We start from the raw sequence: 72,089 nt of genomic DNA, 5'->3' as shown, positions 1-72,089 counted from the left end.
AAGGACATGTTCATTGTCCTTTTGATAGGCCTACTTATCTACAGTCATAACAGCAAATATGAATTTTTCATGTCATACGAAAGCAGGGAATCATAACTTCAAATTGACATATTGGTTGTTCAGTTTGACCCACCAGTTGTGGAGATATGGCTTATAGAGTAATGTCTGGCAGAGAAACAGCGAGTTGAGAAAACAGGCTTGAAACACCTAGCTACTTGTTTAAGCATTTATTTCATATTTACATGTCTTCTGTGGTCTCTAACATTACACCTAGCTACATGTTTAAGCATTTATTTCATATTTACATGTCTTCTGTGGTCTCTAACATTACACCTAGCTACATGTTTAAAGGTATATTCAGTGATTTCACTCAAAAAACCTTAGGTTTCGTTTTTGGCTGTGGGACCCAGCCTTTCGTCCAATCAGGATAGAGAGTCAAAAACGAAACCTAAGGTTTTTTGACCCCCAGGGGTTAACTGGGGACAGGGAGGAACTCCTTATATGGCCAGCACACTCTATAGTAGAGAGGATTATCACAACAAAACAAAAAAATAAATGATATTTGAATTAAGTGAAATCACTGAATATACCTTTAAGCATTTATTTCATATTTACATTGATTTCAGCTCTGACACTTATTGCAGACATGCTCTAGTATGTGAAGACGCCTGTGCTATTAACTCATTTTGGGAAAAAAAAAATATATACGTTTTTCTCTGGTGAAAAGCTGGAATTTCCGTGATGGCAGTCTCTCAGTCAAATCTCGAAATCTGTGTATATATATATATATATATATATATATATATATATATATATATATATATATATAATGGTCTGACTTCAATTGGCCGGAGCTGACTGCTGAACTGACCAGTGAACATATTTCCTTTGGGAACAGTTTGGGAAGCACAAATGTCGGTAAGGGTCACACAATTGACAGGTGTGTTGGGATCGGTGTGGACCGGGGTAATTGATCACTTCACACCACCTGCCAAATTGTGTTATTCCCCATAAACGTTTGTAAACTACTTCCCATACGGAGTTTTGATATGTTCAGTCCTGCCCTCAGTCCAGGCCCCTCACCCAGAGAGAATCCTGCCCTCAGTCCAGGCCCCTCACCCAGCAAGAATATCATGATCCGTGCCTGTGCAGTTTGTGGAAAAGTATTTTACTAATATAATATTTGACTAAAAACACGTTTTCTATCAGAATATATGATATATATATATATATATACATATATATAATTATAGTACTTTATCTGTTGGTGTAATTATAGTTCTAGAAATGTGTTTGTGTGTGTGTGTGTGTGTGTGTGTGTGTGTGTGTGTGTGTGTGTGCATTCGTGCTCACTAGGCTATCTTTCCAAAAGTCCCATCCAATTAATGACAGCAGGTGTCATTCATTATAGTCCTGATCCTGAACAGCTGTGTGACCAGCAGCAGCAGGTCTTAAACCCTCTGCTGAGGACCAGACAGACACTCACTTCTTCCTCAGTCAGACGCTCACTTCTTCCTCAGTCAGACACTCGCAACAATGAGAAGCATCAGCTGTCTAATTCTTCATGTTTCACTGTCTCTTCTGTTGGCCCAAGGTAAAAGCTTATTTTGCTTTGTTTCCAATGTGTATTAATTAAATTGTGCATGATCTGTTGCAGAGTCCTATAGGAAGACTCTGAATAATGTTCAACTCTGAAATGTTATAATTCTTGTCCTGAAGGTTTAGGGGAGAATAAATCTGATGTCACCTGAATATATACACCTCCAGAGAATTCATGTTAATCTGTATGTTGTCCATGATGAGTGTGGATGAGTTTATGATTTAGTGTTTCTGGTATGCTAATTGACCTTAACCCATTCTGATCTACAAGCTCTACAAGATCTACAAGCTCATAGCGCGCCGTGGCGCGCTACGAGCTTGTAGGTCTGCTATTTTTTGAAAAATCGAAGAACGACTGACATTTTTAGAATCTGATCTCAGGTCAGAATGGGTTCATCAGACCAGTGTGTGTCCAGTGGAAATCTCGTATGAATCTGATCTCAGGTCAGAATGGGTTAAGTTATAATGCACACTGCTGCCATCTTGCCAGCAAGGAGCTAACTAGGTGCAACTTCCCACAGCCCATTCATCCAAACAGAAAAGTCCTGTCTGGACCAACATTGCAGCTGTACGGAAAGCTTGAATTATCCTCTTTCAATCTGTACAGTTTTTGTTTCATAAAAATCCACCTTAGACATTGTTATGAGCTACTTCCTGACACGCAATTCTGTGCAGGTTAGAGTTTGGGAGCGCTCTTTTGGACATCACTCAACAGCCGTGCGTACCACCTGTTTTGAATTTGCACACAATGCAGGAGGCAGCAGGAGGTTGCTTGACTAAAAACGAGTGCTTCCAAACTCCAATGCTTAGAAAAACAAATCACCTGCAAGGAATTTCTTTGAAATGAAGTAACTCGGAAAAAAGTCTACAGTGGATGTTTATGAAACAAACGCTTTGCAGATTGAAAGAGGATAATTCAAGCTTTCCGTACAGCTGCAATATGTTGGTGAGTTTGACGTTTGTTTAATACAATCAGAGAGGACTTTTCTGTCTGGATGAATGGGCGGTCAGCTAGTTAAAGTTAACCCCTTGCTGGCCAGATGTCCGGTCTGCATATAAGGTCAAAGGGCTCTACGCACAGCAGCCATATTGGAAAGACACTGGGCTCTTCTTCCTTTACAGATCTTAGTCAAAGTCTCCACCAGGCCGAAGACATGGGGAGAGTGTATGTTTTGCATACTGTGTGTGTGTGTGTGTGTGTGTGTGTGTGTGTGGTCCAAAGCTTATTTAAAGCATTATGTTTTACTTTAGCTATTGAAAAATAGCAGATCTACAAGTTCGTCGGCGGTCAAATCCATATAATTCTGGGGCTCCTTGTCATGAAATACCTTGAGAACCGCTGATACAGAAACATAGGGTTTTTCAGGAAACTGTCAGGATGTAGAAGACATTTTGTAGAATTAGACCTCAGGTCTAAATGGGTTAATTATTAAAACTGTGAATGTCTTTGTGTGTCTAACAGGATGCTGTTTGACACTCCCGGCCACCAACGAGACGAGTCCCCCCGACCGCCCCCTGGTGGCCAACGTGAGTGAGGACGGCACCCTGAGTGGAGGATCCAACAGCACCTTCATGAATGACGACAGCAGACCAGACGGGAATCACACGGACGGCAGAAGGGGGTTCCATTGGGGTTAGGGTTACTACTGAGGCCCAAAAGGTTTTGAGAAGCAGGTTTTATTAATATCCCCCGACTACGGAGCTGCAGTGGACCCACAACCTGCACCTGAGTCAGAAAAGAGACACATGCCAAAGACCGTCACTGACAACTTCTCAAAACGTCTATCCACTTAAAATGGCATTAATAAAGATGTATACTTTTGTCCAATTGTTTGTGTGGTGGTAGTATTTGTCTATACGATATAACCATATATTATTGGGGTGGTTGTCGTTTTATCTCCCTGCTCTTTATTGAGACATTTAGATCTTGTGTTAGACCTTCAAAGGAAGGTCATCATGGCTCCTATGACACTACAATGTGGAACGCCCTACCAACAGTCATTAAGACACATGAATCCCTTGACTCCTTCAAAACCGCTCTCAAAGAGCACCATACCTGCCTACGGACGGCTGCAATTCGAAACTGTCCCCCGTAAATAAAGTCTGAGTCCCCCACCCCTGCATACTGTACATTGTTTTTCCCTTTTTACTTAATAATTTCCTGTTTTTGAGTGGTAACCACTCCTATAGACAGCTGTGTGTGTGTCTGGGTCCCTGTGTCTGGGTCCGAGCACGAAAATATATAGTCTTTGTTCACCACCAAGTGTCACTGTTGCACAGCCTAACACAGCCACACACAGGCCAGGGAGGAGGGCTTGTACAGTACAGTACAGTACAGTACAGTACTCTCTCTGTCAATTATGGTGCCTGTTAAATGCTGTCTGCATTCATGCATTTTGATGTCTGACATGACGATACATTGTGTTTACAGTATGTGCCAATCATTTTCGCACAAGCTTTGATTTTGGCATTGAGAAAATAAGCAGGTCTTTTGCAGTTGTGTGTTCTGTACTTTTCCTACAGGAAAAGGAATGTCCCGTCATTGAGAGAGCACACGTTTCAAAATGCCATCAATGCTTTGAAAGAGGCAGAAATGAGGTTTTATCAGAGCATTGAATGCTCTCTCAGTAGTTACTGTACTGCCTGTAAGGAAATGTTCATTGTCCTTTTGATAGGCCTACATATCTACAGTCATAACAGCAAATATGGGCTAATTGTGATAAGTAGGATATGTGTCACTAAATTGACTGAGGGACTGCCATTGGATTTTTTTAATTTTAGAATTTTTCATGTCATACGAAAGCAGGGAATCATAACTTCAAATTGACATATTGGTTGTTCAGTTTGACCCACCAGTTGTGGAGATATGGCTTATAGAGTAATGTCTGGCAGAGAAACAGCGAGTTGAGAAAACAGGCTTGAAACACCTAGCTACTTGTTTAAGCATTTATTTCATATTTACATGTCTTCTGTGGTCTCTAACATTACACCTAGCTACATGTTTAAGCATTTATTTCATATTTACATTGATTTCAGCTCTGACACTTATTGCAGACATGCTCTAGTATGTGAAGACGCCTGTGCTATTAACTCATTTTGGAAAAAAATATATAAGTTTTTCTCCTCTGGTGAAAAGCTCTGTATAATCTGTGTATGTATATATATATATATATATATATATATATATATATATATATATATATATATATATAATGGTCTGACTTCAATTGGCCGGAGCTGACTGCTGAACTGACCAGTGAACATATTTCCTTTGGGAACAGTTTAGGAAGCACAAATGTCGGTACGGGTCACACAATTGACAGGTGTGTTGGGATCGGTGTGGACCGGGGTAATTGATCACTTCACACCACCTGCCAAATTGTGTTATTCCCCATAAACGTTTGTAAACTACTTCCCATACGGAGTTTTGATATGTTCAGTCCTGACCTCAGTCCAGGCCCCTCACCCAGAGAGAATCCTGCCCTCAGTCCAGGCCCCTCACCCAGCAAGAATATCATGATCCGTGCCTGTGCAGTTTGTGGAAAAGTATTTTACTAATATAATATTTGACTAAAAACACGTTTTCTATCAGAATATATGATATATATATATATATACATATATATAATTATAGTACTTTATCTGTTGGTGTAATTATAGTTCTAGAAATGTGTTTGTGTGTGTGTGTGTGTGTGTGTGTGTGTGTGCATTCGTGCTCACTAGGCTATCTTTCCAAAAGTCCCATCCAATTAATGACAGCAGGTGTCATTCATTATAGTCCTGATCCTGAACAGCTGTGTGACCAGCAGCAGCAGGTCTTAAACCCTCTGCTGAGGTTCCAGTCAGACACTCACTTCTTCCTCAGTCAGACACTCGCAACAATGAGAAGCATCAGCTGTCTAGTAATTCATGTTTCACTGTCTCTTCTGTTGGCCCAAGGTAAAAGCTTATTTATTTTGCTTTGTTTCCAATGTGCATTAATTAAATTGTATAGGATCTGTTGCAGAGTCATATAGGAAGACTCTGAATAATGTTCAACTCTGAAATGTTATAATTCTTGTCCTGAAGGTTTAGGGGAGAATAAATCTGATGTCACCTGAATATATACACCTCCAGAGAATTCATGTTAATCTGTATGTTGTCCATGATGAGTGGGGATGAGTTTATGATTTAGTGTTTCTGGTATCCTAATTGACCTTATAAGTTATAATGCACACTGCTGCCATCTTGCCAGCAAGGCGCTAACTAGGTGCAACTTCCCACAGCCCATTCATCCAGACAGAAAAGTCCTGTCTGGACCAACATTGCAGCTGTACGGAAAGCTTGAATTATCCTCTTTCAATCTGTCAAGTTTTTGTTTCATAAAAATCCACCTTAGACATTGTTATGAGCTACTTCCTGACACGCAATTCTGTGCAGGTTAGAGCTTGGGAGTGCTCTTTTGGACATCACTCAACAGCCGTGCGTACCACCTGTTTTGAATTTGCACACAATGCAGGAGGCAGCAGGAGGTTGCTTTACTAAAAACGAGTGCTTCCAAACTCCAATACTTAGAAAAAATCAAATCACCTGCAAGGAATTTCTTTGACATGAAGTAGCTCGGAAAAAAGTCTACAGTGGATTTTTATGAAACAAACACATTGCAGATTGAAGAGGATAATTCAAGCTTTCCGCACAGCTGCAATATGTTGAGTTTGACGTTGTTTAATACAATCAGAGGACTTTTCTGTCTGGATGAATGGGCTGTCAATGGGAAGTTGGACCTTGCGGGAAAGATGTCCGCGATCTGCATTTGTAAATCTATGCCAGGGATTCCCATAAGAGAAGATTTGTAGCTGAGATTCTCAACCTCCAGTTTGACGTACATGTTAGTCTATTTAACCCATTCTGACCTGAGATCAGATTCTAAAAATGTCTTCTACATCCTGACAGTTTTCATTCTGACCCGAGATCAGATTCTAAAAATGTCTTCCATGTCAGTCGCTCTTCGATTTTTCAAAAATAGCAAACCTACAAGCTCGTATCGCGCCACTCTGTGACGCGATATGAGCTTGTAGATCTGCTATTTTTAAATGGCTAAAGCATAACATGATGCTGACACCAAAATGGGTGCCCGTTCAGAATGGGTTAATGGTATTTCTATCTCTGGGACCCAAATTTATTGTAAAATAAATTTTAATCATGGTTCAATTTGTACACTCTCAGAGTTACAGGCCCATAATAAGGGTCCATTTGGGTCCAAACTTTCACGCGGGAGACCCAAGTTCCAATCCTGGGCGTGGCACATAGAGCTCATACTTGGCAGGGATATTTAGTTCGCCCCCAAAATTATTTTTATTTTCTATCGATTACTCACCTCATGGAGACTTGAGTTCATGGAGATGTTTTTGTTCTGTTTCTAAGGCAATATTTGATGACCAGCAGTGGTTCCCTATGGAGACGCATCGTCTCCTTTGTGTCTCCATAGGGAATCACTGCTGGTCATCACCTTGAAGCTGATCATCCCCACTGCCCACAGACCCCTTTTCCACAGGTTGGTTCCCAATGGGAACCGGTTCAGTTCTTTTTGGTTTTTAGTCCATGAGCCAGAGCTCCAAAATTTGTGGACGAACTATACCCTATTTTAAATTGATTATAGGATCAATACAAGTAAATAAATACATGACAACCCTTCCACAGTAGTAGCCTTTTTGATTATTTTGCATATTTTAAAATGTAAAATGTGTAATACAATAAATCATTGTCTTCGTGTAAGTACTCAATTGTGGAGGTTTCATGGCGATAACAATCTGGTTTTGCCCAACTCAATTCATAATTAACAGTTCAATTTTGGACTAAAAAGCAAAAATAACTGAAACGGTTCCCACTGGGAACCAACCGGTGGAAAATAACTGAACCGGTTCCCACTGGGAACCAACCGGTGGAAAATAACTGAACCGGTTCCCATTGGGAACCAACCGGTGGAAAAGGGGCCACAGTGTGATTGCAGTCTTGGTTCTCCATAGTTTACAAGCTTTGGGGTCAGAGCTATGGACACATATTGGATGGCTCTAACTTCATTTGGCTGTTCGTGTGAAGTCATTAGCTGTATTAAAACTGTGAATGTCTTTGTGTGCCAAACCGTGTCTAACAGGATGCTGTGTCACACTCCCAGCCACCAACGAGACGAGTCCCCCCGACGGCCCCCTGGTGGCCAACGTGAGTGAGGACGGCAGCCTTAGTGGAGGATCCAACATCACCTTCATGAATGACGACAGCAGACCAGACGGGAATCACACGGACGGCAGAAGGTCCCTTCTGGAGGTTCTCTTTGAGAGCCTACCGGAAAAGGCTTTCCCGGAATTGGCTCTCCCGGAATTGGCTTTCCCGGAATCGGCTCTACCGGAATCGGCTCTACCGGAATCGACTCTACCGGAATCGGCATTCCCGGCGGAATCGTTTGACTACTGAGGCCCAAAAGGTTTTGAGAAGCAGGTTTTATTAATATCCCCCGACTACGGAGCTGGAGTGGACCCACAACCTGCAACTGAGTCACACTCCTACAGGACGACAGAGCTGGAGTGGACCCACAACCTGCAACTGAGTCACACTCTTACAGAACGACAGAGCTGGAGTGGACCCACAACCTGCAACTGAGTCACACTCTTACAGAACGACAGAGCTGCAGTGGACCCACAACCTGCACCTGAGTCACACTCCTACAGAACGACAGAGCTGCAGTGGACCCACAACCTGCAAACTGAGTCAGAAAAGAGACACATGCCAAAGGCCGTCGCTGACAACTTCTCAAAACGTGTATCCACTTAAAATGGCATTAATAAAGATGTACTTTTGTCCAATTGTTTGTGTGGTGGTAGTATTTGTCTATACGATATAACCATATATTATTGGGGTGGTTGTCGTTTTATCTCCCTGCTCTTTATTGAGACATTTAGATCTTGTGTTAGACCTTCAAAGGAAGGTCATCATGGCTCCTATGACACTAAAATGTGGAACGCCCTAACAACAGTCATTAAGACATGTGAATCCCTTAATTTGACCACACATAACGTCAAAATGAGGCATGGATTCAAACTAAATGATGCAACCGAAATTAATAACACTTGAACAACTGGCGCTTGCTCTGTCCGTTATGGTGCCTGTTTAATACGGTCTGCATTCATGCATTTTGATGTTTGACATGATGATACATTGTGTTTATGTGCCAATCCTTTTTGCACAGGCTTTGATTTTGACATTGAGAAAATAAGCAGGTCTTTTGCAGTTGTGTGTTCTGGGGCGACTGTCTCAGGAGGTAGAGCAGGTCATCCAAAGATCTGTGGGTTGGTGGTTCGAATCCCGGCTCCTCCTCCTGTCCATGTCGAAGTGTCCTTGGGCAAGACACTGAAACCTACATTGCCTCCAATGAGGGAATGTCCACCTTAGACACCTGACACTTATTGCAGACAGGCTCTAGTATGTGAAGAGTCTGCCTATGCTATTAACTCATTTTGAAAAAAATAATATGTTTTTCTCCTGTCAAATCTGGTCACATATATATATATATATATATATATATGGTCTGACTTCAATTGGGAACAGTTTAAGAAGCACAAACGTCGGTACGGGTCACACATTTGACAGGTGTGTTGCGATCGGTGTGGACCGGGGTAATTGATCACTTCACACCACCTGATCGGTGTGGACCGGGGTAATTGATCACTTCACACCACCTGCCAAATTGTGTTATTCCCCATATATGTTTGTAAACTACTTCCCATACGGAGTTTTGATATGTTCAGTCCTGACCTCAGTCCAGGCCCCTCACCCAGAGAATGTGTGCATTCGTGCTCACTAGGCTATCTTTCCAAAAGTCCCATCCAATTAATGACAGCAGGTGTCATTCATTATAGTCCTGATCCTGAACAGCTGTGTGACCAGCAGCAGCAGGTCTTAAACCCTCTGAGGTTCCAGTCAGACACTCACTTCTTCCTCAGTCAGACACTCACTTCTTCCTCAGTCAGACACTCACTTCTTCCTCAGTCAGACACTTGTTACAGGGAGTGGAAACACCCCCTGTATAATGGTATGCCCCAGCAGCACTGGGGGAAGTTGTTATGTTTACATCCGGGGCTTCAGTCCGATTACAGTCATACTACTACTACTACTACTGTCTCGTGTCTCTTGATTAATACATACACAAACATGGTGTCGGAAGCGGCTACACCAAAGTACAGTTTAAGCGAGGAGTATTGTGCTTCGGTGCGGGACCCGGCGTGAAAGAAAAAAGAAAAAAAGAGGAAGGAAAAGGACGGAGAAGGAAAGGACCGGCAGAACAGCTGTTAGCAACAAGCTAACGTAACCATGGCAGCCAATATACCACCACCGGAGGAGATGAAAATGAGCGGCGATCTGGCAAGTAACTGGGACAATTTCAGAGCAGAATTTGAGGACTATTTACTTGCAACGGGATTAACAGAAAAGGCAAAGGAGGTACAGGCAGCAACTCTGCGAAGAGTGATGGGCAGTGAATGTCGTCATATATACAAGCATAATTTAGGACTCACGGCGGATCAAGGGAAGGACGTGCAAGTTATTCTCGACGCCTTGGAGGCATATTTCAAGCCAGCTAGAAATGTCATATTCGAGAGATACATTTTTGGAATCTGCAAGCAAGATGAAGGTGAGCCCATTGACTCATTTGTAACAAAGCTGAGGGAGAAGGCTGCTTCCTGCGAGTATGGACAACTCAGAGAGGAGTTGATAAGAGACAGACTGGTGCTGGGTGTGAGTGACGAGAGTGTGCGTCGTCGTCTACTCAGACAGAAGGATCTCACACTGGCATCAGCCATAGAAATATGTCGAGCTGCAGAGATGACAGACATGAGAATACAAGCAATCACACAGGACAGGTCTCTGCTAGAGACAGTGCATGCGACGGATGGCCGTCGTCCACGGGCCCCGCCTAAGCAGGAACGCTCGGACAGGGTTCGGTATCAGGCCCTAGGAGCCCTATGATAGCTCTACATGCAGATTCTGTGGCAACACACACAGGCGTGGACGTGAGTCTTGCCCAGCGTTTGGAAAGAACTGCCGTCACTGTGGCACAGCGAATCATTTTGCCAAGGTGTGTATGAAGAGGGGCCAAGCCACACGACAACTACATGCAGCGGACGCTGAAGTATACGAGGAGGACATGGACAGGCCCGACACAGAGGCCCATATATACACAGCAGAGAGCATAGGGTCAGTTCAGGGACATGGGAAGAAATGGTTTGCCAACATAAAACTGAATGGAGGGTTTCAGAGGTGCCAGCTAGATTCAGGGGCAACATGTGATGTGATGGGCATAAAAGACGTGAGGAGACTCGCTCCTGAGGCAAAGCTACTGCCGAGCCAGACCAGGTTAGTACTGTATTCAGGCCAATCAATGCACTCAGTAGGCATATTTCACACAGAGTGTGTAGTGAGGGGTAAAGCACACAAGTTGCAGTTTGAAATTGTGAGAAGCGGGCAGAGGCCCTTGTTGTCAGGTGAAACCAGTGAGCGCTTAGGTCTGATGCGCTTCACCATCCCAGAGGAGCTTCTTATGGTAGGACACAGCAGCACAGAGCCACTTACCAGACAGCACCTCGTGCAGACTTACAGTGACGTTTTCAATGATCCGGTTGAGTCACTACCAGGGGATGTTCATTTTGAGCTACATGCAGATGTAGCCCCAGTGCAGGCTTCCCCGCGCAATGTCCCAGTGGCTCTCAGAGAGGCAGTCAAGGCTCAGTTAGACAAGTATGAGAGGGATGGCCATTTAACCCCAGTGACAGAACCTACTGACTGGATTAGCAATATGGTGATCGTCAGACAGCCAGAGAAGTTGAGGATCTGCATAGACCCCAAGTCACTTAATCAGGCCTTAAAGAGGTCTCACTACATAATGCCAACACTTGAAGATGTGTTATACAAGCTGCCCAGGGCACGTATTTTCACCCTTGTAGATGCACGGGATGATTTCTTGCAGTGTAAACTAGACGAAGAGAGTAGTTACACCACCACATTCTGGACACCATGGGGCAGGAAGCGCTGGTTGAAACTGCCTTTTGGCGTGTCCGTGGCCCCAGAAATATACCAGAGAAAGCAGCATGAGCTACTGACAGGGCTCAGTGGGGTGGAACCCATAGCGGATGATATATTGATTGTGGGGTGTGGGGAGACAGATGAGCAGGCCATACGGGACCATGACACCAAACTTTTAGCACTCATGCAGAGGTGCAGGGAGGTTAGACTGAGACTGAGTTTGAGGAAACTGCAATTCAGGGTCAGAGAGGTCAAGTTTCATGGACATATTCTATCGGCGGATGGACTCAGAGCGGACCCGGAGAAAATTAGGGCAGTCCGTGACATGCCTCACCCCGAAGATGCCAAGGCCGTACAACGGTTTATCGGGTTTGTGACGTACCTTGCCAGATTCATGCCCCGCCTCTCTGAGGTATGCGAGCCACTACGGAGGTTGTTGGACAAGGACGTTCCATGGCATTGGCTGCCCAAACACGACGCTGCAGTCGAGGAGATCAAGAAACTCGTTACTACGGCCCCGCTCCTGCGATACTACGACGTGACCAAGCCGGTCACCATCCAGAGCGACGCAAGTCAGAAGGGACTGGGCTGCTGTTTGCTACAGGAGAGTCAGCCAGTTGGCTTCGCGTCGCGAGCACTTACTCAGACTGAGCAGAACTATGCGCAAATAGAGAAGGAATGTCTGAGTATAGTGTTCGCATGCCAGCGCTTTCATTATTACTTGTATGGGCGGGAGGAGATAACAGCAGAAACGGACCACAAGCCACTCATCTCGATATTCACCAAGCCCCTTCTCACAGCACCCAAACGGCTCCAGAGCATGTTGCTCACACTTCAAGCATACAATCTCAAGGTTGTGTACAAACCAGGGCCCGATATGCACATCAGTGACACCTTGAGCAGGGCCACGGCCCCAACGCAGGGGGCAGGCGCTAAATATACTAAACAAACCATCTGCTGCCTGCAGAGGGCACAGGCGGACGCTGAGCGGATTAATCAAGCGGAGTACCTCAACGTTACCAGGCAGCGGCTGAACCAGATAAGGCGACACACTCAGGATGATGGGAATCTTCAGTTATTACAAGCAGTGGTGCTTCGGGGCTGGCCAGATTGCCGGGAGGATGCTCCTCTGGCGATCAGGGAATATTGGTCGATCAGGGACGAGATCGGCGCACAGGATGGTGTGCTTTTCAAAAGCCAGCGTGTCATAGTTCCAAAGTCATTGCGCGCAGAAATGTTGAAACGCATTCATTCCAGCCATGTAGGCGGAGATGCCTGCTACAGACAGGCCAGAGACACGCTGTACTGGCCCAACATGCACGGCGAGATCAAGGACTATGTGAGCCAGTGCTCAGCGTGCAATGAATAGGCACATGACCAACAGCGGGAGACAATGATGTCTCACGCACTCCCAACACGACCGTGGCAGATACTCAGCATGGATCTGTTCAAACAGGCTGGCAAGGACTTCCTGGTCATGGTTGACCATTACTCTGATTTCTGGGAAATAGAGCTGCTCCCAGATCTTTCGGCAGGGACTACAGTGCTGAGGTGCAAGGCTCAGTTTGCACGTCATGGTCAGCCGGACCGGGTGATTACTGACTGTGGTGCTCAGTTTGACTGCGAGACGTTCAGGAGGTTTGCTAAAGAATGGGACTTTGAACACGTCAAGTCCTCGCCCAGATACCCAAAGTCAAATGGAAAGGCTGAGTCGGCCGTGAAGATAGTGAAAAGCCTATGCAAGAAGGCAACCAGTGCGGGTGATGACCCGTGGCTGGCAATCTTGCAGTGGAGGAACACGCCCACAGAGGGCCTGCTCAGCAGCCCTGCACAAAGACTGATGTCTCGTAGGCTGAGGACCCCACTCCCGGTTGCTGACGCGCTTTTGGAGCCGAGTGTGGTTACGGGGGTCCCGGACAAGCTGCGGACGAAACACCAGACAGCCAAGCTCTGGTATGATAAATCGGCCAGGGATCTGCCTGAGCTGTGCATCGGACAGGACATAAGGATGAAGCCACTGCCTGGGGACAGGACGGGCAGGTGGCGGAGAGGTGTCTGTCTACAGTTGGTGGGCCCCAGATCATACCTGGTGGATGTTGAGGGGACGCTCTACCGCCGTAACCGGGTGGACCTGCGGCCAGCGGAGAGGGACAACACGGAGCGCCACACTGAGCGACGCAGCGTGCAGCACGACAGCCCGCCCGGGGGGCAAATCAGCAGTCCACTTGTCGACACGACGGTCACTGCTAATGACACTGGCCCGGGTGTTCAGGACGTCGAGTCACCCAGTCGGGGCGACGTGCATCAGCCTAGGGCTGGCCCACCGCCTGTGCCAGGGCACAGGACGGCCAGTGGGAGGCTGGTGAAGGTGCCAAAGAGACTGGATCTATAGGAGGGACCGAACTCTTATGTTGTATTTGATGACTCACTGTGGCTGTTTTTGTTTGTTTTTGTTTGTTTGTTGTTAAAAAAAAGAAAAAAAGAAAGAAAAGGTAGAAAAGAGCTGTGAAGAAGGTTGGGAGGTTGTTAATTGTCTTATTGCATTTGTTGACTGCTCTGTTTTGTTGGATGTAAAAAAAAAAAAAAAAAGCAAGAGATAACATGGTAAGATAACATGGTAATGCTGGATTTTGCAATCTCATCTATAAAAGGGGAGATGTTACAGGGAGTGGAAACACCCCCTGTATAATGGTATGCCCCAGCAGCACTGGGGGAAGTTGTTATGTTTACATCCGGGGCTTCAGTCCGATTACAGTCATACTACTACTACTACTACTGTCTCGTGTCTCTTGATTAATACATACACAAACAACACTCACTTCTTCCTCAGTCAGACACTCGCAACAATGAGAAGCATCAGCTGTCTAGTAATTCATGTTTCACTGTCTCTTCTGTTGGCCCAAGGTAAAAGCTTATTTATTTTGCTTTGTTTCCAATGTGCATTAATTAAATTGTATAGGATCTGTTGCAGAGTCATATAGGAAGACTCTGAATAATGTTCAACTCTGAAATGTTATAATTCTTGTCCTGAAAGTTTAGGGGAGAATAAATCTGATGTCACCTGAATATATACACCTCCAGAGAATTCATGTTAATCTGTATGTTGTCCATGATGAGTGGGGATGAGTTTATGATTTAGTGTTTCTGGTATCCTAATTGACCTTAACCCATTCTGACCGGGCACCCATTTTGGCGTTAGCATCATGTTATGCTTTAGCTATTGAAAAATAGCAGACCTACAAGCTCATAGCGCGCCACCGAGTGGCGCGCTATGAGCTTGTAGGTCTGCTATTTTTTGAAAAATCGAAGAACGACTGACATTTTTAGAATCTGATCTCAGGTCAGAATGGGTTCATCAGACCAGTGTGTGTCCAGTGGAAACCTAAGTTATAATGCACACTGCTGCCATCTTGCCAGCAAGGAGCTAACTAGGTGCAACTTCCCACAGCCCATTCATCCAAACAGAAAAGTCCTATCTGGACCAACATTGCAGCTGTACGGAAAGCTTGAATTATCCTCTTTCAATCTGTAAAGTTTTTGTTTCATAAAAATCCACCTTAGACATTGTTATGAGCTACTTCCTGACACGCAATTCTGTGCAGGTTAGAGTTTGGGAGTGCTCTTCTGGATATCACTCAACAGCCCTGAGTACCACCTGTTTTGAATTTGCACACAATGCAGGAGGCAGCAGGAGGTTGGTTGACTAAAAACGAGTGCTTCCAAACTCCAATACTTAGAAAAAACAAATCACCTGCAAGGAATTTCTTTGACATGAAGTAGCTCGGAAAAAAGTCTACAGTGGATGTTTATGAAACAAACGCTTTGCAGATTGAAAGAGGATAATTCAAGCTTTCCGCACAGCTGCAATATGTTGGTGAGTTTGACGTTTGTTTAATACAATCAGAGAGGACTTTTCTGTCTGGATGAATGGGCGGTCAGCTAGTTAAAGTTAACCCCTTGCTGGCCAGATGTCCGGTCTGCATATAACGTCAAAGGGCTCTACGCACAGCAGCCATATTGGAAAGAGACCGGGCTCTTCTTCCTTTACAGATCTTAGTGTGTGTGTGTGTGTGTGTGTGTGTGTGTCGTCCGAAACTTATATAACCCATTTAGACCTGAGGTCTAATTCTACAAAATGACTTCTAAATCCTGACAGTTTCCTGAAAAACCCTATGTTTCTGTATCAGCGGTTCTCAAGGTATTTCATGACAAGGAGCCCCAGAATTATATGTATTTGACATCTGAAAATATACTGTTCCAGGGGGGGACCCCCCAGGGGGGACCCCCCAGGGGGGACCCCCCCCCAGAAGCAAACATTTGAGTTAAAAGCATTCATACTGGGACATAATATATATGAACACATTTTCATGATTTAAAGAAAATGGCAGATCTACAAGCTCGTAGCTTGTAGATCTGCTATTTTCTACGAGCTTGTAGATCTGCTATTTTTCAATAGCTAAAGTAAAACATAATGCTTTATTATTTAAACTGTGAATGTCTTTGTGTGCCAAACCGTGTCTAACAGGATGCTGTCTCACACTCCCGGCCACCAACGACAACACCAATGAGACGAGTCCCCCCGACGGCCCCCTGGTGAACACCAATGAGACGAGTCCCCCCGACGGCCCCCTGGTGAACACCAATGAGACGAGTCCCCCCGACGGCCCCCTGGTGAACACCAATGAGACGAGTCCCCCTGACGGCCCCCTGGTGAACACCAATGAGACGAGTCCCCCTGACGGCCCCCTGGTGAACACCAATGAGACGAGTCCCTCCGACGGCCCCCTGGTGAACACCAATGAGACGAGTCCCTCCGACGGCCCCCTGGTGAACACCAATGAGACGAGTCCCCCCGACGGCCCCCTGGTGAACACCAATGAGACGAGTCCCCCCGACGGCCCCCTGGTGAACACCAATGAGACGAGTCCCCCCGACGGCCCCCTGGTGAACACCAATGAGACGAGTCCCCCCGACGGCCTCCTGGTGAACACCAATGAGACGAGTCCCCCCGACGGCCCCCTGGTGAACACCAATGAGACGAGTCCCCCCGACGGCCTCCTGGTGAACACCAATGAGACGAGTCCCCCTGACGGCCCCCTGGTGAACACCAATGAGACGAGTCCCCCTGACGGCCCCCTGGTGAACACCAATGAGACGAGTCCCCCCGACGGCCTCCTGGTGAACACCAATGAGACGAGTCCCTCCGACGGCCCCCTGGTGAACACCAATGAGACGAGTCCCCCCGACGGCCTCCTGGTGAACACCAATGAGACGAGTCCCTCCGACGGCCCCCTGGTGAACACCAATGAGACGAGTCCCTCCGACGGCCTCCTGGTGAACACCAATGAGACGAGTCCCCCCGAAGGCCCCCTGGTGGCCAACGTGAGTGAGGACGGCACCCTTAGTGGAGGATCCAACATTAGCAGTAACAGCACCTTCATGAAGGACGTCATGATGAGTGGCAGCGGACCCAAAGGGAAACTCACGGGCGTCAGAAAGTTGGCATCGTATGATTGGTTGGGTGGTAGGGGTAGGGGTAGGGGTAGGGGTAGGCAACCTTAGGCACGGGTGCCAACATTGGCACAGCAGAGGGTGGTCACTGGCACACTGGCACAAGTGTGAGAGAGATGATTTTTCTTTTAAATTTAAATGTATATTAAAAGGTTTAAAGTTAAATTAAGTCTACTCACATCTGTATACAAATTACATCCTGCACATAATTCTACATTAATTTAAACTCACATTCATTGAACTCTGACTGGGGAGACAGTGGTACAGATACAAATTTAGTCTAAAAATCATACATGCTGATGTGAAAGAAAAAAAATTAAAGGAGAAAAATGTAAGGTTGTATATGTGTATGAACAATCAAAATGGGATGGAAATATATAATTTGAATGTGGTGTCATAATTAAACGTAATGTCGATATGGCACGCTGACTATCAAGAAAATAAAGACACGGCACTTCATGTCGAAAAGGTTGCAGACCCCTGGGTTAGATGATTGTGGTTAGATGATTGGCTAAGGACTTTCTACCCGTGGATGCTGTGCCCTCGGACGAGGGCATGTTTGCCCCTACCCTGCATGGACATTCCCGTTTGGGGCATAATATTCTAAATATGTTTTCCTCTTTTTGTTAAGCAACATGTGCATCAGGGAAAAAGGGGTACTGAGGACCAAAGGGTTTAGAGAATGAAGCACTGAGACGCTAACCTGACTCGGCCAGATGGAAGACGCTTTGCTTCACTCTTGTCTCACAGTGAACATTATGTGAACCCCAATCTGGTGGAGTCAGGTTACTGAAATGAGGCATTCAATTATTTAAAAAAAAACTAAATATAACACATATTAAAAGATGACTTATGAAGCTACAGGTTTTGTGTCTGACGGTGACGACCTCATGCCCAGTAGACCAGACAGGAGAGGAAAGGCAGGTGACATCATGACAGCAGTGGACCCACAACCTGCACCTGAGTCAGAAAAGAGACACATGCCAAAGACCGTCACTGACAACTGCTCAAAACGTCTATCCACTTAAAATGGCTTTAATAAAGGTGTACTTTTGTCCAATTGTTTGTGTGGTGGTAGTATTTGTCTATACGATATAACCATATGGTGGTTGTCGTTTTATCTCCCTGCTCTTTATTGAGACATTTAGATCTTGTGTTAGACCTTCAAAGGAAGGTCATCATGGCTCCTATGACACTACAATGTGGAACGCCCTACCAACAGTCATTAAGACACATGAATCCCTTGACTCCTTCAAAACCGCTCTCAAAGAGCACCATACCTGCCTACGGACGGCTGCAATTCGAAACTGTCCCCCGTAAATAAAGTCTGAGTCCCCCACCCCTGCATACTGTACATTGTTTTTCCCTTTTTACTTAATAATTCCCTGTTTTTGAGTGGTAACCACTCCTATAGACAGCTGTGTGTGTGTGTCTGGGTCCCTGTGTCATCATGTGTCTGGGTCAGAGCACGAAAATATATAGGCTTTGTTCACCACCAAGTGTCACTGTTGCACAGCCACACACAGGCCAGGGAGGAGGGCTTGTACAGTACAGTACTCTCTGTCCATTATGGTGCCTGTTAAATAATATCTGCATTCATGCATTTTGATGTTTGACATGACGATACATTGTGTTTACAGTATGTGCCAATCATTTTCGCACAAGCTTTGATTTTGGCATTGAGAAAATAAGCAGGTCTTTTGCAGTTGTGTGTTCTGTACTTTTCCTACAGGAAAAGGAATGTCCCGTCATTGAGATGGCACACGTTTCAAAATGCCATCAATGCTTTGAAAGAGGCAGAAATCAGGTTTTATCAGAGCATTGAATGCTCTCTCAGTAGTTACTGTACTGCCTGTAAGGAAATGTTCATTGTCCTTTTGATAGGCCTACATATCTACAGTCATAACAGCAAATATGGGCTAATTGTGATAAGTAGGATATGTGTCACTAAATTGACTGAGGGACTGCCATTGGATTTTTTTAATTTTCGAATTTTTCATGTCATACGAAAGCAGGGAATCATAACTTCAAATTGACATATTGGTTGTTCAGTTTGACCCACCAGTTGTGGAGATATGGCTTATAGAGTAATGTCTGGCAGAGAAACAGCGAGTTGAGAAAACAGGCTTGAAACACCTAGCTACTTGTTTAAGCATTTATTTCATATTTACATGTCTTCTGTGGTCTCTAACATTACACCTAGCTACATGTTTAAGCATTTATTTCATATTTACATGTCTTCTGTGGTCTCTAACATTACACCTAGCTACATGTTTAAGCATTTATTTCATATTTACATTGATTTCAGCTCTGACACTTATTGCAGACATGCTCTAGTATGTGAAGACGCCTGTGCTATTAACTCATTTTGGAAAAAAAAATATATATACGTTTTTCTCCTCTGTTGAAAAGCTGGAATTTCCGCGATGGCAGTCTCTCAGTCAAATCTGTGTGTATATATATATATATATAATGGTCTGACTTCAATTGGCCGGAGCTGACTGCTGAACTGACCAGTGAACATATTTCCTTTGGGAACAGTTTGGGAAGCACAAACGTCGGTACGGGTCACACAATTGACAGGTGTGTTGCGATCGGTGTGGACCGGGGTAATTGATCACTTCACACCACCTGCCAAATTGTGTTATTCCCCATATACGTTTGTAAACTACTTCCCATACGGAGTTTTGATATGTTCAGTCCTGACCTCAGTCCAGGCCCCTCACCCAGCGAGAATCCTGCCCTCAGTCCAGGCCCCTCACCCAGAGAGAATCCTGCCCTCAGTCCAGGCCCCTCACCCAGCGAGAATGCCATGATCCGTGCCTGTGCAGTTTGTGGAAAAGTATTTTACTAATATAATATTTGACTAAAAACACGTTTTCTATCAGAATATATGATATATATATATATATATATATATACATATATATAATTATAGTACTTTATCTGTTGGTGTAATTATAGTTCTAGAAATGTGTTTGTGCGTGTGTGTGTGTGCATTCGTGCTCACTAGGCTATCTTTCCAAAAGTCCCATCCAATTAATGACAGCAGGTGTCATTCATTATAGTCCTGATCATGAACAGCTGTGTGACCAGCAGCAGCAGGTCTTAAACCCTCTGCTGAGGTTCCAGTCAGACACTCACTTCTTCCTCAGTCAGACACTCGCTTCTTCCTCAGTCAGACACTCACAACAATGAGAAGCATCAGCTGTCTAATTCTTCATGTTTCACTGTCTCTTCTGTTGGCCCAAGGTAAAAGCTTATTTATTTTGCTTTGTTTCCAATGTGTATTAATTAAAGTGTGTATGATCTGTTGCAGAGTCATATAGGAAGACTCTGAATAATGTTCAACTCTGAAATGTTATAATTCTTGTCCTGAAGGTTTAGGGGAGAATAAATCTGATGTCACCTGAATATATACACCTCCAGAGAATTCATGTTAATCTGTATGTTGTCCATGATGAGTGTGGATGAGTTTATGATTTAGTGTTTCTGGTATCCTAATTGACCTTAAAGGAGAATTCCATGCTAGAATGCTTTTTTATCTTTCTTACCTTTCTTTGTAGTTGTTACGTCCCCACCAAAGAGGTCCAGGTGTTTTTTTGTGCAAGAACTCCTTATTGGCTATTTTCCCTACCATAAGCCCTCAATGAATTGCATTGCATTGAATGGGGCTATGGGGTGTTATGCTAGTTCGCTTATTTCCATCGAAAGAAGTAGTAAAGTGTGCCGCTTGGGATATTATTTACATTATGAAGAGAGGATATTTACAAAGAAATTATAATTTTGAGCGATGGAAATAAGCGAATTAGCACAACACCCCATAGCCCCATTCAATTCAATGCAATTCATAGGGCTTATGGTAGGGGAAATGGCCAATAAGGAGCTTTTGCACAAAATAACACCTGGACCTCTTTGGTTGGGACGTAACAACTACAAAGAAAGGTAAGAAAGCCTTTTAGTATGGAATTATCCTTTAAGTTATAATGCACACCGCTACCATCTTGCCAGCAAGGAGCTAACTAGGTGCAACTTCCCACAGCCCATTCATCCAAACAAAAGTCCTATCTGGACCAACATTGCAGCTGTACGGAAAGCTTGAATTATCCTCTTTCAATCTGTAACGTTTTTGTTTCATAAAAATCCACCTTAGACATTGTTATGAGCTACTTCCTGACACGCAATTCTGTGCAGGTTAGAGTTTGGGAGTGCTCTTTTCGATATCACTCAACAGCCGTGCGTACCACCTGTTTTGAATTTGCACACAATGCAGGAGGCAGCAGGAGGTTGCTTGACTAAAAACGAGTGCTTCCAAACTCCAATACTTAGAAAAAAACAAATCACCTGCAAGGAATTTCTTTGACATGAAGTAGCTCGGAAAAAAGTCTATAGTGGATGTTTATGAAACAAACGCTTTGCAGATTGAAAGAGGATAATTCAAGCTTTCCGTACAGCTGCAATATGTTGGTGAGTTTGACGTTTGTTTAATACAATCAGAGAGGACTTTTCTGTCTGGATGAATGGGCTGTCAATGGGAAGTTGGACCTTGCGGGAAAGATGTCCGCGATCTGCATTTGTAAATCTATGCCAGGGATTCCCATAAGAAGATTTGTAGCTGAGATTCTCAACCTCCAGTTTGACGTACATGTTAGTCTATTTAACCCATTCTGACCTGAGATCAGATTCTAAAAATGTCTTCTACATCCTGACAGTTTTCATTCTGACCCGAGATCAGATTCTAAAAATGTCTTCTATGTCAGTCGCTCTTCGATTTTTCAAAAATAGCAGACCTACAAGCTCGTATGAGCTTGTAGATCTGCTATTTTTTAATGGCTAAAGCATAACATGATGCTGACACCAAAATGGGTGCCCGTTCAGAATGGGTTAATGGTATTTCTATCTCTGGGACCCAAATAAATAAATAAATAAATAAATAAATAAAATAAATGTTAATCATGGTTCAATTTGTACACTCCCATACAGGCCCATAATAAGGGTCCATTTGGTTCCAAACTTTCACGCGGGAGACTCAAGTTCCAATCCTGGGCGTGGCACATAGAGCTCATACTTGGCAGGGATATTTAGTTCGCCCCCAAAATTATTTTTATTTTCTATCGATTACTCACCTCATGGAGACTTGAGTTCATTGAGATGTTTTTGTTCCGTTTCTAAGCCAATATTTGATGACCAGCAGTGGTTCCCTATGGAGACGCATCGTCTCCTTTGTGTCTCCATAGGGAATCACTGCTGGTCATCACCTTGAAGCTGATCATCCCCACTGCCCACAGACCCCTTTTCCACCGGTTGGTTCCCAATGGGAACCGGTTCAGTTCTTTTTGGTTTTTAGTCCATGAGCCAGAGCTCCAAAATTTGTGGACGAACTATACCCTATATTAAATTGTTTATAGGATCAATGCAAGTAAATAAATGCATGACAACCCTTCCACAGTAGTAGCTTTTTCGATTATTTTCCTACATAAAGCCTCGTTTGCATATTTAAAAATGTGTAATACAATAAATCATTGTTTCATGTTGATGACAATCTGGTTTTGCCCACTCAATTCATAATTAACAGTTCAATTTTGGACTAAAAACCAAAAAGAACTGAACCGGTTCCCATTGGGAACCAACCGGTGGAAAATAACTGAACCGGTTCCCATTGGGAACCAACCGGTGGAAAAGAACTGAACCGGTTCCCATTGGGAACCAACCGGTGGAAAATAACTGAACCGGTTCCCATTGGGAACCAACCGGTGGAAAAGAACTGAACCGGTTCCCATTGGGAACCAACCGGTGGAAAAGAACTGAACCGGTTCCCATTGGGAACCAACCGGTGGAAAATAACTGAACCGGTTCCCATTGGGAACCAACCGGTGGAAAAGGGGCCACAGCGTGATTGCAGTCTTGGTTCTCCATAGTTTACAAGCTTTGGGGTCAGAGCTATCGACACACATTGGATGGCTGTAACTTCATTTGGCTGTTCCTGTGAAGTCATTAGCTGTATTAAAACTGTGAATGTCTTTGTGTTCCAAACCGTGTCTAACAGGATGCTGTGTCACACTCCCAGCCACCAACGAGACGAGTCCCCCCGACCGCCCCCTGGTGGCCAATGTGAGTGAGGACGGCAGCCTTAGTGGAGGATCCAACATCACCTTCATGAATGACGACAGCAGACCAGACGGGAATCACACGGACGGCAGAAGGTCCTTTCTGGGGTTTCTCTTGGAAAGCCTACTGGAATCGGCTGACCCGCTGGAATCGGCTGACCCGCTGGAATCGGCTGACCCGCTGGAATCGGTTGACCCGCTGGAATCGGTTGACCCGCTGGAATCGTTTCACTACTGAGGCCCAAAAGGTTTTGAGAAGCAGGTTTTATTAATATCCCCCGACTACGGAGCTGGAGTGGACCCACAACCTGCACCTGAGTCACACTCCTACAGAACGACAGAGCTGGAGTGGACCCACAACCTGCACCTGAGTCACACTCCTACAGAACTACAGAGCTGCAGTGGACCCACAACCTGCAAATTGAGTCAGAAAAGAGACATGCCAAAGACCGTCGCTGACAATGGCTCAAAACGTGTATCCACTTAAAATGGCATTAATAAAGATGTACTTTTGTCCAATTGTTTGTGTGGTGGTAGTATTTGTCTATACGATATAACTATATATTATTGGGGTGGTTGTCGTTTTATCTCCCTGCTCTTTATTGAGACATTTAGATCTTGTGTTAGACCTTCAAAGGAAGGTCATCATGGCTCCTATGACACTACAATGTGGAACGCCCTACCAACAGTCATTAAGACATCCCTTGACCAATCCCTAGACTCCTTCAAAACCTGCTCTCAAAGAGCACCTTTACGGACGGCCCCCGTATATAAAGTCTGGGTCCCTCACCCCTGCATACCAGTGTTGTTTTCGTTGACTAAAACTAAGACAAAAAATGTTCGTCGACTACCTTTTTTCACTGACAAAAACAAATGGAAACTAAATAAACTATTCTATGGTGACTAAGACTAAATATAGCCTACTGACAATTTTGGGGATGTAAAGAAAATCAATAAACATATGTTTAGAAATAAATATAAATATACTGAAAATTTCGTCGACGAATAAACACTAGACTAAAAATGTTAGGAAGGGACTAGTGGACGAGATCCCGTATAAGTCATTTTACACTTGGTTGCATGCTGAAAAGAGCCGATCTACAAGCTCGCAACGCGACGCGTTGTGAGCTTGAAAAAAACACTCATTACGACGGCATCAAGATACATTTTAGGCCCAGGCCGTAGCGTAACGGTCTGGGCACCGGACTGGTAATCCAGTCGCAGTGTGCCGCGGGTTCGACTCCCGGACCCGACACGGCCTTTACTGCATGTCATCCCCCCATCTCTCTCCCGTTTCCTGTCAGCCTACTGTCTGTCCCTTAAAAAATCAATAAAAGGCGTAAGCCGCAAAAAAACATCTTAAAAAAAAAAAAAAAGATACATTTTAGTCGACTAAATCAACTGTAGTTTTAGTCGACTAAAATCTTATGACATTTAGTCGACTGAAACTAGACTAACACTAAGACATTACAGGTGACTAAAATCATGTGACTAAAACTAAATGAAGTTTCAGTCCAAAGACTATGACTAAAACTAAAATAGCGATTTGCTGCCAAAAACAACACTGCTGCATACTGTATATATGCTGTATGAGTCCCTCACCCCTGCATACTGTATAATGCTGTATGCGACTAGTACAGTAGCCGGCCGGGTGAAACAAGCGCACCCTTGGAAATGGTCGCCTGAATACAATATACAATATACAATATATGAATACAATATTAGCATACTGCGTACATGTTTTTTTTTACTTGTCTTTAGTTCAATGTTTGTTTTGTAAACGCCATTGACAATGACGGGAACATTTACGTCATATTGTCTATTGTTTTTTCTTTCTCCCACTGTTTGTATATTCAAGATTCAGGGTATACAGTAAATCAAACAATGACAGCATATTATGTGACACACCCATACGGTAACATATCAAAGAGATAGCATGTACATGGGCCCGTCTGTAGAATCTGCTCTCAGGGCCTCATCGGGTTCCTACACTGTAAATCCCTGGAACATGTGACGCGTTTAAAACCTAAACACCAGTGTGTAATAATAAAATGCCAAATGTTTATTAATGGTCATAAAATACAGTAAGAACACGAGTTCACTCAAACACCTCACGAGAACACCTAGTGTTCGAATTCTAAACACCTATAATATGACTGACTTTGATTGTTAAAACTAAACACGTTTATGTGTTTAAAAAAGTGTTACAGGCGATTAAACATGTTCTTCTGTTTATAATCTAAACACTGTGACACGATTAAACAGTGTTACAAATAAGTGTTTATAACTTAAACGCTTGGGTTTAGTGTGTAGAGTTTATATAAATGTTGTGAGCACCATACACATTATTGTGGCAGCATCAAATTAAAAAAAAAAAAAAAAAAAAAAAGTTACATAGTCCTATGCTAACATGGAAGCGACACTGATACAAACCACATAACCTGAATCAAGTTTTTAAAACAAAAACAAGACAAACATACCACAAGACAAGACACATGGCATGGTCATTGGTCACCCTTCCAAAAAACAATGGACATTGTCTCTATTGTCTCTATACCAGCTCAGTGGCCTTGTGGTTAGAGTGTCCGCCCTGAGACTGGGAGGTCGGGGGTTCGATCCCCGGCCGGGTCATACCAAAGACTCTAAATAATGGGACCCAGTGCCTCCCTGCTTGACACTCAGCATCAAGGGTTGGATTGGGGGGTGGGAAGTGAGGACGCTGGCGTCGACTGTTCGCCGCTTCACCTCCGAATGAATGAACCATTGTAAAGCGCTTTGAGTAGGCACGTAGTGCATGGAAAAGCGCCATAAAAATGCAATTAATTATTGTTAATGCCGTTTAATGTTTGTGTTTTTGCACAGTTTGTTTTAAATCACCTGATCAGAGTTTTAAAACATCAGTTAGACTTTAATATATTACAGCCCTCACTTCACACAGGGGCGTACGCATATCTAAGTTTTCAGATGAATTGAAAATGGTGTAACAGTGTAACGCTTAATCATTATGACGTCGTCCACAGTAACGGTTTGATTCGATGTCTCCCCTGAGCGAGCAGGCAGGCTCCGTTGGCTCAATGGTAGAATGTGTCAGTGTAAAATGTGTCAGCGTCGGAAACCGGGTTCAAATCTGAAGAGGAACGTTACATGGTGCTGCTTTAAACCCATTCTGACCTGAGATCAGATTCTAAAAATGTCTTCCTGACAGTTTTCTGAAAAAGCTATGTTTCTATGTCAGTCGTTCTTCGATTTTTCAAAAATAGCAGACCTACAAGCTCGTAGCGCGCCACTCGGTGGCGCGCTATGAGCTTGTAGATCTGCTATTTTTCAATAGCTAAAGCATGACATAATGCTAACACCAAAAGGGGTTGAAGTCTCCTCACAAACACAATTTGTCAAATATGTCGGATATCCTTTGGTGACGGTGACGCATGACCTTTTGACATGACCTACTTGAGTAAAAGTACAGAAGTATCGGTGTCAAAATATACTTTAAAGTGGCAAAAGTAAAAGTACTCCTTAGTCGTTATGCGGAATATCCCATTTCAAGCTTTAGATGTATAACGATCTTTTGAAAATAAACCGATCTACAAGCTCACAACGCGCCGTGATGCAACAATGATGTGAGCTTGTAGATCATGTTGAAGGGGAATACCACTCATTTGCAATATTGAACTATTATTATGTCATATAACTTGTAAAAATCACACCTGTGTGAAGTGAGGGGCGCTCTTATTAACATACATCATCACATTCCTTCTGTGACAGTATTATACTAGTATACTAGTATTATTGGGACTCATTCCACAACCACAAAAGCAATAACACTGGGACAGAGTGTGGGGAGAACAAGGATCCTTCGGCTGGCTGCAGGGGGCGGCAGGGAGACGTCCCTGTCGCTGCTCCACCACCCAGAGATGTTCCGGGATTAATGGAGCGAAACATCTGTGAAGGGTGGCTCCCGGCTGATGACCCTGCAGCCAGCACCATGGCACCGTCGGAGGTGCGTCAGGCAGAAATGCCCAGCAAGTCTAATCACTTGTGCTTACATCTATTTTAGCTGGCTTACCAGTGACTACTGTGAATAGAGCAGTTGGCATCCAGGAAAAGACTGGTGGGCTGCCAGGGAAGACTGGCTGGCAGCGGGAAAGACTGCACCAGAGGTGGATGGGGCTAGTTACCCCTTCCCACATGTCTTTGAAGCAAGCTTCATGGACTCCCTAACTCAACTACGAGCAACATAAGGAAAAAACAGCCCGGCGGTCCACCGAGAGGCGGGATGGAAGATGGACCAAACAGGACGGATAACACGGAAACGACTGACATGACAATCACGAACGATATGAAGATCCTCAGAGAATGTGGCTGTGGGTGGGCCAAAGTAACAACCTACCGGGGCCTGCGAACTCATCAGGGGAAGATGAAATGCGGCGGCGGCCGCAACCAGATGCAAGCTTGCACTGCAGAAGCAGATCAGACAAGGAGGAATCATAGCCAGGTTGAGCACCACAGTGCTATTGATCCAACCATTGCAACTGGTGAGAGAGAGGAGGACCAGCCTTCCCAGCATGAGGTGCAGCAACAACCGCACAGCCCACAGCACAACGAAACGCCAAGCAGCGAACCCACAAGAGTCGCACCAGAGAAGCTAATCCGGAAAGCCAAAGTCAAGTGGCCAAAAGCCAATGACAAAGAATCCTGGAGCAGCTTCGATGATAATCTATGCACCACCCTCCAAAGTACGCTAAGAGGCAGCGTAACCTCCAAACTGAACATCATGGGACACATCATCTACGAGGAAGGCAAAGAGCGATTTGGAGAAATGCCCCAGAGGAGGATTATTCCCAAACAGATCGGGAGACGGGAGAGGGAAATCCTCCAGCTCGTAAAGGAACGACGCCTCCTACGGAAACAATGGAGAAAAGCCAATGACCAGGATAAAGACGGCTTGAAGAACCTGTGGAACCAGATCAAAGTAAAACTCGCACACCTGAGGAGAGCTGAAAGGATCAGGAAACGCAGAAGCCGCAAGGAGAAAGCAAGGGCTAGCTTCTCCCGGGACCCCTTCAAGTATGCCCGAGGCCTGCTGGAGGAAAAGAAGAATGGGACACTGCAGACCAGTGAACAGGAGTTGGAGGAATACATCACAGTTCAGCTCAGCGACAGCCAAAAGAACAACCCCCTCGGATCACCAGGCCATGTACCTCAGCCACCTGAGCCTTCCTCGCAGTTTGACACCACTCCCCCGAAATGGGCTGAGGTCAAGCAGGTGGTTGAGCGAGCGAGAGCTGCATCAGCACCCGGCCCGAATGGAGTACCATACAGGGTGTTCAAAAGCTGTCCTGGACTCCTGAAACTGTTATGGAAGCTGATGGGTGTTGCCTGGAAAACCCAAGCCATGCCATCAGCGTGGAGCAGGGCAATCACGACCTTTATCCCAAAGGAGAAAGACTCTCATAACATCAGCCAGTTCAGAGGCATAGCCCTGCTCAACGTGGAAGGGAAGATTTTCTTCACTGTGGTGGCAAAGCGCATGACCAACTACCTTCTGGCAAACAATTACATCGACACTAGTTGTCAGAAGGCAGGCGTCCCAGGTTTCCCTGGCTGCGTGGAGCCCTCTGCTATGATCTGGGAGCAAATCCAGACAGCCAAGCGCAACAAAGCAGACCTACACGTGGTTTGGTTGGATCTCGCAAACGCCTATGGGTCGGTTCCCCACCAACTCATCAGCTTTGCACTGAACTTCTTCCATGTTCCACCCTGCATCCAGAGCCTCGTAGTGAACTACTTTAACAACTTCCAAGTCTGCTACACAACTCAGGAGGTCTCAACTGGTTGGCACCAGCTAGAGAAGGGGATAGCAATGGGTTGCTCCATTTCTCCAATCCTTTTCACAATAGCCTTTGAGATCATCCTGATTGGTGGAAGACAGATGGTCCGAGGAGTCCGTTCCCAATCAGGTCAGTGACTCCCGGCCCTACGGAGCTACATGGATGACGTCACCACTCTCCTCCAGACAGCAGTGTGCACCTCCAGACTCCTGAAAAGACTCGGGGAGCTTCTAGCATGGGCTCGGATGAAAATAAAACCTACCAAGTCACGCAGCCTCTCCATCCGGAAAGGAGTCAGGAATGACAACATCACATTCTCAGTGGATGGTGAGGAAATCCCACGTGTGGTTGATGAACCTGTGCGGAGCCTTGGAAGGCTTTACACTGCAGACCTGTCTGACAAGCACATGGCTGCCTCAGTCACATCTCAGCTCTTGGACGGCCTGAACAAAATTGACCAAAGCTTTCTCCCAGGGAAACTCAAGGTCTGGTGTTACCAGTTCACCCTATTCCATCGTTTGATGTGGCCCCTGAAGTTGTGTGATATCACCTCCACAACTGTCCTCAAGCTGGATTCAAAAGCCAACAATTACATCCGTAAGTGGCTGGGCCTTCCCAGATGCCTTTCCAACACAGCTCTGTTTGGAAGAACCACCCTGAAGCTGCCACTGAAATCCATCAGCCTGGGCTACAAACAGGAGAAGGTGAGGCTTGTGTTCGAGCTGAGAGACTCACCTGATCCAACTGTCCGCAACGCCAAGGTCCAAGTCCGCACTGGACGTAAATGGAATGCTATGCAGACAGTAGACCAGGCCATTGGCCGACTGAAACATCAGGAAATGGTAGGACAAGTGCAGTCTGGCAGGGCTGGTTTTGGCTGGGGAACAGCACCCACAAAGTGGTCCAAAGCCTCAAAGAAGGAAAGGAAAGACCTTGTGGTTTCAGAAGTGGTGAAAATGGAAGAGGAGAGCTATATGATCAAGGCTGTGGGCCAACAGCAACAAGGGAGATGGACCAATTGGGAGGCCGTAGTCAACAGGGTCATTACATGGGCCGACATGTGGAGAATACCCCAAGCGAGGCTGAGTTTCCTCATCAGGGCCACATACGACACCCTTCCCAGTCCCTGGAATCTGCATGTGTGGTACGGGACAGAGGTGACCTGCAAGCTCTGTGACACCCAGAACGCAAGCTTGCATCACATCCTTTCTGGCTGTAAGGTGGCTTTGACGCAGGGCCGATATGGATGGCGCCACGATCGCGTTCTGCGGAAGCTAGCTGAAATCCTGGAAGTACGCAGAATAGAAGCAAATGGCGCCAGTTCACGAACAGCAGAGCGGTCGATCCAGTTTGTCCAGCAAGGTGGCAAGCCGCGGAGCATCACCAAGAGCCCACAGTCCCTCCTGTCAGCTGGAAGCGAGTGGAACATGAGGGCTGACCTAGACCGGCAGTTGAAGTTCCCGCAAGAGATCACCACAACCGCTCTACGACCAGACATCGTGTTGTGGTCCACCTCTACTAAGACAGTCATTATGGTAGAGCTGACAGTTCCTTGGGAGGAGGGAATGGAGGCTGCCTTTGAGAGAAAAAGGGACAAATATTCAGAGCTGGCAAGTGAGTGCTCACAAGCAGGGTGGAGAGCCTTCACATACCCAGTGGAAGTCGGGTGTAGAGGCTACACTGGAGCATCCACCCAGCGGCTACTAAAGTCCCTTGGGATCAAAGGCTCCAAGCTGAAGAATGCCCTCAAAGTCCTGGCAGAGGAGGCAGAACAAGGAAGTTTCTGGTTATGGCTCAGGAGAAACGACAAATCGTGGGGAAAACAAGGAGCGTAGACAGGGGGCAGTAGGGAACCTTTCCTGCTGCTATATTTCACCACCTTGAGATGCTGTGGTATGCGGTCAGCCCACGCCTGACTCAGGGAGATGGACGTCCCTGCCATGCATAGTCCCTTGGGACTCATTCCACAACCACAAAAGCAATAACACTGGGACAGAGTGTGGGGAGAACAAGGATCCTTCGGCTGGCTGCAGGGGGCGGCAGGGAGACGTCCCTGTCGCTGCTCCACCACCCAGAGATGTTCCGGGATTAATGGAGCGAAACATCTGTGAAGGGTGGCTCCCGGCTGATGACCCTGCAGCCAGCACCATGGCACCGTCGGAGGTGCGTCAGGCAGAAATGCCCAGCAAGTCTAATCACTTGTGCTTACATCTGAGGTCAATTTCCAATTAACGTTATCTTTATTTTTGAGGGTCATTGTAAACACAGACATTGACGACAAAAGTGGGGACACAAATTGAAATTTGACAGAATAATGACATGATGTATTATGAAGTACATAAGAGCGCCCCTCACTTCACACGGGTATGATTTTTTTCCATTATCATCATCATCATTTATGGCCTGACCTCGAAATTTAGAAAAAGTCTTCTAAATCCTCCAGTTTTCTGAAATAAATATTTTCACAAATTAAAAAGAAATAGCAGATCTACAAGCTCGTAGCGCGCCACTCGGTGGCGCGCTACGAGCTTGTAGATCTGCTAGTTTTCAATAGCTAAATTATAACATGTTTAAAACACCAAAAGGGGTTCCTGCCCAAAGGATGTACGCCATGATCACATCGGTGCACAGATTAATAAAATACATTACACAATCAATATACATACAGACATATCGAAAGGTTTTCACTATTTGAACAGTAGAAGCACATTTTTCAGAAAAGCACCCAATTTATAGACTACTTTTTGTTTTTCAGATTTTAGTATTAAATGCAATTAGTTTAAACATAGAATTGGGTGGGTAATGAAATAAATTGACTGGTATTTTTGCCTGAAATTCATAATGCTAGTATTCTTACATTCCAACCAAACATGTTACTCAAATAGCCTATATATGGCTTTTCACATAATGTATTACACCACTTATTCTATGAATTATAATAATTATTATTAATTCGTTAACTTATTCTATTAACTTATTATAATAATAATAATAATAATAACAATACTACTACTAATAATAATAATGACATGTGTTAAGGCATAAACTATCAAAATATACATCAATAGTAACGGAGGCAGTAATACTATGATTTTGCAAAATCAACAGTTGTGGGAAGTGTAGTCCTATCGAACACCCCTCCGCCATTCACTCACGCGGCATTCTCCCCTCGCGGAAAACTACAAGTCCCACCAAACCCGTGTTGTTGTGTAGTCCCTCCCAATGCGGAAGAAGGAAGGAAAGTAGCAAGCAGCCGAGCCGGCAACACTGTAGCAACAACAACAAACATAACGCCACATGTTCTACTCAGCAGAAAAAGGAAGGAACGAAAGGATTTATATTGAATGAAAATATAAACGTATTATAGCTTTGGTATTTATAATTATAAATAAAATAAAGAGATGTCTCTCCACGTGGTGAAGAAGAGGAAGCAGACCTCTGCGGCTGACCGGAGGAGTGTGCAAGACTCGCTGTACTTCGACAGCTACCAGGTATTATGAGGACACATGTCCCTCTCTGCAGGGCAGGGGGACACATGTCCCTCTAGTCTCTGCAGTGGGACAGATGTCCCTCTCTGCAGTCAGTGGGACACATGTCCCTCTCTGCAGTCAGTGGCACACATGTCCCTCTCTGCAGTCAGTGGGACAGATGATGTCCCTCTCTGCAGTGGGACAGTCCCTCATTTCCAAGACATTTCATGCGTCCCTCCTGTCCTCATACTGAGACCCTGTCTGTCCCACATTGTGACAGATTGGCAGGCAATTGCATCAGTGTTCAAATGCCCTAATAGTTTAGTCCCCTAATAGTTGTCCTTCTGTTGTAAAGCTCTCTCATTGTCTCTTCCAGCAAGGTGTGTTTTTAAAGGGATAGTTCAGATTTTTTCAACTTAAAGGACCACTTCACCACTTTTCAACCTATCTTCATATAATAGGTCCTCACTAATAATCATGGAAAAATGGTGCGATTTGTTTCTACTCGGTCTGTGCCTCATAGGAGGGCTGTGGGCAGTTCAGAAACCGTCCTCCAGTGACATCATCGATATGGAATACAAGCTAATAGAAACTGCAGGCTTTCTAGTCCTGAAAAGTTGCAATGCGAAAATGGAAGCCATCGTTCTCACGATAATGAAAATCTAAACATTTTTGTTAAAAAATCTTGTTTAAAAATAAATCTGCCTAATGATGATGTCACTGGAAGACGGTTTCTAAACTGCCCACAGCTGTCCTATGAGACACAGACTGAGTAGAAAACAATCGTGCCATTTTATCATGATTATTAGTGACCATTAATATAGTGGTTGCAACTGTATTAATTGATTGCCAGAGTCCCTTGGTGGGAGTTCTGCTCTGATTTTGGTGAAATATTAAGTAGTTCCGGTCATTTTGTGGAGGGCACAGGGGCCACGCAGTAAAAGTAAATTAATCCACAAAACTAACGTCATTTGTATTGTTGACCTATTTCTAAAATATTAGTGTAACCTTCGTTCATTTTTTACCCCTCTATCACACGGAACTATGCTTTTTGTGTCCATATCACTACGCCAAAAAATAGTTCCATGTGATAGAGGGGTCAAAGTTGAACAAAAGTTGTGCTAATCTTTTAGAAATAGGTCAACAATACAAATAAATTAATTTACTTTTACTGCGTGGCCCCCAGTGCCCCTCCACAAAATGACCGGAACTACATAATATTGACCAAAACCAGAGCAGAACTCCCACCACGGGACTCGGGCAATCAATGAATACAGTTGCAACCACTATATTATTAATGACAAGTATTTCATACAGCTTAAGTTAACCAAATCTGAACTATCCCTTTAAGCCTGTTAAAATAGCATAAAAAGAAAGCATGATTTTAAAAACAAAATGTGAGACACCAGAGGAGTTTATAAATGATAGCCAATAGGCCATATGGTCGAATATGACATCAAGGCATTTAATAGTAACTCAAGTAGTACGTTGCTAACCCGGTACTCCACTATCGCTTGTGTGGGACAAGCGATAGTTCTGTCCCTCAAATGAATGGTTTGGATCTGGTCACCCTACTACTGAAGATGAGAGATATTGTCTGTTCTGTGATCTGGATGAAATTGAAAAAGTTCACTTTTTGTTTTACTGCTCTAAATATGACGACTTAAGGGATATTCTGGTTAATAAGATGTCTTCTATATGTGGGGATTTCCTAGATTTAAATGACTATGTAAAAATGGAGATATGTTTTGCCAAAGGGACTTTCGTTGTAGCAGATTTTATTTGTCAAGCTTGGGAAAGAAGACAGAGTATACTCTGTATACATCTGGGGTGTAATATAATGAATGATGTAATGTAAACATGCTGTAAAATGCATAAATTATGTAATGTAAAACATGCTGTAAATGTGAAATGGTGTCTTATAAACCCATGAGGGTTGGGCAACAGTGTTGTTTTTGGCAGCAAATTTCTATTTTAGTTTTAGTCCTAGTCTCCAGAATAGTTTTCACTTAGTTTTAGTCACATTTTAGTCACCTGGAATGTATTAGTGTTAGTCTAGTTTTAGTCGACTAAATGTCATAAGATTTTAGTCGACTAAATCTACAGGTGATTTAGTCGACTAAAATGTATTTTTGCGGACCTTGTTGCCGTCGTAATGACTTATTTTACACATGCTGAAAATAGCCGATCTACAAGCTCTGCGACGCGTTGTGAGCTTGTAGATCGGCTATTTTCAGCATGCAACCAAGTGTAAAATGACTCCTACTGGATGCCTTGTCCACTAGTCCCTTCCTAACATTTTAGTCTAGTTTTTATTTGTCGACGAAATTGTCAGTATGTTTAGTCTTAGTTTTAGTCATCATAGCTTAGTTTCCATTTAGTTTCCATTTAGTTTCAGTGAAAAAAGGTAGTCGACGAACATTTTTCGTCTTAGTTTTAGTCGACGAAAACAACACTGTTGGGCACAAGGTGTGCATGACACGAAAATAAATAATCAATCAATCAATCAATCAATCCCTACCACCAGGACGTGACCATCCACGAGGAGATGATCGCGGACCACGCGAGGACCTCCACCTACCGCACGGCCATCCTGAGGAACGAGGCGTCCATCCGGGGGAAGGTGGTCCTGGACGTGGGCGCCGGCACGGGCGTCCTCAGCGTGTTCTGTGTGCAGGCGGGCGCCAGGAAGGTGTACGCCGTGGAGGCCTGCTCCATAGCAGAGCAGGTATGTCACTGTACTTTACTGTACTGTATGTATTATGAGGCCTGCTCCATAGCAGAGCAGGTATGTTACTGTACTTTACTGTACTGTATGAGGCCTGCTCCATAGCAGAGCAGGTATGTCACTGTACTTTACTGTACTGTATGTATTATGAGGCCTGCTCCATAGCAGAGCAGGTATGTTACTGTACTGTACTGTACTGTATGTATATGAGGCCTGCTCCATAGCAGAGCAGGTATGTTACTGTACTGTACTGTACTGTAGAGGCCTGCTCCATAGCAGAGCAGGTATGTTACTGTACTTTACTGTACTGTAGAGGCCTGCTCCATAGCAGAGCAGGTATGTTACTGTACTTTACTGTACTGTAGAGGCCTGCTCCATAGCAGAGCAGGTATGTCACTGTACTTTACTGTACTGTATGTATATGAGGCCTGCTCCATAGCAGAGCAGGTATGTTACTGTACTTTACTGTACTGTATGTATATGAGGCCTGCTCCATAGCAGAGCAGGTATGTTACTGTACTTTACTGTACTGTATGTATATGAGGCCTGCTCCATAGCAGAGCAGGTATGTCACTGTACTTTACTGTACTGTAGAGGCCTGCTCCATAGCAGAGCAGGTATGTTACTGTACTTTACTGTACTGTAGAGGCCTGCTCCATAGCAGAGCAGGTATGTCACTGTACTTTACTGTACTGTATGTATATGAGGCCTGCTCCATAGCAGAGCAGGTATGTTACTGTACTTTACTGTACTGTATGAGGCCTGCTCCATAGCAGAGCAGGTATGTTACTGTACTTTACTGTACTGTATGTATATGAGGCCTGCTCCATAGCAGAGCAGGTATGTTACTGTACTTTACTGTACTGTATGAGGCGTGCTCCATAGCAGAGCAGGTATGTTACTGTACTTTACTGTACTGTACTGTATGAGGCGTGCTCCATAGCAGAGCAGGTATGTTACTGTACTTTACTGTACTGTACTGTATATGAGGCCTGCTCCATAGCAGAGCAGGTATGTTACTGTACTTTACTGTACTGTATGTATATGAGGCCTGCTCCATAGCAGAGCAGGTATGTTACTGTACTTTACTGTACTGTACTGTATATGAGGCCTGCTCCATAGCAGAGCAGGTATGTTACTGTACTTTACTGTACTGTACTGTATATGAGGCCTGCTCCATAGCAGAGCAGGTATGTCACTGTACTTTACTGTACTGTATGAGGCCTGCTCCATAGCAGAGCAGGTATGTTACTGTACTTTACTGTACTGTAGAGGCCTGCTCCATAGCAGAGCAGGTATGTTACTGTACTGTACTGTATGAGGCCTGCTCCATAGCAGAGCAGGTATGTTACTGTACTTTACTGTACTGTACTGTAGAGGCCTGCTCCATAGCAGAGCAGGTATGTTACTGTACTGTTATACTGTACTGTAGAGGCCTGCTCCATAGCAGAGCAGGTATGTTACTGTACTGTTATACTGTACTGTATGAGGCGTGCTCCATAGCAGAGCAGGTATGTTACTGTACTGTTATACTGTACTGTAGAGGCCTGCTCCATAGCAGAGCAGGTACTGTACTGTTATACTGTACTGTTATACTGTACTGTTATACTGTACTGTAGAGGCCTGCTCCATAGCAGAGCAGGTATGTTACTGTTATACTGTACTCACAAATCACAAAGCTGTACTTACTTCATATTGTTACTGTTTTTTGTCAGACCTCCAGTTCTAGGCAACACAAAATGGGGTGACTTTTTATTATTTCCAGTTTTCAGTACTATAGAAAAGCGCCCAGTGAGAAACGTTCCGCGGTGAAAAAAAGGTGCGATTAATTTATCTGTAGTTAATCGCGATACATTTGTCTGTAGTTAATTAATCTAAATTAATCGCAATTAGTCCCGGCCCTACGTAGTTACTGTACTTTACTGTACTGTATGTATATGAGGCCTGCTCCATAGCAGAGCAGGTATGTTACTGTACTTTACTGTACTGTATGTATATGAGGCCTGCTCCATAGCAGAGCAGGTATGTTACTGTACTTTACTGTACTGTAGAGGCCTGCTCCATAGCAGAGCAGGTACTGTACTGTTATACTGTACTATAGAGGTGTGCTCCATAGCAGAGCAGGTATGTTACTGTTATACTGTACTTTTATACTGTACTGTATATAATGAGGCGTGCTCCATAGCAGTGCAGGTATATTACTGTACTGTTATACTGTACTGTTCTATACTGTTCAAAAGATTGCTGCTATTCCTTTCAAAAAGCCTTATACCCTATCATGTATATATATATATATATATATATATATATATATATATATATATTAGGGATGCACCGAAAATTCGGCCACCGAAAATATTCGGCCGAAAATGGCTAAAAATGTATTTTCGGCCTATTCGGTTTCGGCTCAAATAAGCCGAAAAATATCACAGAATAGTAGTAGTGGTCCTAAAGTTGTGAATCGAACTAAACTGCGGGAAAAACAAAGATGCACAAGCCCAACGCGCTGTGCATTGCGACGGGTAGATAGCTTGTAGATCTGCTACTTTCAGCGCAGGAAGGGCGCATGCTTATGACGCTCATTAACTATGCATCAGCTCAGCCGGCAGCAGCCAGCAGTCACAACACAACACACGAGCAGCAGTCACGGAATGCTTCAATGCATAGGCAGATCCGACACAACTTTATTGCATACATATGTGCTTTCATCCACGCTTCCATAGCCTTTTAAATCTTATTTCCCATCCACGGGCACAAGCAACGTGATATCAGCAGCTCTTCCACCCGATCTGTGGACGGGTGTTGTTCTGTTGACGAGGGAAGCTATAGCTAGCATGGGAGCTAACGTTAGTTTTAACACTATGTACTTTCCATCCGTTCCCCAACACCTCACACTTGCTGATGCGTTTACATGGGCAGACACAAAGACGAATGGGAATATCATTTGGAGCTTTAACAATGAATGATACTGTATCGTTGCGTCTGCCCATGTTTAATGGTCAGGGTTTCACTGTCCACAACTATAATGCACTTCCCAAAACTCAGAGACATGCCACCACCTATAAATTCAAACCCACCTCTGGAATATTGCTATCTCATTCCACTTTAATTTATTTTATTCCATAGTCTTAGTTTTTCTCTAATAAAGTTTTTTTTATTTGTTTTCTCATGTTCTCCTTGAAAAGTGTCTAAGTACTCAGAGAAGCTTTATATAAATAATATTATTATCACTATTATTATTACTACTTGTTTTATTGCCTATGCTTATGTAGAAAAAAAAGCTCACTGCTCAGGTCAAATAGGCCTATTGCTATGCGATTAAAATGTGATTAATTGAGATTAATTAATCACAAAGCCTCCAATTAATTAGATGTTTCTTTAATGGACCCATAAGTGTTTATTATTTAAGTTAGCTTTACAACAAATATGTATTCGGCTATTCGGTATTCGGTTTTCGGCCAACTGTTTCCTATATTCGGTATTCGGTTTCGGCCAAGAATTTCCCTTTCGGTGCATCCCTAATATATATATATATATATATATATATATGCGATGTGACATAGCTCTGTTTACACAATGCTGTACCCCCTCCAACTGTATATAAGATTGCCAAGCCATGAGGCCCATAGGGGCAGGAGCCTATCTCCTGTTTCTGTAGCCATGAGGCCCATAGGGGGCAGGAGCCTATCTCCTGTTTCTGTAGCCATGAGGCCCATAGGGCAGGAGCCTATCTCCTGTTTCTGTAGCCATGAGGCCCATAGGGGCAGGAGCCTATCTCCTGTTTCTGTAGCCATGAGGCCCAAAGGACAGGAGCCTATCTCCTGTTTCTGTAGCCATGAGGCCCTTAGGGCAGGAGCCTATCTCCTGTTTCTGTAGCCATGAGGCCCATAGGGCAGGAGCCTATCTCCTGTTTCTGTAGCCATGAGGCCCATAGGGGCAGGAGCCTATCTCCTGTTTCTGTAGCCATGAGGCCCATAGGGGGCAGGAGCCTATCTCCTGTTTCTGTAGCCATGAGGCCCATAGGGCAGGAGCCTATCTCCTGTTTCTGTAGCCATGAGGCCCATAGGGGCAGGAGCCTATCTCCTGTTTCTGTAGCCATGAGGCCCAAAGGACAGGAGCCTATCTCCTGTTTCTGTAGCCATGAGGCCCTTAGGGCAGGAGCCTATCTCCTGTTTCTGTAGCCATGAGGCCCATAGGGCAGGAGCCTATCTCCTGTTTCTGTAGCCATGAGGCCCATAGGGGCAGGAGCCTATCTCCTGTTTCTGTAGCGTGAGGCCCATAGGGGCAGGAGCCTATCTCCTGTTTCTGTAGCGTGAGGCCCATAGGGGCAGGAGCCTATCTCCTGTTTCTGTAGCCATGAGGCCCATAGGGGCAGGAGCCTATCTCCTGTTTCTGTAGCCATGAGGCCCATAGGGGCAGGAGCCTATCTCCTGTTTCTGTAGCCATGAGGCCCATAGGGGCAGGAGCCTATCTCCTGTTTCTGTAGCCATGAGGCCCATAGGGGGGCAGGTTCAGTCTCAGCAGTGGCCTTGTGGTTAGAGTGTCCGCCATGAGACTGGGAGGTTGGGGTTCAATCCCCGGCCGGGTCATACCAACTGTATATACTTTCCCAATTTTCAATTGGTAAAGCTCTCTTCTCTCATTGTCTCTTTTCCTGCAAGATGTGTTTTTAAGCCTGTTGAAATAACATGAGAAATATAGGCTGCAGGAGCCAAATTATACATTGTGTTTGTTGATTTTATTAGTGAGAGAATGGGGCCGAGCTTTTTTAGGCTCAATATTTTCTGTTGACTGTTTACTTATACGCAACGTTTATTTTATCAACCGTTTCAGTACATGTTTGGACTTTGACATTCTGTCAATAAATCACCTTAAAACTCATTGAAGGCCATGTACTGATTTGACTTTTTCACAACGTCCCTCCAGGCCAAAGACGTTTTTAACTTATTTTTAACCCATTCTGACCTGAGATCAGATTCATACGAGGTTTCCACTGGACACACGCTGGTCTGACGAACCCATTCTGACCTGAGATCAGATTCTAAAAATGTCAGTCGTTCTTCGATTTTTCAAAAATAGCAGACCTACAAGCTCGTATCGCGCCACTCGGTGGCGCGATATGAGCTTGTAGATCTGCTATTTTTCAATAGCTAAAGCATAACATGATGCCAACACCAAAATGGATGCCCGGTCAGAATGGGTTAAAGGGGCTTAAATTGATAACATTGTAATCATGATTTAAGACAAATCTTACAACTCTCGTTCCAAAAAAAATAGAACAAATCTATGGTGGCCTGTACGGAACTATTGCTACTGAGATTCGTTTGGAAACGCGCCCTACATTTCCTGCCGACAGCTCGGCCTCGTCATAACGCTACTTTAATTTGGTTTGATGGTGAAGAAGTAGTCGCTACAACATCGGCCATGCCCATGCCACCGATGACCAAAACCGCTGCTATCTTTTAATAGTATAAGATTAATGAATATATCTGTAATGTCTTTGTATTTTTCAGTTATTTGTCATATCTGCCCTGTGCATTTTTGATGACGAGACAAACGCATAGCTTTTTTCCATGCATAACCCATTCTGCGCGGGAACCCCTTTTGGTGTTAGCATCATGTCATGCTTTTTAGCTATTGAAAAATAGCAGATCTACAAGCTCATAGCACGCCACCGAGTGGCGTGCTAAGAGCTTGTAGGTCTGCTATTTTTGAAAAATCGACGAACCACTGACATAGAAACATAGCTTTTTCAGAAAACTGTCAGGATGTAGAAGACATTTTTTAGAATCTGATCTCAGGTCAGAATGGGTTAAGACGTTGTAACGTTCAACGCCGAGAACACAATGTAGTCGTTAATAATCGCCATTACTCACCGTGACAATCGATGGCCTGACAACGCTCTACTCTGAACAGGCGGTGAAGATCGTCCGTCAGAACGGGATGGAGGACCGCATCGAGGTGATCCGCGGCACGCTGGAGAGCATCGAGCTGCCGGAGATGGTGGACGTGATCGTGAGCGAGTGGATGGGCTACGCGCTGCTGCACGAGAGTATGCTAAACTCTGTGCTACACGGACGAGACAGGTGGGTGGATGGGCTACGCTATGCTATGCTATGCTACGCTACGCACTGCTGCACGAGAGCATGCTAAACTCTGTGCTACACGGACGAGACAGGTGGGTGGATGGGCTACGCTAGGCTAGGCTAGGCTACGCGCTGCTGCACGAGAGCATGCTAAACTCTGTGCTACATGGACGAGACAGGTGGGTGGATGGGCTACGCTAGGCTAGGCTACGCTACGCGCTGCTGCACGAGAGCATGCTAAACTCTGTGCTACATGGACGAGACAGGTGGGTGGATGGGCTACGCTAGGCTAGGCTAGGCTACGCGCTGCTGCACGAGAGCATGCTGAACTCTGTGCTACACGGACGAGACAGGTGGGTGGATGGGCTACGCTATGCTATGCTATGCTAGGCTACGCACTGCTGCACGAGAGCATGCTAAACTCTGTGCTACACGGACGAGACAGGTGGGTGGATGGGCTACGCTAGGCTAGGCTACGCGCTGCTGCACGAGAGCATGCTGAACTCTGTGCTACACGGACGAGACAGGTGGGTGGATGGGCTACGCTAGGCTAGGCTACGCGCTGCTGCACGAGAGCATGCTAAACTCTGTGCTACATGGACTATGAATAGGCTGGCGGTCTCATCCTAAACTAAACTAAATGTGTGTCCACAGATGGCTGAAACCTGGCGGTCTCATCCTAAACTAAACTAAATGTGTGTCCACAGATGGCTGAAACCTGGCGGTCTCATCCTAAACTAAACTAAATGTGTGTCCACAGATGGCTGAAACCTGGCGGTCTCATCCTAAACTAAACTAAATGTTTGCTTACAGGTGGCTGAAACCTGGCGGTCTCATCCTAAACTAAACTAAATCTGTGCTTACAGATGGCTGAAACCTGGCGGTCTCATCCTAAACTAAACTAAATGTGTGCTTACAGATGGCTGAAACCTGGCGGTCTCGTCCTAAACTAAACTAAATGTGTGCTTACAGATGGCTGAAACCTGGCGGTCTCATCCTAAACTAAACTAAATGTTCGCTTACAGGTGGCTGAAACCTGGCGGTCTCGTCCTAAACTAAACTAAACTAAATGTGTGCTTACAGGTGGCTGAAACCTGGCGGTCTCATCCTGAACTAAACTAAACTATATGTGTGCTTACAGATGGCTGAAACCTGGCGGTCTCATCCTGAACTAAACTAAACTATATGTGTGCTTACAGATGGCTGAAACCTGGCGGTCTCATGCTGAACTAAACTAAACTATATGTGTGCTTACAGATGGCTGAAACCTGGCGGTCTCATCCTAAACTAAACTAAACTAAACTAAATGTGTGCTTACAGATGGCTGAAACCTGGCGGTCTCATCCTAAACTAAACTAAACTAAATGTGTGCTTACAGATGGCTGAAACCTGGCGGTCTCGTCCTAAACTAAACTAAAGTAAATGTTTGCTTACAGATGGCTGAAACCTGGCGGTCTCATCCTGCCCTCCAAGGCGGAGCTCTACATCGCTCCCATCAACGACCTGGTGGTCGAGGACCGGCTCAACTTCTGGTGCACCGTCAAGGTAATCCTTTACCCCGTTCTGACCTGAGATCAGATTCATACGAGGTTTCCACTGGACACACACTGGTCTGATTCACCCATTCTGACCTGAGATCAGATTCTAAAAATGTCTTCTACATCGTGACCGTTTTCCATTCTGACCTGAGATCAGATTCTAAAAATGTCTTCTATGTCAGTCGCTCTTCGATTTTTCAAAAAATAGCAGACCTACAAGCTCGTAGCGTGCCACTCGGTGGCGCGCTATGAGCTTGTAGATCTGCTATTTTTCAATAGCTAAAGCAGAACATAGTGCTAATACCAAAATGGGTTCCCGCCCAGAATGGGTTAAGCATTATGTTATGCTTTAGCTATTGAAAAATAGCAGATCTACAAGCTCATACGAGCTTGTAGATCTGCTATTTTTTGAAAAATTGTGAAAATGTGGCCCAAATGTTTGAGTATATTCTTTCCAGACCGTTCTTCTGATTCTGATAATTCTGGGGGTCCTTGACATGAAATACTTTGAGCACCACTGACATAGAAACATAGGGTTTTAACCCTGTGAGAACCACTGACATAGAAACATGGGTTTTAACCCTGTGAGCACCACTGACATAGAACCAGTGAACCACTGACATAGAAACATGGGTTTTAACCCTGTGAGCACCACTGACATAGAACCAGTGAACCACTGACATAGAAACATGTGTTTTAACCCTGTGAGCACCACTGACATAGAACCAGTGAACCACTGACATAGAAACATGGGTTTTAACCCTGTGAGCACCACTGACATAGAACCAGTGAACCACTGACATAGAAACATGGGTTTTAACCCTGTGAGCACCACTGACATAGAACCAGTGAACCACTGACATAGAAACATGTGTTTTAACCCTGTGAGAACCACTGACATAGAAACATGGGTGTTTAACCCTGTGAGCACCACTGACATAGAAACATGGGGTTTTTCAGAAAACTGTCAGGATTTAGAAGACATTTTTTAGAATCTGGTCTCAGGTCTAAATGTGTTAAGTAAAAGTATCAATGCTGCAATGTAGGGATGCTGTGAGATCGGATATCGCCACGATAACGACCAATCGGAACGCTATCGGATCGGTATTGATGCTGCCAAATCGGTATCGGATCGGAAGTGAAACATCTGGATCACAGCGTCCCTACTGCCATGTTACAAGTAAAAGTCTGGAATTAAAAATGGACTAGAATAAAAGTACAAAAGTGTCAGTATCAAAATGTACATAACGTGTAATTGACACATGTGGTGAAAAATGGGTTACAAAATCGTGGGAGAAAAAAAATATATAGATTATTTTTTTTACATAAAGTACCAAAAGTAGAAAGAACTCATTATGTCCCGTCTCACAAGTTACTCAAAAGTATGAAATGTTGAAGAAATCTTTTGATAATAGCAGATCTACAAGCTCACGATGTATCTCATCGTGACACATTGTCCATTTATCTTGGTACACTCTTAAGTTATGGGGTTGATCAAAAATGAAGCTCACTTTAACTTTTCTGTTTCATGAATGGGTTGTCAATAAATAGGGATGTCCCGATACACATTATTCGTTCCCGATCCGATCCCGCTAATTTCTGTGTTAGCCAATAGAGCGTCGCAGTCCCTCCCCCTTTCAGAACGACGAGTGGCCCAGGAAATGAATCTCAATGGACATTGCAAAACGTATTTATTTAAAGACCTTTTTAAGCGTCGTACGAAGCCAACTCTTGTCGTGACAACACATGACAACTACTGTGACAACTTGCTGCCTGCCCTGGCAGATAAAATTAATTGCAGCCGTATATTCATCCCGGGACTAAAACAAGATAATTCTATCTCGTCCTCTTCTTGTTTTTAGGATTGATTTTTAAATTATTTTACTTGTGTATAAAGCTCTCAATGGTGTCGCACCTTCCTACCTACATGAATAAATATGTCCCAAACCGCCCGCTAAGGTCTTCCACTGCTGGCCTGCTCGCTTTGCCTAAAAAAATGGCAACTAAAAAATACGGGGAAGCAGCTTTCTGCTTCTACGGGCCGTCGGCATGGAACAAGCTCCCACTGTACCTTCGACAGGCAGCCTCTGTAGTTTAACAAACTCCCACTGTACCTTCGACAGGCAGCCTCTGTAGTTTAACAAGCTCCCACTGTACCTTCGACAGGCAGCCTCTCTAGACATTTTTAAAGCTCAGCTCAAGACCCACTTCTACAACATTGCTTTTAATTGATCTTTTATTTTTTTGTTATTCATGTCATCACTGTATTGCATTACTGCTTGTTTTGTAATGTCGTTGCCTTGCTTTTCTTTCTTTTCTCCATTGCTCTGTAAAGCACTTTGAGCTGTATTTCATTTCATGAAAGGTGCTATACAAATAAAGTTTTATTATTATTATTATTATTAACTCATTCTGAACGGGAACCCATTTTGGTGTTGGCATCATGTTATGCTTTAGCTATTGAAAAATAGCAGATCTACAAGCTCATAGCGCGCCACCGAGTGGCGCGCTATGAGCTTGTAGGTCTGCTATTTTTTGAAAAATCGAAGAACGACTGACATTTTTAGAATCTGATCTCAGGTCAGAATGGGTTAATCAGACCCAGTGTGTGTCCAGTGGAAACCTCGTATGAATCTGATCTCAGGTCAGAATGGGTTAAAACAAAACAATCCTATCTCGTCCTCCTCTCCATCAGGACCAGTACGGCGTGGACATGTCGTGATAATAACCCCATCTCCTCCTCCTCCTCCTCCTCAGGACCAGTACGGCGTGGACATGCCGTGATAATAACCCCATCTCCTCCTCCTCCTCCATCAGGACCAGTACGGCGTGGACATGCCGTGATAATAACCCCATCTCCTCCTCCTCCTCCATCAGGACCAGTACGGTGTGGACATGCCGTGATAATAACCCCATCTCCTCCTCCTCTCCATCAGGACCAGTACGGTGTGGACATGTCGTGATAATAACCCCATCTCCTCCTCCTCTCCATCAGGACCAGTACGGCGTGGACATGTCGTGATAATAACCCCATCTCCTCCTCCTCTCCATCAGGACCAGTACGGCGTGGACATGTCGTGATAATAACCCCATCTCCTCCTCCTCTCCATCAGGACCAGTACGGTGTGGACATGCCGTGATAATAACCCCATCTCGTCCTCCTCTCCATCAGGACCAGTACGGCGTGGACATGTCGTGATAATAACCCCATCTCCTCCTCCTCTCCATCAGGACCAGTACGGCGTGGACATGTCGTGATAATAACCCCATCTCCTCCTCCTCTCCATCAGGACCAGTACGGCGTGGACATGTCGTGATAATAACCCCATCTCCTCCTCCTCTCCATCAGGACCAGTACGGCGTGGACATGTCGTGATAATAACCCCATCTCGTCCTCCTCTCCATCAGGACCAGTACGGCGTGGACATGTCGTGCATGGCGGACTTCGCCCAGCGCTGCATCATGAACAACGACGTGACGGTGACGCCGGTGACGGTGGAGGACGTCCTGTCGCACCCGGCCCGCTTCGCCGAGCTGGACCTGCGCACGGTCACGCCGGCCGAGCTGACGTGCGTGCGCGGCGCCTTCCAGTGCGAGTGCTTCGGCTCGGCGGCCGTCAACGCGCTGTGCGTCTGGTTCACCGTCACCTTCCCCATCGTGGGGCCGGGCGGCGCCTCGTCGTTGTCGTTGTCGTCGCCGGGCGGGGCGTTGGGGGGCGAGGACGGCGGCGGCGGTAACAACAACAACAACAAGCCCCTGGTGCTCTCCACGTCTCCCTTCATGCCCGAGACCCACTGGAAGCAGGCCGTGCTCTACCTGGATGGGCCTGTGGAGGTGGTTCAGGACACCAAGGTACTGTAGACCACCGAAAACACTGAAATATTCACCTAAAGATACATTAATAACAATAGTGTTCACAAATACACAATCATGACACATTGGGCATCTTTTTATTTTGGAATGCCACTTTTTCCACCTTGTCAGTTGTAAACACAACTGTAAAAGGTATTTTGGGTGCAGTACTTAGTTTAGACAGTACTTGGTTTAGACTAGTCACTCCCCTTGTCCCCCATATATGGGGACTAGGTTGGTCTCCCCATGTCCCCCATATATGGGGACTAGGTTGGTCTCCCCTTGTCCCCCATATATGGGGACTAGGTTGGTCTCCCCATGTCCCCCATATATGGGGACTAGGTTGGTCTCCCCTTGTCCCCCATATATGGGGACTAGGTTGGTCTCCCCATGTCCCCCATATATGGGGACTAGGTTGGTCTCCCCTTGTCCCCCATATATGGGGACTAGGTTGGTCTCCCCATGTCCCCCATATATGGGGACTAGGTTGGTCTCCCCATGTCCCCCATATATGGGGACTAGGTTGGTCTCCCCTTGTCCCCCATATATGGGGACTAGGTTGGTCTCCCCTTGTCCCCCATATATGGGGACTAGGTTGGTCTCCCCTTGTCCCCCATATATGGGGACTAGGTTGGTCTCCCCTTGTCCCCCATATATGGGGACTAGGTTGGTGGAGGGTGTGTAGAGCCCAGGATCACATTCGATGATTGACACAGGGGTGGAAAATGGGTTACAAAATCGTGGGATAAAATATATATATTAAAAAAAGACTAGTCATTGTTTAGACCAGTCATTAGTCATAGAACTACAACCTATCTCAAACCCTCACCCTAAACCAGGGGTCGGCAACCGGCGGCTCTAGAGCCGCATGCGGCTCTTGAGCACTCCCCTGGTGGCTCTCTGTAGCATTACAAAAAAATCGATGAAAATGTATAAATGTTTATTTTTTCACATTTTTATTTTTCATTTATGGTTTCTGTAGGAGGCAAAACGTGACAGAAACATTCTTAAGTTTCCCAATTTTGTAAAAATGTGTAGAATAAATATTAAGTTTCAATAATGTCAACTAAAATTCGCGTCATAGCATGCGACACACTCGCATGCTGCGCGCCTGACACTATTATAAACAAACCGGTGGGTGAGGCTGGTGCCTGCTACGCTATGGCTTCTACATCTACAGGGAGAAAAAGAAAGATAGCCGACGAAAACAGAGGATTTAACAATTCGTGGACAGACGCTTATGCCTTCACAGCCAATGCAGAAGATGGATTGCCTGTATGCTTAATCTGCAGTATCCCATGACGCAACAGCAGCCTGTTTTACGCAATCGCAGTCCAAACGTGTATATAAACATTCCGATTTCAAATATAAGGTCCTCGCCACATGTGCCACGGGGGTTAGAAATTTGCTGGTACAGTGATTAGCATTGCTGCATCCCGCGTTGTTTAATAAAAAGCATTTTTATCCGAGCGCCCCGGCTACTTGTCTCAAACGGGGTTGGGAAATCCACAGTTGCACACCGGTTGGGGGCGCGTAGTTGAAAGCCAATGGCAAAATAACAGCTCGGATAAAAATGCTTTTTATTAAACAACGCGGGATGCAGAAATGCTAATCGCTGTACCAGCAACATTCTAACACCAGTGGCACACGTGGCGAGTACTTTATATTTGGAATCTGAATGTTTATGTACACGTTTACAATGTAAATGTAGCGATTGCATAAAACAGGCTGCAGTTGCCATGACGCACCATGGCTAAATCTGCAGTGACAAACTTATCAAACAATAAATAAAACGTGGCAAGCCGTTCACAGACGGTGACTACAGTATATGAAGGAGTCATATAGACGTTGTATTATCTCCCGTGTTGCAACGAAACTATAGCAGCAGCCAGCAGTGGTGGAGTTTAAAGCTGCGATGATTGCGATCCACTTCTTAAAAGTTATAGTTTGCTGACTTTGCTCCCTTCTGCTTTCTTCAGCAGTTCTGTGACTGCAACAGCCCTCTTTCTCTCATTCATGCAAACTTAGCATGCTTTCCCTGGAAATGTCTTTCAACGTTACTTTTTTATTGTTTGATAGTTTGTCACTGCAGATTAAGCATACAGGCAAATACCGATATTGTAAACCTCCCAAAACACGACACACTTGTGTGGAAAACATTTAATGCTCTTCCAGACAATTATGTGAACATGAAGAAACTCGCATTTGGAGTATTTGTGGAGTAACGTTGTGAGCAGATATTCTCAAACATGAACTACATTAAATCCAAATACCGCACACGCCTCACCGATGAGAGCCTGCGCAGTTGTGTGTGAAGATTAGAGTGACATTTTACGTGCCCAGTGTTGAGAAGCTCTCCAGCGATGTCCACACACAGAAATCACATTAAACGGGTAAGAACACAATGCAAAAAACATGGCATAATAATGGAGGGTGCGTTGACTGCGTTCGGAAATGCGCACCGGGAGCGCACTCGCCTATATTAGGGCTCGTTCGGAAATAACGCACTGAGCGCACTGTGCAATGCAAACTAATGGGCGAGTGCGCTCCGGTGCGGTATTTCCGAACGTGCCCATAGTTTGCATTGCACAGTGCGCTCAGTGCGCTATTTTCCGAACGGGCCCGTAATGAAAGTTAAACCATAGCGCACTTTTTATTTTGATAGATAGGCTAATATCCACTTGCAGCCCTTTTGTCTTCATTATATAAGCATTTTATGGCTAAAAAAATGTTGCGGCTCCAGATAGATTTTGAATTAATTTTTTTGGTCGAAAATGGCTCATTCAACATCTTGGGTTGCCGACCCCTGCCCTAAACCTAACCTCCCACGGGGCAGCACACCTAAACCTAACCTTAACCCATGTCTAACCAATGACTAGTCTAAACCCTCACCCTAAACCTAACCTTAACCCATGTCTGACCAATGACTAGTCTAACCCTAACCTCCCACGGGGCAGCACACCTAAACCTAACCTTAACCCATGTCTAACCAATGACTAGTCTAACCCTAACCTCCCACGGGGCAGCACACCTAAACCTAACCTTAACCCATGTCTAACCAATGACTAGTCTAAACCTAACCTCCCACGGGGCAGCACACCTAAACCTAACCTTAACCCATGTCTAACCAATGACTAGTCTAAACCTAACCTCCCACGGGGCAGCACACCTAAACCTAACCTTAACCCATGTCTAACCAATGACTAGTCTAAACCTAACCTCCCACGGGGCAGCACACCTAAACCTAACCTTAACCCATGTCCAACCAATGACGAGTCTAAACCTAACCTCCCACGGGGCAGCACACCTAAACCTAACCTTAACCCATGTCTAACCAATGACTAATCTAACCCTAACCTCCCACGGGGCAGCACACCTAAACCTAACCTTAACCTATGTCTAACCAATGACTAGTCTAACCCTAACCTCCCACGGGGCAGCACACCTAAACCTAACCTTCTAAAACGGGTAGTCCCAATACTTCATTCTGATTGGCTGGTTACCGTCACGTGACCGGTGTAAATTTCACCGATAACCCACTCCTTCAATCACTTTGTATCATCCTGCAGCCTTGTAGCTGAACTTGGGGAAGGGGAGCGCTTGATTGATTTACAAACACATGCCGTGCTGGGGCGTCTAAGCACCGCCCGGCTCATATGACTGTGAATGTGTGGCTCCAGGCAGCCCCGTAAAAACATCAAGCGCTATTCTCCCCGTCACATAGCCTACTTGCCGAGCACAACAAGGAAGTGATGTGGCTCGCTCTGGTAGCGCAAAGCGTAGCTACTTTTGTGAATTCAATAGTTGCGCCTCGGGTCTGCCTATGCCCCCCAGCCAGTGTAAAATACCCGGTAACCTGAGACCTCTCGTGGCTTATTGCTTCATTAACCCATGTCTAACCAATGACTAGTCTAAAGTCTAAACTAAGTATACACCCCGGTATTTTAACAAAAACACCAAAGTAAACTATTTGATTGATTAAACATTGATTGATTGATTCCAGGTGGTGGGCGAGGTGACCATGCGCCCGTCGGAGGACAGCGCCAGACACATCACCATCCGCGTCGACTACGCCATCGGCGAGCGCAAGCGCGAGTCCAAGAGCTTCTCCATCCCCGACGGATACTCCTCCTCCTCCTCCTCGTCATCGGCGACCGCCACGGCCACGGAGGCGGAGCCACAGCAGCAGCAGTAGCGCCGATAGATCGTCAGTAGAGGAGGAGGAGGCTCCTCCGGTCAGGAGGGGTCGTTTGTAGCCTCGGTAGTCGGTAGGTACCCAGGCTTTTGTTTTAGGTACCCCCTAGGCTTTTGTTTTAGGTACCCCCCAGGCTCTTGTTTTAGGTACCCAGGCTTTTGTTTAACCCATTCTGAACGGGAACCCATTTTGGTGTTATAGCATCATGTTATGCTTTAGCTATTGAAAAATAGCAGACCTACAAGCTCATAGCGCGCCACCGAGTGGCGCGCTACGAGCTTGTAGGTCTGCTATTTTTTGAAAAATCGAAGAACGACTGACATTTTTTTTTAGAATCTGATCTCAGGTCAGAATGGGTTAATCAGACCAGTGTGTGTCCCAGTGGAAACCTCGTATGAATCTGATCTCAGGTCAGAATGGGTTAAGGTACCCAGGACTTTGTTTTAGGTACCCCCCAGGCTTTTGTTTTCGTTCTGGGGGGGGGGGGGGGAATCCATTGGACATTCTTGCATAGGAAGCGAAGCCACACTTCCTGGTATTTTGCAAGAAAGCTTAGAGAAGGAAAAGACACCAGCGTCATGGTGTCACGTGACTGGACGCCGGGGCTGCGCCATGACACCCCACCACGCCCCCATGTGCCAAAACTCACACTGGAAGTTTGATGAATACATGGGAGTGGATGGGAGACCGCTGGACATCTTGTAAACAAACATTATTTATGAACGATAGCGACCTTTGTCATATAATCGGTCCAGGAATATAATAGAAGACATATCACAGATTGTTTTCCGACTGGGTGTTTTTCGACTTGCTAACTGTTTCATTTTACTCAGGAATTTAAAGAGCACAGTACGGCTCTGGGCTGAATGGGCTTATAACCTGACTCCGCCAGCTGGTGGCAGTATTGGGTTCACAATCCTGCCTTCAAAAGCCTAACATTACAAACTAAATAACGCTTTAAAAATGTTGAGAATAAAGGATTTTGCAATATTACAAGTCAGTGGTGTTTTCACTAAAGTAAAAGTTGCCTAGCAGTAGCCTATCACAATATGCTCTACAAGTGGTTAAGTTTCAGAATAAATACGCAAATTAACAGTAGCCTTAGGACCAACCCGCCTAGTATAATACAACAGTAGTTTTAAGTAGTACAATACAACGTAATAGTAGTCTAGTAATAACTAATAATTGTAGTGAAAGTATAATATTTGCATGTGAAATGTAGAGGTAATTAAACGATTTAAGTGTCCCTCAAAATATAGTAGGCATAGGCATGCCTTAAAGAAGTTAATGCTTGCTCTATCAACTCCAGACATTGCCTTATTCAGTTTCAAGTTAAATATGAATGAATGACTGGCTCACAGTCAGCTCAGGTATATAAACAGTTAAAGCTGTTGTTATGCAAAGTAGTGGCTATTTGAATTCGGCACGGTACTTTACACGGTGTGAAAATAGGGGGGGGCGCCAGTAAACCTAGACCACTACTAGGCACTTGTTGGTGATGTGTGATGTTATGTTACAGAAGCGTTTATTTTACAATGGTCTCAATCATTCAGAAAGTGTTTATTTATATGCTTGTCTATACTTTGCTCCATTCACTCTAATACATTCCCAGCAGTTTCGGCAGCAGATTCATCACTGTGTAGGCTACTACTTAAAACTACTGTTGTATTATACTAGGCGGGTTGGTCCTAAGGCTATATGAAAAAAAGTATTTCATCAAACACCACTGACTTGTAATATTGCAAAATCCTTTATTCTCAACATTTTTTAAGCGTTATTTAGTTTGTAATGTTGATGAATTAAAAACAATATAGGTATGGGGTTTGAAGGCAGGATTGTGAACCCAATACTGCCACCAGCTGGCGGAGTCAGGTTATAAGCCCATTCAGCCCAGAGCCGTACTGTGCTCTTTAAATTCCTGAGTAAAATGAAACAGTTAGCAAGTCGAAAAACACCCAGTCGGAAAACAATCTGTGATATGTCTTCTATTATATTCCTGGACCGATTATATGACAAAGGTCGCTATCGTTCATAAATAATGTTTGTTTACAAGATGTCCAGCGGTCTCCCATCCACTCCCATGTATTCATCAAACTTCCAGTGTGAGTTTTGGCACATGGGGGCGTGGTGGGGTGTCATGGCGCAGCCCCGGCGTCCAGTCACGTGACACCATGACGCTGGTGTCTTTTCCTTCTCTAAGCTTTCTTGGTATTTTGCTGACCGATAACAGACTACAGGGGGCGACGACGGTCCATAATTATTGTTGATATCTGTGTTTTTTACTTCGCTGTTTTCTACCGGTCCGATCCGTGTGAACCAATAGGATTCACCGCCTGTTTTTCGACCGGCACCCCCCCCCCCCTCCCCTCTACACCAGAAATCATTCAGGCTGGGCCAGGCTACGTCGTTTTTTGGGACCGATCACAGATCATGTTGTTTTGGGACCGATCCAGATCACCGATTTGTTTTTAGCTCACAATCGGCCACCGATACCGATCTTGTGTGTTAGGGGGGGGGGAAATTGAATATTTCCAAAATATTATTATATGTCAAAACCCATGTCAAAACTGTTCCCGTGTGTGTGTGTGTGTGTGTGTGTGTGTGTGTGTGTGTGTGTGTGTGATTGGGGGGGGGGGGGATGTGTGTGTGGGGGGGGGGGGGATGTGTGTGTGGGGGGGGGGGGGTGTTTAGGCTTGTCACGAAGATGCAAAGCGATATCATACTATATTATCTGATTGACTTTTTTATACCGCTTAAATGGTAAATAAAAGATGGCTTTCTCCAGGTTCGGGTAAAAAAAAATTGCAGATCACCGATCACCGATCATCGAGTCCATTTGGAGTGAGAATCTGTGGCCGATCGATCGATCGATCGATCGGAGCACCTCTAGCCGTTGTCCGTTCCGGACGGGGGACTCAGTAAACCAACAACAGTAGCGTTGTGGCGTGCGGTAGAACGGGGGACTACGATGACGGGGGGGGGGGGGGGGCACGATGGCGTGCGGTATCGTGCAACGCAGCAGTTCTCAAACTTTCTTTGTCTTTATTTTCTAAGGACCCCCCCCATGATGACTAAAGGGCAGTCCATACCGTCTCCCGACCACCGAAATAGCAGACCTACAAGCTCGTATCGCGCCACTCGGTGGCGCGATATGAGCTTGTAGATCTGCTAGTTCGGATTTTTTCTCCGAAGTAGAGTTCGGCGAGTCACAACATCTGGGAGCGCAGCTTTCCGAACGAAAATTCGGAGGAATGCGTTTCAGAAGTTGCGAGTGACGTCATGTTGTAGTTTGTACCGGAGCTTTCCGACGAAAGGTTCGATGGTCAGAGAGAGTATGGACTGCCCTTTAGGGGTGGGCGATATGGAAACATGTATGTATATATCGCGATTATTTTTCCAAGCAGTATCACGGTCCACCATCTTGTCACAGTTTCAGTATACAGTACGTTTCATGTTTTTTTTTTTTTATGGTTCTTTTTCATGGTATTTAACTCATGGTGGCGGGGGTGGTGGCTCAGGGGTAGAGTGTCCACTAGGGGGCGGCGGTGGCTCAGGGGCAGAGCGGCCGGATTGGTAAAACCCCAAGGTTGGGCTTTGGGCCGATTCATACTCCTATTTGACCTATTTTTTATTTATTTTTTAACCGACTTTTATTCGGCTCTAAAATATGAAGTATGAATCGGCCCTTTCACTTCTAGTGATTTTTACTAGTTTACTAGTCGACTAGTTGTTTAACTACCTAAAAAATATTTTTTTTAATATTTGTACATATTTATAGTTTGTACACAAACTGTGTAAATTTTTTTTCTTGTCAACTAGTCAACTAGTACCAACAAGGTCGACTAGTGGATTTACTAGTCGACTACCGGTAGTTGAATAGTCGACTAGTTGCTTAAAGCCCTACCACAGGGTTGCCGGTTCGAACCCTGTGGGCTCCTCCCCCAGAGTTAGTGTCAAAGTGTCCTTGAATCTCTGTATCTACCATTGAACGGGAATGTTGATAATGGCTCCAATGAGTTAAATGTCTACTATTGGTCCATTTGGTTACAAACTCTCCATTATTTAGCTGTGTGGGGACCACCTGGAACCCTCTCAAGGACCACGGGTGGTCTCCGGACCACTGGTTGAGAACCACTGGTCTAGTTCATTGACTTGAATCTGTGTGTCCGTATGCGCTCTCTCTCTCTCTCTGCCTCTCTCTCTCTCTCTGCCTCTCTCTCTCTCTCTGCCTCTCTCTGTCTCTGTCTCTGTCTCTGTCTCTGTCTCTGTCTCTGTCTCTGTCTCTGTCTCTGTCTCTGTCTCTCTCTCTCTCTCTCTCTCTCTGTCTCTGTCTCTGTCTCTGTCTCTGTCTCTGTCTCTGTCTCTGTCTCTGTCTCTGTCTCTGTCTCTGTCTCTGTCTCTGTCTCTGTCTCTGTCTCTGTCTCTCTCTCTCTCTCTCTCTCTCTCTCTCTCTCTCTCTCTCTCTCTCTCTCTCTCTCTCTCTCTCTCTCTCTCTCTCTCTCTCTCTCTCTCTCTCTCTCTCTCTCTCTCTCTCTCTCTCTCTCTCTCTGGTGGAAAATTAATAAATGATTAAAGCCCAGATGTCACTTGTGATTTCACATTTCTGTTTGGTGTTACTTACTGTAAGTGGGTTCACGGTGATTTTTCTTACTGTAAGTGGGTTCACAATGTTTGTTCTTACTGTAAGTGGGTTCACAATGATGTTTCTTACTGTAGGCCGATTCACTGTTTTCACATGGGTTTCTTAATGCCGATTAATCTAAAAACAACTAAAAATCGTCCGATACCGATGTTAATCTCCCATCACTGAATAGAACGCTAAATAATGTGTTTTAACCCATTCTGACCGGGCACCCATTTTGGTGTCAGCATCATGTTATGCTTTAGCTATTTAAAAATAGCAGATCTACAAGCTCATATCGCGCCACCGAGTGGCGCGATACGAGCTTGTAGGTCTGCTATTTTTGAAAAATCGAAGAGCGACTGACATTTCTAGAATCTGATCTCAGGTCAGAATGGGTTAATCAGACCAGTGTGTGTCCGGCGGAAACCTCGTATGAATCTGATCTCAGGTCAGAATGGGTTAAAAACGCCTTTGGCGTCGTGGGAGGTCCTGGACAAGTATTTAGCGTTCTATGAGTTTTGGTGTTTCAAGCATTATGTTATACTTTAGATGTACTTTAGCTGCAGATGTGGGTCGTCGGCCAAATGCACATAATTTTCTTTCATGTCCTTGTCTCTCTCTGTCTCTGTCTCTCTCTCTGTCTCTCTCTCTGTCTCTGTCTCTCTCTGTCTCTGTCTCTGTCTCTCTGTCTCTGTCTCTGTCTCTGTCTCTCTGTCTCTGTCTCTGTCTCTGTCTCTGTCTCTGTCTCTCTCTCTCTCTCTGTCTCTCTCTCTCTCTCTGTCTCTGTCTCTCTCTGTCTCTGTCTCTCTGTCTCTGTCTCTGTCTCTGTCTCTCTGTCTCTGTCTCTGTCTCTGTCTCTCTGTCTCTGTCTCTGTCTCTGTCTCTCTGTCTCTGTCTCTGTCTCTGTGTCTGTGTCTCTGTCTCTGTCTCTGTCTCTCTCTCTCTCTCTCTCTCTCTCTCTCTCTCTCTCTCTCTGTCTCTGTCTCTGTCTCTGTCTCTGTCTCTGTCTCTGTCTCTGTCTCTGTCTCTGTCTCTCTCTCTGTCTCTGTCTCTCTCTCTGTCTCTGTCTCTCTCTCTGTCTCTGTCTCTGTCTCTCTCTCTCTCTCTCTCTCCTCTCTCTCTCAGGAGTATCTAATTAATCTTTCTGTTCTTTATACTTTAAGCAGAATGTAATTAATCATTATATACTTGAGTGAGAATTACTGAAGGGGGGAAAAAAACAACCTGTGTCATGGTGGTGTTTGTAATAAAAATCACACCTGTGTGAAGTGAGCGGTGCAACTCCGTGTGGGGGTAAAAGTCCCGGAATTCAAAATGTACTTGAGTAAAAGTACAGAAGTATTGACTGAGCCTGTTGCCATTGGCTGCTACGGTTTTCTGTTAGGTTTATTATAAATAGTATATTTTTGCTGTATGGGACTATACTCTAAATCAGTTGAAACGCTGAATATGAATTCACGGTAAAGCCCTAAAATATGAATATGACCATTTTACACTCGGATATAAACGAACACTGTATTTGACTGCATCATTGTTGTGACAAACATCAAAGTGGAACCTTTTTTTTTCTTTCTGCACAATAAATTATGAAAAGGCGGGGGGGAGGGGGGGGGGGGTGGACACAGTAATGTGAATCCGACCTTAAACTTGCAGGGTTTCAATTTCTGGTGTTCTAGGGAGGAGAAAATGGCCAAACCCATTTATGGATGATGATGTTTTTAACCCATTCTGACCTGAGATCAGATTAAAAAAATGTCAGTCAGATTTTTCAAAAATAGCAAACCTACAAGCTCGTAGCGCGCCACGAGCTTGTAGATCTGCTATTTTTCAATAGCTAAAGCATAGCATAATGCCAATTTTTTTGAGGGGTGATAGCCCCTCATATATACAGGTTTAATGTGTTTAATGTCCAACCAGGGAAACTCCCCCCTGTCAGGTGTAAAGGAGCAACTTGGACACTCAGGCATGAAGGAAGCATGAGTTCAAGTCCGTTGGTCTCCCCTTGTCCCCCATATATGGGGACTATAGGTTGGTGGAGGGTGTGTAGAGCCCAGGATCACATTAGATGATTGACACCGGGGTGAAAAATGGGTTACAAAATCGTGGGATAAAAAATATATAAAAAAAAAATGAATTATCTGTATTTTATTTGGCGGTAGACCCACATCTGAAAATATGTTGTTCCAAACCATGGACCTCTGAGAGGCAACGGTACAAAATATTATATTCAAAGATTTGCACACATTTTCACAATATTTGAAAAAAATGTACGAGCTTGTACATCTGCTATTTTTCAACAGCTGAAGTTTAAAATAATGGTTAAAGTGGTTAAAAGCTATTATAGGCGACAGAGATGTGTTCCCGTCCAAAATGCTTTAACCCATTCTGAACGGGAACCCATTTTCGTATTAGCATCATGTTATGCTTTACCTATTGAAAAATAGCAGATCTACAAGCTCATAGCTAGCTAGCTACGAGCTTGTAGGTCTGCTATTTTTTTTTTAAATCGAAGAACGGGATTCTCGGGTCAGAATGGTGTTAATCAGACCAGTGTGTGCCCAGTGAAAACCTCGTATGAATCTGATCTCAGGTCAGAATGCTTTAAGAGAATATGAGATGTTGTTCCTCTGCTGTTGTTGTGTCTAGGCTCTCTGCTCTCTGAAAACGCGGCAGATGGTTTTCACTCTCTCTGTGCTCTGATTGCTCTCTTTGTTCTCCAGCCATGGTCGAAAATAGATATAAATATTTTAAACCACATGAATGAACCCTAGTGTTTTATAACCCTTATTCTGGGCAAGTCCTAATAGAAAGGAGTATAGCCATGCAAGTCATGCAGCACCACAATACATGTCCATTTCACACCTTTTCAACTGTATAGAAATTGTTTGAAAATGGCAGATCTACAAGCTCACAGTGCGTGACATTGTGTAAAGTAACATAAGTACATTTTACTTACAGCTGCTATAAGCAATAATATAGTCAACATTTTAAAGAGCTTTTTATATTTTTGTTTTTTTGGTTTTCAGACAGCCAGAAATGGGTTAAACGATCCCCCAAAAAATGTATTCTCTGTGACACTTCTAGGGGCCGCGATCTGCATTCAAAGATGTTCCTAGAAGCTTTGCCATTGGTCGATTTGCCTTTCTACTTCCTCATTGGTTTAGTAATTTCGATGTTGTTATGTTATTATAACACATTAGCATTGTGTTATGCTTTAGCTATTGGAAAATAGCAGATCTACAAGCTCAAATAGCAGACCTAGCTCAAGCTCAAAATAGCAGACCTGCTTGTAGGTCTGCTATTTTTGAAAAATCTCTCAAATAGCTCAAAGAGCTCAAATAGCAGACCTAGCTCAAGCTCACCGAGTGGCGCGCTACGAGCTTGTAGGTCTGCTATATTTTGAAGAATCGTGAAAAGTGACAAAGTGTTTGAGAACGACTGACAGAAAAAGCTTTTTCAAGAAAACAGTCAGGATTTAGAAGACATTTGGCAGAATCGTTCCCAGGTCAGAATGGGTTAATTGTAATCAAACTTAGGTCTAAATGGACTAAACAATAACATAACAGGATGTATAGGCAGATAACATTCTAGACTAGTATTCGCAAAAGATTCCCTGAAGAACACACTTATCCCATTCTGACCTGAGATCAGATTCTATAAATGTCTTCTACATCCTGACAGTTTTCTGAAAAATCTATGTTTCCATGTCAGTCGTTCTTCGATTTTTCCAAAAATAGCAGACCTACAGCTTGTAGATCTGCTATTTTTCAATAGCTAAAGCATAACATAATGCTAACACCAACAGGGGTTCCAGCCCAAAATGGATTAATTGTAACGGCTCAGGGGGAAGCAAAAAGACCTCCATTCCTCTCCTCATTGACGCTGTCTTTTCCAGTGACATCTCAACCTGCTGCCAGACAGCCAGCAGTACTTAGGCTTCAAATTGGGTCTCCTTTTCTATAAAACGGTGGCAGCGAAAATAAAACGTCCCACAGATTGAAACGAAAGGAGGAACGAAGGTGTCCAGAGAATGGAAATGTCAAACGCGGTCTGTTTCTACCGTTCAGGAATCCAGACGCTCTCTCTCTCTCTCTCTCTCTCTCTCTCTCTGCCGGGGAGCGAAGAATCCAACTCCCTCCAGGCATGCATCCCTGACCTCTCTCTATCGTTCTCTCTCTCTCTCTCTGTCTCTCTCTCTCTGTCGCTGCTAAATGCAAAGCTCTAATTGTGTCCCTGTCGCTGCCTCGGAATCATTAAGGAAACCATTTAGGAACAAGTGGTGAAACTTTTTAACCCATTTTGACCTATAAGAAAAGATTCTAGGCCCCAGGTGGTGGCGTAACCGTCTGGGCACCCGACTGGTAATCCAGTCGCAGTGTGCCGCGGGTTCGACTCCCGAGCCCGACACGGCCTTTACTGCATGTCTTCCCCCCCCCATCTCTCTCCCGTTTCCTGTCAGCCTACTGTCTGTCTGTCCCTTCAAAAAACCAATACAAGGCGTTAAAGCCGCAAAAAACATTCTCTAAAAAAAGGGGGAAAAAAGAAAAGATTCTATACAAATGTCTTCTGAACCCTAAGAGCTTTCTGGGAACCTAAATGTTTTCTGTCAGTCGTTCTCAAACATGTTCATGTCAAGGCCCCCCCCCCCCCCCCCCCCAAAAAAATAATAATAATTGGCCGCCGACCCCCCATCTGAAAATATATTGTTCCAGGGACCCCCCCTAGAAGCAAAGATTTTAGTTAAAAAACATTCACTGTGAAAGAAAATATTAAAAGATTTGCGGCACATTTTCACAATTTAAAAAACAATCTACAAGCTGCGGTGCCGCGCTACGAGCTTGTAGATCTGCTATTTTTCAACAGCTAAATGCTTCAAACACCAAAAGGGGTTTGATCTCCCGTCCAGAACGGGTTAATTGGATTATTTGGCCCCCGGGCGGCGGCGTCAGGTGGCAATCAATAGACTCTGTGTGCTTAATCTAACTTGTCTCAAGACTCGTTCAGTGGAGGGAGAGTGTGAGGGGAGGCTCGGACGGCGCCGGACAAGCCTTTTTAACCCATTTCAGGCGAGCGCATCATGTCATACTTTAACTATTGAAAAATAGCAGACCTACAAGCTCATAGCGCGCCACCGAGTGGCGCGCTACGAGCTTGTAGGTCTGCTATTTTTGAAAAATCGAAGAGCGACTGACATAGAAACATAGCTTTTTCAGAAAACGGTCAGGATGTAGAAGACATTTTTTAGAATCTGATCTCAGGTCAGAATGGGTTAAGTGAACTGAAGTAACGGTGGTGGTATATTAGTGCGGAGACTTTGTCGCAGCAAAGTCTGTGTGAGCTTTGCATGGCTGTCGATGCCTAGCTGCGTGGCGGCCTCTGTGAAGCAGTGTTGTTTTTGGCAGCGACATTTGATTTTAGTTTTAGTCTATAGTCTTTTGAATAGTGTATATATAGTTTTAGTCACATTTTAGTCACCATGAGTGCCATAGTGTTATAGTCTAGTTTTAGTCGACTAAATGCCATGCGATTTCAGTCGACTAAATCTACAGGTGATTTAGTCGACTAAAATGTATTTTGGTGGGCCTTGATGCTGTCGTAACGACTGATTTTACAGCTGAAAATAGCCGATCTACAAGTTCCCAATGCGCATTGTGAACAACACTGGAGAGGAGGGGCCGGGGGTGACGGACAGATCGATGAGATCCAATCAGGGCGTGCGCAGATCTCAGCCGCGACCACCCGCCCCTCTAGACCAGACAGAAACCTAACACGTTAGCTCAGGCGACTAAAATGTGACTGAAACTAAATAAACTATTCAAGAGACTATGACTAAAACTAAAATCAAAAGTTCCTGCCAAAAACAACACTGGTTCCAGGTGGTCCCCAAATGCAGCTATTATGATGGAGAGCCATGGTAACCAAATGGACCCTTGTAGATCTTTTGACCCATTCTGACCTGAGATCAGGTTCATACGAGGTTTCCACTGGACACACACTGGTCTGATTAACCCATTCTGACCTGAGATCAGATTCTAAAAAATGTCAGCCGTTCTTCGATTTAAAAAAAATAGCAGACCTACAAGCTCGTAGAGCTTGTAGGTCTGCTATTTTTAGCAGTTACGGATTTGATTTAATTGTACGCTCTCAAGAGTACAATTATTGTTAAGCATACATTATTAAATTTACAAGAAGTCTACACAGTTAGAGAACATACAATTTACATTTCAGGCATTTAGCAGACGCTCTTAATCCAGAGCGATTTACATTAAGCAAGAACACAAAAGCATGGGAATACATCACATAAAAACATTTATCATGAAACATGCGTAAGCTAAGAACGTAACAGTGGAATATCTATATAATGAAACTATACATATCTACTATACTATGCTATTTATGTACTATGGCGTGCTATGACTACATACAATGCAATTATAGTGTCTACATAACATGCTATAAGTCTGTATCAAATGCTATCTAAGTCTACAGAAATGCTATCTAAGGGGGTGGGGTAAGTGCTATGGGCCATGATGGAGTCTGAAAAGGTGGGTTTTCAGACTACGGCAGAAGATTGGGAGTGATGCTGCAGTTCTGACTGCAATGGGAAGTGCATTCCACAGTTTTGGAGCCAGAAGGGAGAAGAGTTTGGGACGTGTGGAGCGTTGTCCCGGCGTTTTTAGTGAGGGTACTTCCAGCTTCCCTGCGTTGGCTGATCTGAGTGTGCGGGAGGGTTTGTAGGGTTCAATCATACTTGCAAGATATGGGGGAACCATACCTTTGGTTGCTTTGAATGCCAGCATCAGAGTTTTGTATTCTGTGCGGGCAGCGACCGGGAGCCAGTGGAGGGAGCGGAGCAGGGGGGAGACATGTGAGAATTTTGTGAGAATCAAGCGAGCTGCGGCATTTTGGATCAGCTGGAGAGGCTTAAGTGCACATGCTGGTAGGCCAGTAATGTTACGCTCTCAAGAGGACAATTAGTCTACACAGTTAGAGAACATAGAAGTATTATTTTTTTATCGTTGTGCCTGTTGTCTCTCCTAGTGGTACTGACATCAATACAGCATGGATTTACAGACACAACCTTATCCAACGAAACAAAATATTATTGGGTCTGAGAGGCTAAATCTCATCAAATGGTGGTTCTGTCTGTCTGTGGCTCAAATGGTGGTCTGTCTGTGGCTCAAATGGTGGTCTGTCTGTCTGTGGCTCAAATGGTGGTCTGTCTGTGGCTCAAATGGTGGTCTGTCTGTCTGTGGCTCAAATGGTGGTCTGTCTGTGGCTCAAATGGTGGTCTGTCTGTCTGTGGCTCAAATGGTGGTCTGTCTGTGGCTCAAATGGTGGTTCTGTTTGTGGCTCAAATGGTGGTCTGTCTGTGGCTCAAATGGTGGTTCTGTTTGTGGCTCAAATGGTGGTTCTGTCTGTGGCTCAAATGGTGGTTCTGTCTGTGGCTCAAATAGTGGTGTCTGTCTGTGGCTCAAATGGTGTTCTGTCTGTGGCTCAAATGGTGGTTCTGTCTGTGGCTCAAATAGTGGTGTCTGTCTGTGGCTCAAATGGTGTTCTGTCTGTGGCTCAAATGGTGGTCTGTCTGTCTGTGGCTCAAATGGTGGTCTGTCTGTGGCTCAAATAGTGGTGTCTGTCTGTGGCTCAAATGGTGGTTCTGTCTGTGGCTCAAATGGTGTTCTGTCTGTGGCTCAAATGGTGGTTCTGTCTGTGGCTCAAATAGTGGTGTCTGTCTGTGGCTCAAATGGTGGTCTGTCTGTCTGTGGTTCAAATGGTGGTCTGTCTGTGGCTCAAATGGTGGTCTGTCTGTCTGTGGCTCAAATGTTGGTTCTGTCTGTGGCTCAAATGGTGGTCTGTCTGTCTGTGGCTCAAATGGTGTTCTGTCTGTGGCTCAAATTGTGGTTCTGTCTGTGGCTCACATGGTGGTGTCTGTCTGTGGCTCAATGGTGGTCTGTCTGTGGCTCAAATGGTGGTCTGTCTGTGGCTCAAATGGTGTTCTGTCTGTGGCTCAAATGGTGGTTCTGTCTGTGGCTCAAATTGTGGTTCTGTCTGTGGCTCAAATGGTGGTTCTGTCTGTGGCTCAAATGGTGGTTCTGTCCGTGGCTCAAATGGTGGTCTGTCTGTCTGTGGCTCAAATGGTGGTCTGTCTGTCTGTGCTCAAATGGTGGTTCTGTTGTGGCTCAAATGGTGGTTCTGTCCGTGGCTCAAATGGTGTCTGTCTGTCTGTGGCTCAAATGGTGGTCTGTCTGTGGCTCAAATGGTGGTCTGTCTGTCTGTGGCTCAAATGGTGGTCTGTCTGTCTGTGGCTCAAATGGTGGTTCTGTTTGTGGCTCAAATGGTGGTCTGTCTGTGGCTCAAATGGTGGTTCTGTCTGTGGCTCAAATGGTGGTTTGTCTGTCTGTGGCTCAAATGGTGGTTCTGTCTGTGGCTCAAATGGTGGTCTGTCTGTCTGTGGCTCAAATTGTGGTTCTGTCTGTGGCTCAAATGGTGGTCTGTCTGTCTGTGGCTCAAATGGTGGTTCTGTCTGTGGCTCAAATGGTGGTTCTGTCTGTGGCTCAAATGGTGGTCTGTCTGTCTGTGGCTCAAATGTGGTTCTGTCTGTCTGTGGCTCAATGGTGGTTCTGTCTGTGGCTCAAATTGTGGTTCTGTCTGTGGCTCAAATTGTGGTTCTGTCTGTGGCTCAAATTGTGGTTCTGTCTGTGGCTCAAATTGTGGTTCTGTCTGTGGCTCAAATGGTGGTTCTGTCTGTGGCTCAAATTGTGGTTCTGTCTGTGGCTCAAATGGTGGTTCTGTCTGTCTGTGGCTCAAATGGTGGTTCTGTCTGTGGCTCAAATGGTGGTTCTGTCTGTGGCTCAAATGGTGGTTCTGTCTGTCTGTGGCTCAAATGGTGGTTCTGTCTGTGGCTCAAATGGTGGTTCTGTCTGTGGCTCAAATGGTGGTCTGTCTGTCTGTGGCTCAAATGGTGGTTCTGTCTGTCTGTGGCTCAAATGGTGGTTCTGTCTGTGGCTCAAATTGTGGTTCTGTCTGTGGCTCAAATTGTGGTTCTGTCTGTGGCTCAAATTGTGGTTCTGTCTGTGGCTCAAATTGTGGTTCTGTCTGTGGCTCAAATGGTGGTTCTGTCTGTCTGTGGCTCAAATGGTGGTTCTGTTTGTGGCTCAAATGGTGGTCTGTCTGTCTGTCTGTGGCTCAAATGGTGTTCTGTCTGTGGCTCAAATGGTGGTTCTGTCTGTGGCTCAAATGGTGGTCTGTCTGTGGCTCAAATGGTGGTCTGTCTGTGGCTCAAATGGTGGTTCTGTCTGTGGCTCAAATGGTGGTCTGTCTGTGGCTCAAATGGTGGTCTGTCTGTGGCTCAAATGGTAGTTCTGTCTGTCTGTGGCTCAAATTGTGGTTCTGTCTGTGGCTCAAATGGTGGTTCTGTCTGTGGCTCAAATTGTGGTTCTGTCTGTGGCTCAAATTGTGGTTCTGTCTGTGGCTCAAATGGTGGTCTGTCTGTGGCTCAAATTGTGGTTCTGTCTGTGGCTCAAATTGTGGTTCTGTCTGTGGCTCAAATGGTGGTTCTGTCTGTGGCTCAAATGGTGGTTCTGTCTGTGGCTCAAATGCCGAATAAATAGTGAAATGGGTACATGCAGGTATCGTCACTGTTGGGTAGAAACCATGTATCTCCATATTTTTTTAATTTTTGTTTGCATCCTTTTATAGGCATATTTCGCAGTAAGTTCGCATAAGTACAGCAATTCCACAGAGGAGAAGATAATTACTTTGGTGTTAGCACTATGTTATGCTTTAGCTATTGAAAAATATAGCAGAAAAATATAGCAGATCTACAAGCTCATAGCGCGCCACCGAGTGGCGCGCTACGAGCTTGTAGATCTGCTATTTTCTTTTAATCGACTGACAGAAGACTTTTTTTTAAATCTGATCTCAGGTCAGAATGGGTTAATCAGACCAAGTGTGTGTCCAGTGGAAACCTCGTATGAATCTGATCTCGGGTCAGAATGGGCTAACTGCAAAACACACACACACACACTATGTCCATTGACCCGCGGGGTTCCCCAGGGATCTGTGTTTTGGATCCCTGCTTTTTTCCTCTCTCCTCTTTGCGATGTTTTTGATCTCGTGACTAAAATAATAACATTGGATCCTTTTCGAAACGCAGGTTTTATTTTTTATTGTCTTGGAAAAAGTGATGACTTTACTTTGCATGGATTGTGTTTCCATCCAACGGCGACATTATTTTATATACATCATCACACAGTAGAGTGAACGATCAGATGTTCCCCCATCTCTAATCTGGACCTAATTAGCCTAAAAATCAATGGCGTGCAGAAGAGAGACACACCCCCGTCCGTGACAAACGATAAAACATTAACGTCTTCGTATTCGTCTTCCGTGGTTGTCTGAGCACGGCGAATATAAGTTGCCTTCGTTCGACCGGTGTTTGACATGTTAACCCATTCTGGGCGGGAACCCCTTTTGGTGTTAGCACTATGTTGTGCTTTAGCTATTGAAAAATAGCAGATCTACAAGCTCGAGCTTGTAGGTCTGCTATTTTTTGAAAAATCGAAGAACGACTGACATAGGAACATAGCTTTTTCAGAAAACTGTCAGGATGTATAGAAGACATTTTTTTAATCTGATCTCAGGTCAGAATGGAAAACTGTCAGGATGTAGAAGAACATTTTTAGAATCTGATCTCAGGTCAGAATGGAAAACTGTCAGGATGTAGAAGAACATTTTTAGAATCTGATCTCAGGTCAGAATGGAAAACTGTCAGGATGTAGAAGAACATTTTTAGAATCTGATCTCAGGTCAGAATGGGTTAAGTGTGACTGTTATGTGCTGAAGTCAGGAGGGCGGGGGGGGGGGGTGGTCCCAGAGGGGAGGTTCCCAGGGCCAGTTAAACTGGCCCTGGGAACCCCCCCCCCCCCCCCACCCCCCCGCCCTATCATTGATTAATTAATCAATACCGCTAATGCACGCGGTGATTGAAATCATATCCACCTCGTGTGGCGATTTTTTACAGGATTGTTGTTTACAAAACGAGTGATTAGATGTATTGATTTTTTTGTCCAAGAACTGAACTGCTCTAGACAGCAGTCCTAAGAGTATAAAGGCATATACAGTTTTACTCACCGCGGTGGTTGGGGAGAACTACAATATGATGTCACTGAGAGGTGGTAAAGAGACTCACCCAAACATCTATCTGTTTTTTACTGAGACTACAATATGATGTCACTGAGAGGTGGTAAGAGACTCACCCAAACATCTCTCTGTTTTTACCGAAACTACAATATGATGTCACTGAGAGGTGGTATAAGAGACTCACCCAAACATCTCTCTGTTTCTACTGAAACTACAATATGATGTCACTGAGAGGTGGTATAAGAGACTCACCCAAACATCTCTCTGTTTTACTGAAACTACAATATGATGTCACTGAGAGGTGGTCAGAGACTCACCCAAACATCTCTCTGTTTTTACTGAAACTACAATATGATGTCACTGAGAGGTGGTATAAGAGACTCACCCAAACATCTCTCTGTTTTTACTGAAACTACAATATGATGTCACTGAGAGGTGGTATAAGAGACTCACCCAAACATCTCTCTGTTTTTTACTGAAACTACAATATGATGTCACTGAGAGGTGGTATAAGAGACTCACCCAAACATCTCTCTGTTTTTACTGAAACTACAATATGATGTCACTGAGAGGTGGTAAAGAGACTCACCCAAACATCTCTCTGTTTTTACTGAAACTACAACATGATGTCACTGAGAGGTGGTATAAGAGACTCACCCAAACATCTCTCTGTTTTTACTGAAACTACAATATGATGTCACTGAGAGGTGGTATAAGAGACTCACCCAAACATCTCTCTGTTTTTACTGAAACTACAATATGATGTCACTGAGAGGTGGTAAAGAGACTCACCCAAACATCTCTCTGTTGTTACTGAAACTACAATATGATGTCACTGAGAGGTGGTATAAGAGACTCACCCAAACATCTCTCTGTTTTTACTGAAACTACAATATGATGTCAGTGAGAGGTGGTAAGAGACTCACCCAAACATCTCTCTGTTTTTTACCGAAACTACAATATGATGTCACTGAGAGGTGGTATAAGAGACTCACCCAAACATCTCTCTGTTTTTACTGAAACTACAATATGATGTCACTGAGAGGTGGTATAAGAGACTCACCCAAACATCTCTCTGTTTTTACTGAAACTACAATATGATGTCAGTGAGAGGTGGTAAGAGACTCACCCAAACATCTCTCTGTTTTTTACCGAAACTACAATATGATGTCACTGAGAGGTGGTATAAGAGACTCACCCAAACATCTCTCTGTTTTTACTGAAACTACAATATGATGTCACTGAGAGGTGGTCCCAGAGACTCACCCAAACATCTCTCTGTTTTTACTGAAACTACAATATGATGTCACTGAGAGGTGGTAAGAGACTCACCCAAACATATCTCTGTTTTTACTGAAACTACAATATGATGTCACTGAGAGGTGGTATAAGAGACTCACCCAAACATCTCTCTGTTTCTACTGAAACTACAATATGATGTCACTGAGAGGTGGTATAAGAGACTCACCCAAACATCTCTCTGTTTTTACTGAAACTACAATATGATGTCACTGAGAGGTGGTATAAGAGACTCACCCAAACATCTCTCTGTTTTTACTGAAACTACAATATGATGTCACTGAGAGGTGGTATAAGAGACTCACCCAAACATCTCTCTGTTTCTACTGAAACTACAATATGATGTCACTGAGAGGTGGTATAAGAGACTCACCCAAACATCTCTCTGTTTTTACTGAAACTACAATATGATGTCACTGAGAGGTGGTAAAGAGACTCACCCAAACATCTCTCTGTTGTTACTGAAACTACAATATGATGTCACTGAGAGGTGGTATAAGAGACTCACCCAAACATCTCTCTGTTTTTACTGAAACTACAATATGATGTCAATGAGAGGTGGTAAGAGACTCACCCAAACATCTCTCTGTTTTTTACCGAAACTACAATATGATGTCACTGAGAGGTGGTATAAGAGACTCAGCCAAACATCTCTCTGTTTTTACTGAAACTACAATATGATGTCAGTGAGAGGTGGTAAGAGACTCACCCAAACATCTCTCTGTTTTTTACCGAAACTACAATATGATGTCACTGAGAGGTGGTATAAGAGACTCACCCAAACATCTCTCTGTTTTTACTGAAACTACAATATGATGTCAGTGAGAGGTGGTAAGAGACTCACCCAAACATCTCTCTGTTTTTTACCGAAACTACAATATGATGTCACTGAGAGGTGGTATAAGAGACTCAGCCAAACATCTCTCTGTTTTTACTGAAACTACAATATGATGTCAGTGAGAGGTGGTAAGAGACTCACCCAAACATCTCTCTGTTTTTTACCGAAACTACAATATGATGTCACTGAGAGGTGGTATAAGAGACTCACCCAAACATCTCTCTGTTTTTACTGAAATTACAATATGATGTCAGTGAGAGGTGGTATAAGAGACTCACCCAAACATCTCTCTGTTTCTACTGAAACTACAATATGATGTCACTGAGAGGTGGTATAAGAGACTCACCCAAACATCTGAAACTACTAAAATAGTTGGCTCATTCGGACGATGTCACCGCAACATTACATTCCCACTGACAATGAATGGGACAATTTTACAGGACGATGTACGATGATAAGAGCGCCCTCTCACTTCACACAGGTGTGATTTTGTCACACCTGTGTGATTTGAGTATACAGTAAATATAATATCGACGTCACCGAGAGGAAACTCTGAGGCGAAATAAATGCACATAGTGGCCGAAAGTGGCATTGCAGCTCCTGAGTCAGCACTATGCATCGTTGCACGTTCACGTTATGGCCGATAACACGTTGAACGCTATGTTTCATACGTGAACGGAACGCGATGATAGTCAACGGCTTAGCGCGTTCAGGATTTATGCCCGATCCATCCCAGAATGCACTCTGTTCCTATACCCGGAAGGAGCAACTTAAGTTGCTTTTGAGCAACTTAATGCGAGTGGATGGGAGGAGAAACCCGGTGACGTCTCTATTAACCCATTCTGACCTGAGATCAGATTCACACGAGGTTTCCACTGGACACACACTGGTCTGATGAACCCATTCTGACCCGAGATCAGATTAAAAAAAATGCCAGTCGTTCTTCGATTTTTCAAAAATAGCAGACCTACAAGCTCGTAGCGCGCCACTCGGTGGTGCGCTATGAGCTTGTAGATCTGCTATTTTTCAATAGCTAAAGCATAACATGATGCTATAACACCAAAATGGGTTCCCGTTCAGAATGGGCTAATATATACTTAAGACAATATCGCACTGCGTTCATGTCTATTGTCTCGTATACGTATTTGGCTGTGAATCTGCAACGAATGAAAGCGGCTCAGTGGGAGCCTCTCACTTCACACAAGTGTGATTCCCCCATACCCCAACATAACACAAAACATGAAAAAAGGATAAGCACCAATAATAATAATAATAATAATAATAATACTAATGTTGTTTCTGTCGTCACATACGGTTAAATTTAGGCGAGTCTAAGAGTTCTCGGCTCTCATTTTTGTCTGATATCCGATAGCACCTCGGAGAGGCTTCTGGTTTGCGATGCCGTTCGTCAGACAGACATTTGGAACATAATAGTGCACATGTTCACCGCTTTGAAGATTCGGGTGGCCCATGTTAACACTCGGAGTGGTTATTAACCCATTTAGACCATGGATTTAAAAATATGTCTTCTAAATCCTGACAGTTTTATGAAATACCTCATTTTTCTGTTTCAGTGGAGCTCAATATTTCATGTCAAGGACCCCAAAAAACATTATTTGGTCACCGACCCCCCCCCCCCCCATCTGAAAATATGTTGTTCCAGGAACTCCCCCAGAGGCAAAGATTTGAGTTAAAAACGTTCGCTCTGAAAGAATATTATGTTCAAACATTTGTGCCTCATTTTTACGATTTTTTCAAAAATAGCAGACCTACAAGCTCGTAGCGCGCCACTCGGTGGCGCGCTACGAGCTTGTAGATCTGTATGAGCTTGTAGATCTGCTATTTTCCAATAGCTAAATTATAACGTAATGTTTAAAACACCAAAAGGGGTTCCGGCTCAAAATGGGTTAAACAATACAATCTATGACTTATCGTGCACTGTGTTTTAGGGTCTCTGCTGGTAGCCCAGGGCCCGTAATAATCATACTTAACCCATTCTGAACGGGAACCCATTTTGGTGTTAGCATCATGTTATGCTTTAGCTATTGAAAAATAGCAGATCTACAAGCTCATAGCGCGCCACCGAGTGGCGCGCTACGAGCTTGTAGGTCTGCTGTTTTTGAAAAATCAAAGAACGACTGACATTTTTATAATCTGATCTCAGGTCAGAATGGGTTCATCAGACCAGTGTGTGTCCAGTGGAAACCTCGTATGAATCTGATCTCAGGTCAGAATGGGTTAAATGTTCGCCCCTATTTGACCCCCATATTCACCCATATAAAAATAATGTGTAATCCTTTGACTTACAGTAAAACATGTTGTAGTCATGGGTGTTTCTCTACCACCAAGCTCGTTTGTTTTGGGGGTTTTTTGGGGGGCAGACGACAGCATTACATCATATTTCATCCACCCGTAGGATATATGTGTGGTAGAATAAATGCATTTATGTACTGTATGTAATTTTGAAACTTTTGGACATATTGAATTTTGTCAATCGACCGGAAATCTTACAAAATTGTTGCCTATAATGTTGACATGAACCAATATAGAAATGGCTGTTTTTTTGTTCGTTTTTTTTATCCCACGATTTTGCAACCCATTTTTTCACCCACTGTCAATTATCTAATGTAATCCTGGGAGCTATACACTTCCTCTGCCAACCTGGGGGCATGACCTCATGCTTCCTTCTATGCATGAGGAGTCAAATTAAGCTGCTTCTTTTCACCTGACAGGGGGAGGCAGGATTACTGCATGTTTTTGTGAGGGTACCTACCCTAGGGGACACGGGGAGAACATGTGAGGGTACCTACCCTATAGGGGACACGGGGAGAACATGTGAGGGTACCTACCCTATAGGGGACACGGGGAGAACATGTGAGGGTACCTACCCTAGGGGACACGGGGAGAACATGTGAGGGTACCTACCCTAGGGGACACGGGGAGAACATGTGAGGGTACCTACCCTATAGGGGACACGGGGAGAACATGTGAGGGTACCTCCCCTAGGGGACACGGGGAGAACATGTGAGGGTACCTACCCTATAGGGAACACGGGGAGAACATGTGAGGGTACCTACCCTAGGGGACACGGGGAGAACATGTGATGGTACCTACCCTAGGGGACACGGGGAGAACATGTGAGGGTACCTACCCTATAGGGGACACGGGGAGAACATGTGAGGGTACCTACTCTAGGGGACACGGGGAGAACATGTGAGG

At 44.6% G+C, this 72,089-nt stretch overlaps 1 protein-coding gene across 1 annotated transcript; it reads left to right on the top strand.

Moving 5' to 3' along the window:
- Positions 1-32,472: 32,472 nt before the first annotated feature.
- Positions 32,473-50,992, top strand: prmt6 (protein arginine methyltransferase 6). The gene is made up of 6 exons (XM_083778613.1): positions 32,473-32,589; positions 35,096-35,296; positions 41,213-41,382; positions 42,819-42,927; positions 46,329-46,772; positions 50,776-50,992. The coding sequence occupies exons 1-6, from the start codon at positions 32,500-32,502 to the stop codon at positions 50,965-50,967; spliced, it is 1,206 nt and encodes a 401-aa protein (XP_083634739.1). The 5' UTR covers positions 32,473-32,499; the 3' UTR covers positions 50,968-50,992.
- The last annotated feature ends 21,097 nt before the right edge of the window (positions 50,993-72,089 follow it).

This window comes from Protomyctophum parallelum (assembly GCF_964188405.1).
Source record: "Protomyctophum parallelum genome assembly, chromosome: 12".
Lineage (NCBI taxonomy): Eukaryota > Metazoa > Chordata > Actinopteri > Myctophiformes > Myctophidae > Protomyctophum > Protomyctophum parallelum.
Note: the sequence above shows the minus strand (reverse complement) of the source record. Positions and strands in the feature narration are given on the sequence as shown.

Excerpts from the sequence above, each read along its gene's own strand:
- prmt6 (XM_083778613.1), top strand. The coding sequence starts at position 32,500 with ATGTCTCTCCACGTGGTGAAGAAGAGGAAGCAGACCTCTGCGGCTGAC. Across the intron at positions 35,297-41,212 it reads CCTGCTCCATAGCAGAGCAG|GCGGTGAAGATCGTCCGTCA; the intron begins GTATGTCACTGT and ends TACTCTGAACAG. Across the intron at positions 42,928-46,328 it reads ACTTCTGGTGCACCGTCAAG|GACCAGTACGGCGTGGACAT; the intron begins GTAATCCTTTAC and ends CCTCTCCATCAG.